We start from the raw sequence: 72089 nt of genomic DNA, 5'->3' as shown, positions 1-72089 counted from the left end.
GTCTAGAAGAGCTCACCCTTCTATCTTCGTCTCTTGGAGCATGAGGATGTCTGAGGGTTCTATTTTCAGGAGGTCCATGACTGCTTCACTTTTAGAGGCGTTCCCCAATCCTCTGCAGTTCCAAGAGGCGAGCTTCATAATTTACTTGAGGGGGGGGATAGGGCCTCCCTTAGAAGGCCTTGGTCTGGTGTTTCTTCCAATGGACATTTCTATGGTGGACTGGCTTCCTTGAACTTTGAGTCGTTCAGCCTCCTCTTCCCTTAGTTCTTTGCGGGATTTCCTGCCTGCTCTTTTGGAGGGACGCTCGAAGGCTTCATCCTCTGAGGAACCCGAGCTATCTACTGGTTTTTTCCTTGTTACTTCAGCATAAGATGGGTTGGAGGGGCTACCATTATATTGATATTATTAATAAACCATTAATAATTTTAATTCGATATCAATAACATAATGAACATTAATAAAATTAAATTAGAAACTTATAAAGAAATGTTAATATAACTATTTATAATAGCATTAATAAAAAAAATTGTAAGTCAAAGTTCTATTCATTCAGCAGAAAAGGAGTAAATCAGTTTCAAAATGCACATCATCTCACCCCAACCATGTTTGTTGACTACTATGATCAGCATATAACAGAGAAACAAAAGAACATCCAAAGACACAATCCACAAATTAGGAGGCCAAAAGCACCAGAAAACATGTGAAACAAGTAAAACAATTGTAACCATGATCAATCATCTGAAGTAATTGAGGCAGGATTTTCTAGAGCAATCCCTGGAGGAGGAGGAGGGTGCAAGGAACATTGGACATGCTCCTCAAAGTGTGGCATCCATGACTCCAACTTCTCCACCTTCTCTGATATCAAATTCTGGCCACACGAGACCACCATGATTCATTCCTAAACATGACACTGGAAGTAATGCATCTTATATAAAGTGGAAATGAGTGTGGCATGTTCTTACTGTTGTACCCCCTCTGAAGTTTCAAAAGTCTCCAACAAATATCAAATCAAATCCCAACAAGTATCCAAACAACAATGTTGTTCCTCCATGCCTCCACGCCCAAGCCATCACATTATCCCTCGGCTACTAGTTCCCCTTCGTCACAACCCCCCACCCCGCTTCGGAGTCTACGGGTTTCCCCCTCCACGATCGGCTGAAGAACCACCACGACTAGCCATCAAACCACCATGTCCCCCATGACCCCCAAAATTTTAATAACTTGCTCTAATAATAGTGTGGTTGCCCAAACTAGAGGATGGAGATGTGAATGTTGCCATTACCACCTGCAAATAAGAGCCCTGCCCTCCCAGCCTAGCAAAAATTCATTTGGTCAGAGGGAGGAAGCAAGCGTTGTGTGGCTCCAGACACATCACAGTATTACTGCATTCTCTAGGAAAATAAAAAACAAGCACACAGAGACTATCCCACACCCAAATTATGACTCTAGGGCGGCCTCCCAACCCCACAGTAAGAGAACTACTTTGTCTGACAATGGTAACTATAGGATGCCAAGGCACCAAAAGATATATATTAATTAATAATAAAAAAATTCATCTCCTTTAACATTCTTTTAAACATTAGTTAATCTTCATAATATAGAACATTGTCACTTTCAACCTTCATTAGATAATATCTTTCATCCTTCCCCTACATTAATATATTGTGATTTATTTCTTTGAACTCTCTCTTACGTATTTATATATTGCTTCATATTGTATATTCTTCTCAACTATGGTCCTCGCAATGGGTCTTGATTTAGACTCGAAATGTTGATAGAAAATGACTATTGTGGAAATATTTTTGACTCCTCGACATCAAGTTCAACAACATAGAAATCTTCAAACACTAGAAGGCTATCGGTGTGTGTTATAACTAGGTCGCTATGAGGAAAAGGAGTTCCATTCTACTCGAGTGCATTTTGTTTGATATATGAGAAGAGTATTAAAGAATGGATAGAAAGAGAGAAAAAAGAGAGGCTTTGTGCACTATAGCATCCCACAGGACACATGCCTCACTTCTTTGTACTTGCATCTATTTCTATTCAAATAAAGAGAGTAGAGAAGCCTCATCTTCTAGCTATGTTTTCTCTTGAAATGGTTTCCTAAGTTATCTCCTGTGTTAATTTGTGATTCATGAGTTTTATTTAATTAATCTCTATTTTCTACATGTTTTATCTATTGCATGCACAAACATAGCATGGTAATTAACGAATCTAGAAACATAAGGAGAAATTAACCCCCATAGTGTAGATTTTGGATTTTAAGCATAATTTTTATGAGATATACGTGAAAAACTATCCAGTGGAATATCCACAACAGTTTATGGATCATATTAGTATCAAAGAAGGTTTCTTTAGGTACAGTTTGTAGAGTTGGAAGGTATCCAGATCGGCTAAGTTGAGAGTCAGAAACCATATACATTGCCAATGAATCTGTCAATGACCCTTAAGATCCTAAAGAGAAGAGGTTTGTGCAAATAGAAGAATAAGTTGTAGATATAAAGCATAATGTGATCCTCTTCATGGAAGCCCTCACCAATAATATTGGGTTCTTCGAAGAAGATGGAGGTTCCAAAAATTGAGAAGAACTAGAGAGGGAGTCTATGAAATAAGATCAAAATAAATCAACCTGATTTGAGTGTCGTGAAATATTCAAAATACCTATTCGAAATGGAAGTGAATGTTGACATCAAGCCATATCAAGGTTGCAGTAATTAGAAGTTTATTTCAGTGTTCAACATATATATTAAGAATGTAATATTTCGTTTTCTCCATTGAAGTTAGAGGCCCATGCCCTGACCTAATGGAAAGGCCACATGGAGACCTTGAGGTTGGAGGGTCAACTTCCAATAGCTATGATCTAATCTTAAACAGGAATGTAACAAATCATAAATATAACCATAAATACAAATATGCAACAGAAATAACACTTCCTTTCATTAATATCAAATACTGAAATATGCTTACAAACAGAATGGAAATAAACTAGCTTAGGTGATCGTAGCTTATCTATGAGAAGAGATGTGGTGGCTACACGCCCCTGAACTGTGTAATAATGAGGATTGAAAGCCTACTTATTATTGATAAATAATATAAAACCATAAACATCCAAAAATCTAACCATAGGAGATGAGGCACCAAAATTATGGGCCCCGTTTGGGTAAAATGGTACATCAACTTCCCGAGGTCGTAACTTTAGCATACAATTTCCGTTTGACACACACAATACCTTGCTATAAATATCTATCCAAGGAATACAACTTTAGAATGAAAACATGAGACAAAGACTCATGTTTGTTTAGTTTTCCCAAAACACATCATTTATGACTCCGGAAGTTTAGGACTCAAAAAACTACTAAACATAGCAAATTGTGCTACAACTAAGGAAACTAAAAAACTAAAAGAGACAGTGTTGGGGGTCCAAGCGAAATAGGTGGGTGGCCAACAATATCCACCTGGATCAATTCTCCCACCTTATAAATAAATGGTCCCCATTTCATTAAGTGCCTCCATGAGATGGGGAAACTTCTACTAAACTTGGTCCCTAGTGAGCCACTTGCCTTGGTGTAGGAGTTAGCTAGCTTTGAAAACACGATATAGTTGGATCTTCTACTAGTGAGTTTTCTTTATCTATGTGTCCATGATCTAATCAGTTATGGCATGTTGTTGGGTTCTGTTATATTCTTTCCATGACTAGCCCACGTAGTTAACCAGGGGGTTTGAGGGGGGGTCACATGGGGTTTGAGGCATACCCATAACTCCACTTTATGGGGTTCGAGGCAGCACCCTGGAAAATTTTGGTTTTGGAACCTATGTTAGGTTGGTAAGACCCACCTATGGTTTTGTGGATGAATTTTGCACAAGTTTTTTTGGACGCGATGGTTTTCGGTCCATGGTATTGGACGCGATGGTTTTTTGGTCCATGGTATTGGATGCTTTGGCATGTATAAATATGTATTGTAACATTGAAAGGAACATAATGAAAAATCAAGCTGGTAGTCCCAGTTTTGAGATCTAGGGGAAAATCTCTGTGTATATGTATTTTATGTGTTATGCTCTTGTATTGTTTATTTTATGTGTTTTAGAATTCGTATGCAGGTAATTTCTTGATGAGGTTAAAAGCTACATTTGGTATCAAAGTTCTTTTGGCTTCAAGGGGACGCCTTTTTTGCTTAGGGGTTTTGCTTGGGCATGTGGTAGACCCTGTTCAGTGGGAGATCTGCAAGATCGATTCTCGTGGTAAAGAAGATGGCGAGCAGTGGAAAGATAAAGATCGAGAAATTTAATGGTTAGAGTTTTGAGTTGTGGAAACTCAAGATGGAGGATCTGTTAGTGGATAAAGATCAGTGGATCGTGGTAGATCCAGGTACTAAACCAATCGGAGTGTCCAATGAAGAATGGAAGAAGTTGGATTGGAAGGCAAAGAGCACAATACAATTGTGTGTCTCAAATTCAGTATTGTTGAATGTATCAGGGGAAGCTACGACGAAGGCTTTGTGGGACAAGTTAGGGACTTTGTACCAATCTAAGTCCCTGGTGATTAAACTGTTCCTACAGAAAAAGTTGTATAACCTGAGGATGAAAGATGGACACTAGGTGACAGAGCATCTGAATGCATTTAATACTATGGTAAGTCAATTATCATCTGTTGATATTAAAATTTCAGATGAAGATAAGTGCATCAGTTTGTTGTGTTCTTTACCAGATTCATGGGATAGTATGGTTATTGCAATAGGTAGCAATGCAACTGCCTTGCAGTTTGATGAAATAGTCTCAACCTTGCTGATGGAGGAGATGAGACGAAAAAATATGGAGAGCCAGAATGGTGATGCCTTATCTATACAAGGACGGTCCCAGAACAAAAACAAAAATAAGTCATTGAGTGGGAGATCTAAATTTAGAGGGAGATCTAAATCTCCAGGAAAAATTGTAAAGGTGGTGTGTTGGAAATGCGGAAAGGAAGGCCACTTCAAAAGGCACTGTAAATCTAAATCTCCTAACCAAGGAAAGGGATCTGATGAGGCTCCTTCTACAGAGGCGAAAACCACCTTAGATGAAAGTGGGGATGTGTACTTGGCTTCTTCAAGTAATAATGTAAACTTTGAAACAGGAACTATAAACTCAAAACGGGAACTCTGGCCAAAAACCATGAAAAAGCATAAAAAACAGTGCTAAAAACGAAAAGTGTTGATGCTGGAATAACACTTTTTTTTCTAGGGTAAATTTTCAACTTGTTTTAAAAATGGCGGTGAAAACTAATTTTTTGTGCAAAAATTGTCCAAAAAACACCCCCAAAACGAAGTGTTGATGTTCGAATAACATTTTTTTTTGTTAATGGTAAATTTTGTGCAAAAAACATACTCAAAACGAAAAGTGTTGATGCTGGGATAACAAATTTTTTTTCAAGGGTAAAATTTCAACATTTCGAAATAATAGCGTAAAATATTTTATCATGACCCTGAAAAACATTAAAATTTCAAAAAAATAATTAATACATAAAATAAAAATTAAAAATTAAAAATTAAAATTTAAAACAATAAAAAAACACAAAACAAAAAATAACAAAACATAAATAAAAATATATACTAAAAACAAAACATAAAATAAAAATAAAAAACAAAAAAAATCAAACATCAAAAATAAAAATCAATCATAAAAATGTAAAAAAAAACTCCAAATTAATCTATAAAAGATAAGAATTAAAAAACTAGAAAAAATTACAAATTATAAACAAATAAATAGTAAAAAAAACATATTTAAAAAAAAAATGGAAAATTAACAAAAAGAAATTAAAAACTAGTGAAATTAAGATTAAAATGATGATTACTTAAAAAAATAAATGTAATATATATATATATATATATATATATATATATATATATATATATATATATATATGAATATGACAAAAAATAAATAAAAAATGTTTAAAAAAATTTGTTTCATAAACCATAAAAGAATTTGGAAAAAAAAAAAAAAACAAAAAAAAAATATATATATATATATATATATAAAAGTAACTAAAGATAGAAAGATTAAAAAAATCATTAACAAAACCTAGGGAAAAAATTTAAAAACAAACTAGATTAAACAAAAATAGAAAATTAACAAAAAAAAAGCTAATAAAATTAATATTAAAAACATTTAGAAAAAACTAAAAAAACAAAAATAAGGTCATATATATATATATATATATATATATATATATATATAATAAAAAAAAAATTATACTTCAAAAAAAATGTGTTTTTGATTTTTTTTTTTTTAAATATTAATTTTTTTAATTAAATTTTCATTATTTATTTAAAAACAAACCAAAAAATAAATTTTAAATATAATTTTTTTTTAAACGAGATTTTGTTTTTTATTTGAAAAAAGAAATTATAAAACCATTTTAATAAAAATTATTAAACATATTTAATAAACAAAATGTATTTAATAATTCTTAATAAACATATTTATAATTAACTATTTAATAAACATATTTAATAATTTAAAAAAGTTATGAAACAAATTTATTTTTTTAAATTTTGTTTGTATTAAAAAAAAAAACAGCCCACGGCTGTGCCACCAAAATCTCCTCGGAATCACCCAATGGCCCACCCGCCACCTAGTGGTGGCACAACCGTGGGACGATTATATATATATATATATATATATATATATATATATATATATATATATATATATAACCAAAATTTAAAAAAATAAAATAAAATTGTTTAATAATTTTTCTTAAATTATTAATAAATATTTAATAAAAACATTTTTAATAAACATATTTATAATTAAAAATTAAAATTATTTAATTTGGGTGGAGGGCCACCAATTTATTTTTTTTAATTAAAAAAAAAAACCAACATTAACTTTTAATTTTTTGTTTTAATAATTTTTTAAATTTTAAATTAAAAAATTAAATTTGTTTTAAAAAAATTAAAATATTTTTTATGATTTATATTTTTAAATAAATAAAAATAAAAAAATTGTTTATATATATATAAACAAAGATTGTAGGTTTAATTTTTATTTTTTATTATTTATTTTTTAAATATAAAATGTAGGTTTAATAATTTGTATTTTTAAATTAAAAATAATAATAATGGTTTTAAAAAAATTATATTTTTTTTAATAAAAAATATTGTTTAACTTTTTTTAAATAAAATATGTATGTCTAATAAAAAATAATTACATGTTTTTAATAAAAAAATACACATCATTTTGGTTTTTTTTAACGATTTAAATTTATTTTTGTTTTTTTATATTAAATTTACCAGTTTTTTAACCCTTTTTTTTTGTTAATTTTCTATTCTTTTTTAACTAGTTTGTTTTTAATTTTTTTTTTCTTCCCAGTTTTTGCTAATGTTTCTTTTTAATTTTTCCATTTTTACTTATATATATATATATATATATATATATATATATATGAATTTTGTTTTTTCTTTTTTTCCAAATTCTTTTATGGTTTGTGAGATAATTTTTTTTTAACATTTTTTGTTTTTTTTGTAATATTAATTTTACTAGTATTTTTATTTTTTTCATTAATTTTCTTTTTTTTTTAACTAGCTTGTTTTTAATTTTATTTTATTTTTCATAGTTTTTGCTAATGTTTTTTTTAATATATATATATATATAAATGAAAAAAAAAATTTATATATATATATATATATATATATATATATCTATATATCTATATATATATATATATATATATATATATATGGTTTATGAGATAATTTTTTTTTACATTTTATTTTTTATTTGTCTTTTTTATATATTTTTATATTTGTTTTTTAAAGACAATTATTTTATGTGGATTGAAAATTTAATTAACGATGTATAAATATGTAGAATATCGAAAATGAAAAATATGAACCTTCTTCTTTAAATATGCAAATCAATAAAAACCTCACTACAAAAAAAATAAAAATAAAAATAAAAACAAGAAAATATGAAGAAGAAGACCACTTCCAAAATTATTAAATTTACAATTTAGTTATTTATATTTCATACATTAGAAAATTTAAAGTCAAAAAATAGGTCTTTTAAAAAAAGGATCTAATGCAGAATAACCACTTTTTTAAATCAGTATAAAAATCACTACCATTCTAAAATGCAGTGTACATAAAAAAAATTAAAATGCCAAAAACTATGCTCTAAAAAAAACATGTGTGTTGTGCATCACCACTTTTCAAAATCGGGTCACTTTTTTGCTATCTCTACAAAACGGGTAATAGTATCAGTTCTCGTATCAAAGTTTACATTGATAAGTACACATGTAGATCATGAGAAATGGTTGATTGACTCAGGTGCATCCTTTCACTTCACTCCCCATAGAGAGTGGTTCTGCGAGTATAAGAAATATGATGGTGGTGATGTCTTCTTGGGGGATGACAGGAAGGCTAAAATCATTGGTCGCAGAAAGGTAAAGTTGAAGTTACAAGGTGGAAGAGTTAGAACACTTTCGAGTGTTCTACATATTCTTGCATTGGAAAAAAACCTAATTTCTATAAGCAAGCTGGAGGATGGAGGTGTAAAAACAGTGTTCGAGAAGGATGCCTGCAAGATGGTTCGGGGAGCACTGGTATTGATGAGTGGAGTTCAGATTGGAACTTTGTACAAGTTGCAAGGTAGCACGATTGTTGATGGGTGCAAGAGTTCTGTGGTTCCTGAAAGTGAAGCAGAAAGTCTAGTGGTCTCTGGAGAGAAGACCATGTTGTGGCATCAAAGGCTTGGACATATTGGAGATAAGGGCCTTTTAATACTTCATGGTAAAGGTATCGTAGAAGGTATGAGTAATAGCTCTATGGATTTTGATTTCTGTGAAAATTGTGTATATGGGAGGCAGAATCGGGTGAGTTTTCCTTTTGGTAGTAAGAGGGCGAAACAGATATTAGAGCTTGTTCACAGTGATGTGTTTGGACCTGTGAAGGTTCCATCACTAGGTAAGTCTATGTACTATGTATTATTTATAGATGAATTCTCAAGGAATACATGGATATTTCCTTAAGAAGAAATTTGAAGTCTTTGACAGGTTTAAAGAATTTAAGGCTCTGGTGGAAAACTAGATAGAGAAGAAGATAAAGGTGTTGAGGACAAATAATGGTGGAGAGTTTTGGAGCAAGGAATTTGAAGAATTCTGTAAGAAGTGTGGTATAACATGGCAGAAGACTACTCCATATACACCTTAGAAAAATGGAGTTGCAGAAGGAATGAACAAGACATTGATGGAAAGGGCAAGAAGCATGCTCAGTGGCGCTGGGTTAGGACAAGAATTTTGGGCAGAGGCAGTGGATACTGCATGTTACCTGGTCAACAGGTCACCTTCATCAGCATTGGAGGATAAGACTCCACAAGAGGTATGGACTGGCAAGAAACCCTCTCTTTCACATCTAAGGGTATTTGGATGTGATGCATATGTAAATGTTCCAAAGGAGAAACGAACCAAGTTGGATAGTAAATATGAAAAGTGCATCTTTATTGGGTATAATGATGGTTTAAAGAGTTATAAGCTTTGGAACCCAGTCACACGAAAGGTTGTGTACAACTGAGATGTGGTGTTCAAAGAGGTAAAAGATGTTATTAAACATGAAGTCCAACCAAAGGAAACAGAGAAGATAGAGTTTGAGCTTAAGGAGGAAGAATCAGACTCTAAAGCAAAGGAGGAATCAGAAGATGAAGAGCCACAAACTCCGGGAGTGAGAAGATCATTTCGAGAAAGAAGGCAGCCAGAAAGGTATAGTCCATCTGATTTCTGTTCAAATTTTTCTTTCTCTATTACTGACGATGATCCCAGAACTGTGAAGGAAGCAATAGATTTAGAGGATGGAAAACTCTGGAAAGATGCCATGGTTGATGAAATTGCATCTTTGCACAAAAATTAGGCTTGGGATCTGGTGGAGTTGTCGGTTGGAAGGAAACCCATTGGCAGCAAATGGGTGTTCAAGAAGAAGACAAATGCAGAAGGAAAGGTGGAGAAATACAAATCTCCGTTGGTAGCAAAAGGTTATTCCCAGGTGTCGAGAATTGATTTTGGTTATATTTTTTCTCCTGTTGCCAAGGTAACTTCTATTAGATTACTTTTATCTATTGCTACTGCTTTTGATTTTGATGTAGAACAGATGGATGTGAAGACAACATTTCTTCACAGGGATCTAGAAGAGGAAATATACATGAAACAACCTGAAGGCTTTGCAGTGAATGGTAAGAAAGAACTAGTATGCAAGTTAAAGATGTCTCTGTATGGGTTAAAACAGTCACCAAGGAAGATTTAAATTTAGAGGGAGATCTAAATCTCCAGGAAAAATTGTAAAGGTGGTGTGTTGGAAATGCGGAAAGGAAGGCCACTTCAAAAGGGACTGTAAATCTAAAGCTCCTAACAAAGGAAAGGGATCTGATGAGGCTCCTTCTGCAGAGGCGAAAACCACCTTAGATGAAAGTGGGGATATGTATTTGGCTTCTTCAAGTAATAATGTAAACTTTGAAACGGGAACTATAAACTCAAAACGGGAACTCTCGCCAAAAACCATGAAAAAGCATAAAAAACAGTGCTAAAAACGAAAAGTGTTGATGCTGGAATAACACTTTTTTTTCTAGGGTAAATTTTCAACTTGTTTTAAAAATGGCGGTGAAAACTAATTTTTTGTGCAAAAATTGTCCAAAAAACACCCCCAAAACGAAGTGTTGATGTTCGAATAACATTTTTTTTTTGTTAATGGTAAATTTTGTGAAAAAAACATACTCAAAACGAAAAGTGTTGATGTTGGGATAACAAAAATTTTTTCAAGGGTAAAATTTCAACATTTCGAAATAATAGCGTAAAATATTTTATCATGACACTGAAAAACATTAAAATTTCAAAAAAAATAATGAATACATAAAATAAAAATTAAAAATTAAAAATTAAAATTTAAAACAATAAAAAAACACAAAACAAAAAATAACAAAACATAAATAAAAATATATACTAAAAACAAAACATAAAAAAAAATAAAAAACAAAAAAAATCAAACATCAAAAATAAAAATCAATCATAAAAATGTAAAAAAAAAATTCAAAATTAACCTATAAAAGATAAGAATTAAAAAACTAGAAAAAATTACAAATTATAAACAAATAAATAGTAAAAAAAACATATTTAAAAAAAAATGGAAAATTAACAAAAAGAAATTAAAATGATGAATACTTAAAAAAATAAATGTAATATATATATCTATATATATATATATATAAGTAACTAAAGATAGAAAGATTAAAAAAATCATTAACAAAACCTAGGGAAAAAATTTAAAAACAAACTAGATTAAACAAAAATAGAAAATTAACAAAAACAAAAAGCTAATAAAATTAATATTAAAAACATTTAGAAAAAACTAAAAAGACAAAAATAAGGTCATATATATATATATATATATATATATAATAATAAAAAACATTTTATACTTCAAAAAAAATGTGTTTTTGATTTTTTTTTTTTAAATAATAATTTTTTTAATTAAATTTTCATTATTTATTTAAAAACAAACCAAAAAATAATTTTTAAATATATATATTTTTCTTAAACGAGATTTTGTTTTTTATTTGAAAAAAGAAATTATAAAACCATTTTAATAAAAATTATTAAACATATTTAATAAACAAAATGTATTTAATAATTTTTAATAAACATATTTATAATTAACTATTTAATAAACATATTTAATAATTTAAAAAAGTTATTAAACAAATTTATTTTTTATAATTTTGTTTGTATTAAAAAAAAAAAACGGCCCACGGCTGTGCCACCAAAATCTCCTTGGAATCACCCAATGGCCCACCCGCCACCCAGTGGTGGCACAACCGTGGGACGATTATATATATATATATATATATATATATATATATATATATATATAACCAAAATTTTAAAAAATAAAATAAAATTGTTTAATAATTTTTTTTAAATTATTAATAAATATTTAATAAAAACATTTTTAATAAACATATTTATAATTAAAAATTAAAATTATTTAATTTGGGTGGAGGGCCACCAATTTTTTTTTTTAATTAAAAAAAAAAAACCAACATTAACTTTTAAATTTTTTGTTTTAATAATTTTTTAAATTTTAAATTAAAAAATTAAATTTGTTTTAAAAAAATTAAAATATTTTTTATGATTTATATTTTTAAATAAATAAAAAATAAAAAAATTGTTTATATATATATATATATAAACAAAGATTGTAGGTTTAATTTTTATTTTTTATTATTTATTTTTTAAATATAAAATGTAGGTTTAATAATTTGTATTTTTAAAATAAAAATAATAATAATGGTTTTAAAAAAATTATATTTTTTTTAATAAAAAAATATTGTTTAACTTTTTTTAAATAAAATATGTATGTCTAATAAAAAATAATTACATGTTTTTAATAAAAAATACACATCATTTTGGTTTCTTTTAACGATTTAAATTTATTTTTGTTTTTTTATATTAAATTTACCAGTTTTTTAACCCTTTTTTTTGTTAATTTTCTACTCTTTTTTAACTATTTTGTTTTTAATTTTTTTTTTCTTCCCAGTTTTTGCTAATGTTTCTTTTTAATTTCTCCATTTTTACTTATATATATATATATATATGAATTTTGTTTTTTCTTTTTTTCCAAATTCTTTTATGGTTTGTGAGATAATTTTTTTTAACATTTTTTGTTTTTTTTGTAAATTAATTTTACTAGTATTTTTATTTTTTTCATTAATTTTCTTTTTTTTTTTAACTAGTTTGTTTTTAATTTTATTTTATTTTTCATACTTTTTGCTAATGTTTTTTTTTATTTATATATATATATATATATATATATAGAAAAAAAATAAAAATATATATATATATATATATATATATATATATATATAGATATGGTTTATGAGATAAATTTTTTTTACATTTTTTATTTTTTATTTGTCTTTTTTATATATATTTTTATATTTGTTTTTTAAAGACAATTATTTTATGTGGATTGAAAATTTAATTAACGATGTATAAATATGTAGAATATCGAAAATGAAAAATATGAACCTTCTTCTTTAAATATGCAAATCAATAAAAACCTCACTACAAAAAAAATAAAAATAAAAATAAAAACAAGAAAATATGAAGAAGAAGACGACTTCCAAAATTATTAAATTTACAATTTAATTATTTATATTTCATACATTAGAAAATTTAAAGTCAAAAAATAGGTCTTTTAAAAAAAGGGTCTAATGCAGAATAACCACTTTTTTAAATCAGTATGAAAATCACTACCATTCTAAAATGCAGTGTACATAAAAAAAATTAAAATGCCAAAAACTATGCTCTAAAAAAAACATGTGTGTTGTGCATCACCACTTTTCAAAATCGGGTCACTTTTTTGCTATCTCTACAAAACGGGTAATAGTATCAGTTCTCGTATCAAAGTTTACGTTGATAAGTACACATGTAGATCATGAGAAATGGTTGATTGACTCAGGTGCATCCTTTCACTTCACTCCCCATAGAGAGTGGTTCTGCGAGTATAAGAAATATGATGGTGGTGATGTCTTCTTGGGGGATGACAGGAAGGCTAAAATCATTGGTCGCAGAAAGGTAAAGTTGAAGTTACAAGGTGGAAGAGTTAGAACACTTTCGGGTGTTCTATATATTCTTGCATTGGAAAAAAACCTAATTTCTATCAGCAAGCTGGATGATGGAGGTGTAAAAACAGTGTTCGAGAAGGATGTCTGCAAGATGGTTCGGGGAGCACTGGTATTGATGAGTGGAGTTCAGATTGGAACTTTGTACAAGCTGCAAGGTAGCACGATTGTTGATGGGTGCAAGAGTTCTGTGGTTCCTGAAAGTGAAGCAGAAAGTCTAGTGGTCTCTGGAGAGAAGACCATGTTGTGGCATCAAAGGCTTGGATATATTGGAGATAAGGGCCTTTGAATACTTCATGGTAAAGGTATCGTAGAAGGTATGAGTAATAGCTCTATGGATTTTGATTTCTGTGAAAATTGTGTATATGGGAGGCAGAATCGGGTGAGTTTTCCTTTTGGTAGTAAAAGGGCGAAACAGATATTAGAGCTTGTTCACAGTGATGTGTTTGGATCTGTGAAGGTTCCATCACTAGGTAAGTCTATGTACTATGTATCATTTATAAATGAATTCTAAAGGAATACATGGATATTTCCTTAAGAAGAAATTTGAAGTCTTTGACAGGTTTAAAGAATTTAAGGCTCTGGTGAAAAACTAGATAGAGAAGAAGATAAAGGTGTTGAGGACAAATAATGGTGGAGAGTTTTGGAGCAAGGAATTTGAAGAATTCTGTAAGAAGTGTGGTATAACATGGCAGAAGACTACTCCATATACACCTTAGCAAAATGGAGTTGCAGAAGGAATGAACAAGACATTGATGGAAAGGGCAAGAAGCATGCTCAGTGGCGCTGGGTTAGGACAAGAATTTTGGGCAGAGGCAGTGGATACTGCATGTTACCTGGTCAACAGGTCACCTTCATCAGCATTGGAGGATAAGACTCCACAAGAGGTATGGACTGGCAAGAAACCCTCTCTTTCACATCTAAGGGTATTTGGATGTGATGCATATGTAAATGTTCCAAAGGAGAAACGAACCAAGTTGGATAGTAAATCTGAAAAGTGCATCTTTATTGGGTATAATGATGGTTTAAAGAGTTATAAGCTTTGGAACCCAGTCACACGAAAGGTTGTGTACAACTGAGATGTGGTGTTCAAAGAGGTAAAAGATGTTATTAAACATGAAGTCCAACCAAAGGAAACAGAGAAGATAGAGTTTGAGCTTAAGGAGGAAGAATCAGACTCTAAAGCAAAGGAGGAATCAGAAGATGAAGAGCCACAAACTCTGGGAGTGAGAAGATCATTTCGAGAAAGAAGGCCGCCAGAAAGGTATAGTCCATCTGATTTCTGTTCAAATTTTTCTTTCTCTATTACTGACGATGATCCCAGAATTGTGAAGGAAGCAGTAGATTTAGAGGATGGAAAACTCTGGAAAGATGCCATGGTTGATGAAATTGCATCTTTGCACAAAAATGAGGCTTGGGATCTGGTGGAGTTGTCGGTTGGAAGGAAACCCATTGGCAGCAAATGGGTGTTCAAGAAGAAGACAAATGCAGAAGGAAAGGTGGAGAAATACAAATCTCCGTTGGTAGCAAAAGGTTATTCCCAGGTGTCGGGAATTGATTTTGGTTATATTTTTTCTCCTATTGCCAAGGTAACTTCTATTAGATTACTTTTATCTATTGCTACTGCTTTTGATTTTGATGTAGAACAGATGGATGTGAAGACAACATTTCTTCACAGGGATCTAGAAGAGGAAATATACATGAAACAACCTGAAGGCTTTGCAGTGAATGGTAAGAAAGAACTAGTATGCAAGTTAAAGATGTCTCTCTATGGGTTAAAACAGTCACCAAGGGAGATCTAACTTTAGAGGGAGATCTAAATCTCCAGGAAAAATTGTAAAGGTGGTGTGTTGGAAATGCGAAAAATAAGGCCACTTCAAAAGGGACTGTAAATCTAAAGCTCCTAACAAAGGAAAGGGATCTGATGAGGCTCCTTCTGCAGAGGCGAAAACCACCTTAGATGAAAGTGGGGATATGTATTTGGCTTCTTCAAGTAATAATGTAAACTTTGAAATGGGAACTATAAACTCAGAATGGGAACTCTGGCCAAAAACCATGAAAAAGCATAAAAAACAGTGCTAAAAACGAAAAGTGTTGATCTTGGAATAACACTTTTTTTTCTAGGGTAAATTTTCAACTTGTTTTAAAAATGGCAGTGAAAACTAATTTTTTGTGCAAAAATTGTCCAAAAAACACCCCCAAAACGAAGTGTTGATGTTCGAATAACATTTTTTTTTGTTAATGGTAAATTTTGTGCAAAAAACATACTCAAAACGAAAAGTGTTGATGTTGGGATAACAAATTTTTTTTCAAGGGTAAAATTTCAACATTTCGAAATAATAGCGTAAAATATTTTATCATGACCCTGAAAAACATTAAAATTTCAAAAAAAATAATGAATACATAAAATAAAAATTAAAAATTAAAAATTAAAATTTAAAACAATAAAAAAATACAAAACAAAAAATAACAAAACATAAATAAAAATATATACTAAAAACAAAACATAAAATAAAAATAAAAAACAAAAAAAATCAAACATCAAAAATAAAAATCAATCATAAAAATGTAAAAAAAAAACTAAAAAACAAAATTAACCTATAAAAGATAGAATTAAAAAACTAGAAAAAATTACAAATTATAAACAAATAAATAGTAAAAAAAACATATTTAAAAAAAAATGGAAAATTAACAAAAAGAAATTAAAAACTAGTGAAATTAAGATTAAAATGATGATTACTTAAAAAAATAAATGTAATATATATATATATGACAAAAAATAAATAAAAAATGTTTAAAAAAATTTGTTTCATAAACCATAAAAGAATTTGGAAAAAAAAAAACAAAAAAAAATAAGATATATAGATATATATATATATATATATATATATAGAAAGATTAAAAAAATCATTAACAAAACCTAGGGAAAAAATTTAAAAACAAACTAGATTAAACAAAAATAGAAAATTAACAAAAACAAAAAGCTAATAAAATTAATATTAAAAACATTTATAAAAAACTAAAAAGACAAAAATAAGGTCATATATATATATATATATATCTATATATATATATATATATAAAATAAAAAACATTTTATACTTCAAAAAAAATGTGTTTTTGATTTTTCTTTTTAAATAATAATTTTTTTAATTAAATTTTCATTATTTATTTAAAAACAAACCAAAAAATAAATTTTAAATATATATATTTTTTTAAACGAGATTTTGTTTTCTATTTGAAAAAAGAAATTATAAAACCATTTTAATAAAAATTATTAAACATATTTAATAAACAAAATGTATTTAATAATTTTTAATAAACATATTTATAATTAACTATTTAATAAACATATTTAATAATTTAAAAAAGTTATTAAACAAATTTATTTTTTTTAATTTTGTTTGTATTAAAAAAAAAAAAATGGCCCACGGCTGTGCCACCAAAATCTCCTTGGAATCACCCAATGGCCCACCCGCCACCCAGTGGTGGCACAGCCGTGGGACGATTTTATATATATATATATATAACCAAAATTTAAAAAAATAAAATAAGATTGTTTTATAATTTTTTTTAAATTATTAATAAATATTTAATAAAAACATTTTTAATAAACATATTTATAATTAAAAATTAAAATTATTTAATTTGGGTGGAGGGCCACCAATTTTTTTTTTTTTAATTAAAAAAAAACCAACATTAACTTTCAAATTTTTTGTTTTAATAATTTTTTAAATTTTAAATTAAAAATTTAAATTTGTTTTAAAAAAATTAAAATATTTTTTATGATTTATATTTTTAAATAAATAAAAAATAAAAAAATTGTTTAAATATATATATATATTGTAGGTTTAATTTTTATTTTTTGTTATTTATTTTTTAAATATAAAATGTAGGTTTAATAATTTGTATTTTTAAATTAAAAATAATAATAATGGTTTTAAAAAAATTATATTTTTTTTAATAAAAAAATATTGTTTAACTTTTTTTAAATAAAATATGTATGTCTAACAAAAAATAATTACATGTTTTTAATAAAAAAATACACATCATTTTGGTTTCTTTTAACGATTTAAATTTATTTTTGTTTTTTTATATTAAATTTACCAGTTTTTTAACCCTTTTTTTTTTGTTAATTTTCTATTCTTTTTTAACTAGTTTGTTTTTAAATTTTTTTTCTTCCCAGTTTTTGCTAATGTTTCTTTTTAATTTCTCCATTTTTACATATATATATATATATATGAATTTTGTTTTTTTTTTTTCCAAATTCTTTTATGGTTTGTGAGATAATTTTTTTTAACATTTTTTGTTTTTTTTGTAATATTAATTTTACTAGTATTTTTATTTTTTTCATTAATTTTCTTTTTTTTTAAACTAGTTTGTTTTTAATTTTATTTTATTTTTCAAACTTTTTGCTAATGTTTTTTTAAATTTATATATATATATATATGGTTTATGAGATAATTTTTTTTTACATTTTTTATTTTTTATTTGTCTTTTTTATATATATTTTTATATTTGTTTTTTAAAGACAATTATTTTATGTGGATTGAAAATTTAATTAACGATGTATAAATATGTAGAATATCGAAAATGAAAAATATAAACCTTCTTCTTTAAATATGCAAATCAATAAAAACCTCACTACAAAAAAAATAAAAATAAAAATAAAAACAAGAAAATATGAAGAAGAAGACCACTTCCAAAATTATTAAATTTACAATTTAATTATTTATATTTCATACATTAGAAAATTTAAAGTCAAAAAATAGGTCTTTTAAAAAAAGGGTCTAATGCAGAATAACCACTTTTTTAAATCAGTATGAAAATCACTACCATTCTAAAATGCAGTGTACATAAAAAAAATTAAAATGCCAAAAACTATGCTCTAAAAAAAACATGTGTGTTGTGCATCACCACTTTTCAAAATCAGGTCACTTTTTTGCTATCTCTACAAAACGGGTAATAGTATCAGTTCTCGTATCAAAGTTTACGTTGATAAGTACACATGTAGATCATGAGAAATGGTTGATTGACTCAGGTGCATCCTTTCACTTCACTCCCCATAGAGAGTGGTTCTGCGAGTATAAGAAATATGATGGTGGTGATGTCTTCTTGGGGGATGGCAGGAAGGCTAAAATCATTGGTCGCAGAAAGGTAAAGTTGAAGTTACAAGGTGGAAGAGTTAGAACACTTTCGGGTGTTCTACATATTCTTGCATTGGAAAAAAACCTAATTTCTATAAGCAAGCTGGATGATGGAGGTGTAAAAACAGTGTTCGAGAAGGATGCCTGCAAGATGGTTCGGGGAGCACTGGTATTGATGAGTGGAGTTCAGATTGGAACTTTGTACAAGCTGCAAGGTAGCACGATTGTTGATGGGTGCAAGAGTTCTGTGGTTCCTGAAAGTGAAGCAGAAAGTCTAGTGGTCTCTGGAGAGAAGACCATGTTGTGGCATCAAAGGCTTGGACATATTGGAGATAAGGGCCTTTGAATACTTCATGGTAAAGGTATCGTAGAAGGTATGAGTAATAGCTCTATGGATTTTGATTTCTGTGAAAATTGTGTATATGGGAGGCAGAATCGGGTGAGTTTTCCTTTTGGTAGTAAGAGGGCGAAACAGATATTAGAGCTTGTTCACAGTGATGTGTTTGGACCTGTGAAGGTTCCATCACTAGGTAAGTCTATGTACTATGTATCATTTATAGATGAATTCTCAAGGAATACATGGATATTTCCTTAAGAAGAAATTTGAAGTCTTTGACAGGTTTAAAGAATTTAAGGCTCTGGTGGAAAACTAGATAGAGAAGAAGATAAAGGTGTTGAGGACAAATAATGGTGGAGAGTTTTGGAGGAAGGAATTTGAAGAATTCTGTAAGAAGTGTGGTATAACATGGCAGAAGACTACTCCATATACACCTTAGCAAAATGGAGTTGCAGAAGGAATGAACAAGACATTGATGGAAAGGGCAAGAAGCATGCTCAGTGGCGCTGGGTTAGGACAAGAATTTTGGGCAGAGGCAGTGGATACTGCATGTTACTTGGTCAACAGGTCACCTTCATCAGCATTGGAGGATAAGACTCCACAAGAGGTATGGACTGGCAGGAAACCCTCTCTTTCACATCTAAGGGTATTTGGATGTGATGCATATGTAAATGTTCCAAAGGAGAAACGAACCAAGTTGGATAGTAAATCTGAAAAGTGAATCTTTATTGGGTATAATGATGGTTTAAAGAGTTATAAGCTTTCGAACCCAGTCACACGAAAGGTTGTGTACAACTGAGATGTGGTGTTGAAAGAGGTAAAATATGTTATTAAACATGAAGTCCAACCAAAGGAAACAGAGAAGATAGAGTTTGAGCTTAAGGAGGAAGAATCAGACTCTAAAGCAAAGGAGGAATCAGAAGATGAAGAGCCACAAACTCCGGGAGTGAGAGGATCATTTCGAGAAAGAAGGCCGCCAGAAAGGTATAGTCCATCTGATTTCTGTTCAAATTTTTCTTTCTCTATTACTGACGATGATCCCAGAACTGTGAAGGAAGCAGTAGATTTAGAGGATGGAAAACTCTGGAAAGATGCCATGGTTGATGAAATTGCATCTTTGCACAAAAATGAGGCTTGGGATCTGGTGGAGTTGTCGGTTGGAAGGAAACCCATTGGCAGCAAATGGGTGTTCAAGAAGAAGACAAATGCAGAAGGAAAGGTGGAGAAATACAAATCTCCGTTGGTAGCAAAAGGTTATTCCCAGGTGTCGGGAATTGATTTTGGTTATATTTTTTCTCCTGTTGCCAAGGTAACTTCTATTAGATTACTTTTATCTATTGCTACTGCTTTTGATTTTGATGTAGAACAGATGGATGTGAAGACAACATTTCTTCACAGAGATCTAGAAGAGGTAATATACATGAAACAACCTGAAGGCTTTGCAGTGAATGGTAAGAAAGAACTAGTATGCAAGTTAAAGATGTCTCTGTATGGGTTAAAACAGTCACCAAGGATGTGGTATCAGAAATTTGATACATTTATATGGGGACTTGGCTTCACCATAAGAAAATGAGATCATTGTGTGTATTTTAAATTAATTGGTGACCGTGTTATTTATCTGGTCTTGTATGTGGATGATATGTTGTTGGTTGGAAATGACAAAGAAATTATCCAGGATTTAAAGACCGAATTGTCCTCCAAATTCGACATGAAAGATCTTGGTGCTACAAACTATATTTTGGGCATGGAAATTAAAAGAGATCGGGCAAAGAGGAAGCTCTGGTTAAACCAAAGGAAGTATGTCAAGACAATACTGCAGAGGTTTAATATGCAGGATAGTAAACCGGTGAAGGTTCCTATTCCTGTAGGTTGGAGGTTATCTGCTGAAAAGTGTCCCAAGACATAAGAAGAGGAAGAGGACATGTCCCATGTTCCATATGCAAGTGCAGTCAATAGCTTGATGTATGCAATGGTCTATACTAGACCAGACATTGCACATGCAGTGGGAGTATTGAGCAGGTTTATGTCAAAACCAGGGAAGGAGCAATGGACAGCAGTGAAGTGGGTTTTCAAGTATTTGTGTGGCACTAGTGATTATGGTTTGTGCTACCAAGGAAGACCAAGATTGGACAGAGTGTTGGATATTCGTGGCTTTGTTGATGTAAACTAGGCTAGAGATCTGGATAAGAGAAGATCTACAAGTGGGTATGTGTTTAACCTATTTGGAGGTGCAATTAGTTGGATGAGTAAGAAACAATATGTAGTGGCACTATCAACTACATACATGGGAGCCACTCATGCAAGCAAGGAAGCAGTTTGGTTGCAAAGATTGTGTTCAAGTATGGGGTTAGTACAGGAAGTTGTAAGGATAGATTGTGATAGCCAAAGTGCAATTTTCTTGGCAAAGAACCCCGCATATCATTCAAAGACAAAGCACATTGATGTTTAGTATCGCTTTGTGAGGGATATGATAGAAGACAAAACGGTGTTGCTAGTAAAGGTGGACACTTTGACGAATATTCCAGATGCATTGACAAAATCTGTAAGCTCTGAGAATTTCTCTTGGTGTAGAGAGACAATGGGCATTTCAAGGCTGGAAAAATGACTAAGCTCTCTTGTGGCCCCATGTGGAAAGAAAACAACAAGTGGAAGAATGTTGGGTAGTGTTATATTCTTTCCACGACTAGCCCACATTGTTAACCGGGGGGTTAGAGGGGGGCTCACATGGGTTTTGAGGCGTACCCGTAACCCCACTTTATGGGGTCTAGGGAAGCACCTCAGAAAATTTTGGTTTTGGAACCTATGTTAGGTTGGGCAAACCCACCTATGGTTTTGTACATGATTTTCGCACATGTTTTTTTGGATGTGATGGTTTTCAATCCATGGTATTGGATGCGTTGGTTTTTCGGTCCATGGTATTGGATGCTTCGGCATGTATAAATATGTATTGTAACATAGAAAGGAACATAATGAAAGATCAAGTTGGTAGTCCTGGTTTTGGGATCCAGGGGAAAATCTCTGTGTATATGTGTTTTATGTGTTATGCTCTCGCATTGTTTATTTTCTATGTTTTAGAATTCGTATGCAAGTAATTTTTGTATGGGGTTAAAACCTACACATGTTCCATGCAGTCTAGGTTTATCTTCATTGGTGTGAGTTGTTCTACAATGTCGAATGTGTCCAACTATGATGGAAACTATGGTCGAACGTGGTCTACATTGAACATTGGTGCAAAGCAAGGAACGGTGGAATGTTGAGCTTGAAGGAATTTTCCCCTACAGTCTTGGTGATGGTTTGTGGCCCATATTAGAGTGGACGAAGATTGCAATGGGGTCCAGCAAGGCGCTCCTTCTGTAAATGTAGCAATATTTGTCACCCACTAGGAACTTGTGGACATCTGATGTTGTTCACGACACTGCTTGTACTTAGCATTAGATTTTTCCAATATATCATGGACCTACAGGTAGATGTGTTGAATGTGCTCAATGAAGTTGTTAACGTTGTTAGCTTCAGGCTGACATGAGCTGAATCTACCTAAGTAGATACAAATGGTATGGCCACATCAATGGGACATAATGGCTGAAATCCCAATCCTACCCGAAAGGGGTTGTGTCCCATTGAGTTGTGGAGAGTTATGTTGTAGTTTGTTTTTAACATAAGGGAGGATTTCATCCCATGTGCATGGATGCTTCTAGTTGTACATGCATGGAATGTGTACGATCATTCTGTTGATGACCTATGTTTGTCCATCAGTTTGGGGATGGAAATTCATGGACTTAGTGAGTTTCGTATCCAACATCGACCAGAGACTTGACCAAAATGAACTTAGGAATTTGTTGTCCCGATCTGAGATAATGGACTGTGGGATCACAAAGTGTACCCACACTTGCTCAAAGAAGAGCTCAGAAGTGGCCTCTACTATGATACTCTTCTTGTAGGCCTCCATGATGGAAATCTTAGAGAATTTGTCGATGACCATGAAAATGTAGTCGTTTCCATTCTTAGTAGAAGGAAGGCCCGACATGTAATCCATGGAGATGGATTCCCAAGGTCGACTAGGAGTAGGCAGAGGAGCATATAGACCTTTCTTCTTGATGGTTGGTTTGGAAATGATACAAGTAGTGCAAGATTTAATTTACCTCCCAACATCCTGAAGAAGGTTCGACTAATAAAAATACTTCTGCATTATTGCCACTTTTTTCTCCACTATGAAATGTCCAGTGACCCAACTATAGTGCACCTCCCAAATCATCTTGGCATGCTCACTTGAAGGAATATAGATGTGTCCCAAGTATCATAATAGTGCATCTTGGAGGTGAAAATTTGGAACTTGCTTACCTTCGAGGAGTGTCTAGTATGTGATGTCAAATTCTAGATCACTCTCATAAATATGCGACCACCCTGAAGTCTCGTTCCCATAGGAGTTGAGCATAGTGATCATCGCCATGAAAGTTGGTCGGTTGAGGCAGTGTGTAACATTATTGGTGTTAACCTTCTTTTACTTAATTTTCAAATGGAATTTCTGTAGGTATGTAAACCATTTCTAATGGCAATCATTTTGCAACTTCCATTGTGTTTGTATGAACTATGGGGTCGGTGGTCTATGTGGATGATTGTTTCCTTCCCCATAATGTAATGCTCCCATTAACAGGAGGCCTACACAATGGAATACATTTCTTTGTCATAGGTGTGATACTTTCAGACTATGTCTGAAAGTGTTTCATTGTGGTAAGTCATTGGATTCCCATACTAAGTAAGAACTCCACCAATAGCCTAGTTGTAGGCATTTATCTCAATCTCAAATGGTTGTTGCGAGTCTCGTAATTTGAGCACTAGTGTAGAGCAAAGGCACTGCTTCAACTTGGAAAACATCTTTAGTTGGGTTTCATACCAAAATAATTTTGTTTTCTTTCTAGCCACCAATTGATATGAGAGAACCCCAACACAAACCTGCAGTACAAATTGGCAAGACCCAGAAAACTATGAATCTCTATTATAGTGGTTGGGGCTGGCTAACCCCGAATGACTTGTATCTTGGTTGGTTCCACATGCACAACCTACTCATCAATGATGTATCCCAGATATTGAACCCGGGTCATGCCAAAAGTGTGTTTCTCCAGATTGGCATACAACTTATGTTGTCATGGGGTTTGGAGGATGCGTCGAATATGGTGGAAGTGCTCTTCCTAACTCTGGCGGAATATCAAGATGTCATCTAAATACACCCCCATGAATGCATTGGTGAAGGGTTTTAATATGTCATCCATCAATCTCATGAAGGTTGTGGGTGCATTCATTAACTCGAAAGGCATGGCTAACCATTCGAAAAGGCCCTCCTTCAATTTGAAGGTAGTCTTCCACACATCAGAGGGTTCAATAGGCACCTAGTGATAACCAGAATTCAAGTCAATCTTGGTGAAATATTTGGCCCCCTTGAGCTAGTCCAGAAGGTCATCAATTTGTGGGATTGGGTATTTATTCATAATAGTGACCTTGTTCAGTGCCTGATAGTCAATACAGAGTCTCCAAGTGTCATCCTTCTTCTGTATCAATACAATTGGGCTCCCACTGGGTGATGAGCTTGGCCTGATGTGCCCTTTCTATGACAGCTCCTATGTCTGCCACTTGATCTCATCGTCCAGAACAAAGCATCGATATATCGGTCCATCAGGTAGTGGTACACCCGGGGTCAAATCGATTGAGTTCTTGACTTGACAGTGTAGAGGTACCTCCGTGGGTGAGGCGAAAATGCCCCTGTACTTCTCCATGACCATATCCATATAATACTGTTATGCAGAGGAGCACTATTTGGAAGTTATGGCCACAATATTCTTCTTTCCTTGAGGGTGAATCATAAGGAAAACAAATTTCCTGTTTTGTGAAATGATCTTACTACATTTCTTTGCAGAGATCAAATAGATAGAAGTAGGTGGGGCTACCTATGATATCCTGTACAACTTATTTCCCAAAGTAATAATCACAAAGTGAGGTCTAGACTCATATACAACATGTCGCTTCCATAAGTATGGTTGTCCTAATAATACATCACAAACTTCAAGAGGAGAAATATCACACATTACCTCATCCGTGAAGGGCTTGATGTTGTAGGGAAGGCGACACTATTGGCTGACGAGGAGATCTCGTTCTTGGTGAAACCACCCAATGGTGTATGAATGTGGATGTGTTGTAGTTGGTAGACCCAGTCATTCATGACCTCTGTTGAAATGAGCTTCTTTTGGCTCCTGATGTTGAAACTAAATTGCAGCGAGATACTTCACCCACTTTTATGAGTGGAAGAGGCATTCCCCCTCCTCTCGAACTTCGAGCTCATTATTCTAGATCTTGGTGGTGGCTAAGGTAGCACTGGGCTTTGCATTAATTATTTGCTTCCCCATGTCATTCCCCTTATCAGGTTTTGATTTAAAGTTGGAACATGTGTCTCATTCGAAAGCCTTCAGTTCGGCCACTAGTGACTGCTTGGCTCGACACTCACTTATGTTATGAGTGTAGATCTTATGGAACTCCCACCATTTTCCCATGTCCCTCTTTGTCTTCAGGGTGTTTTTCTTTTCTTACATCTTCGGTGCGTTTTTCTAGGTCACCCTGCCTTGGCTTTGTCCTTTTCTCTACGGTTTGGGAGTGCCTTTCTCTTACTTCAGATTGGCAGATCCAAAGTCTCGCTTCCTCTGTTTAAATTTTTTCTAAATCATGACAATCTATCAGTACACCATGCCAACTGAGAATATGTCCACAAACTCCATCTCATCCTAGATGTATATGTGTAGATAGCCATGGTACTTGAGTACCAAATTTCACTCGGAATCCTTGATACCCAACTTCATGCGAAGGGTATAGTTGGTAAACTCTGGCACATATTGGTCCTTTCCCTACTGCATTGTGGTCCACTTTATGTATTTATCCTCATAGATCCCAACAGAGTAGTACTGCTCCTTGATGGCATCTTAGAATGAAATCCAAGTGGATGCAGTTGAAATTATTAAGGGTGTACTTTCGTCTTTCTTCTCACAGTAGGTTTCCCACTAGTCCTTGACATGGGGGCAGCTTTGAGAAGTGAAAAAGTAATATTTTCCCAACTAGAAAAATCATGAACCGAAAAATATATTTCTAGCAAATTTAACCATTTATCTACGACATCCACATCTATCCGACCTTCAAATATGGGGATCTCAATGTTAACCTGTACCTTAAAGGGCGTGGTGCTTCCAAAGTGGCTGCTGGAAGAAGATACATCACCTTTGAGTAGCTGCTGAAGGATATGGGCATAGTTGTCCATCATCGAGTTCCTCTGTCACTCAAGGGCTTCTTCGAGCAAGATTTTGAAAGGATCTCCTGCCCCCTCGTCTTCCATCTCTTCCGACATGGGAGGTCGTCAAGATTTGTGAGGCTGGTCTTGCAAAGGTTTGACCAATTCAAGCCCTAACTCCTTATATCCCAACCTCGTTGGGGACATGGAAAGAAAAACAAAGAAAGAAAAAACTGCTATGATACCACTAATCCAAACTTAAAAATGAATGCAACAATTCACAGATATAACCATAAACACAAAGATTCAGTAGAAATAACACTTCATTTCATTAATATCAAATATTGAAATATGCGTACAAATAGAATGGAAATAAACTAGCTTGGGCTATGGTATCTTATCTCTTAGAAGAGTTGTGGCAGCTACATGCCTCTGAATTGTGTTACAATGAGGCTCGAAGGCCTATTCATTATTGAAAATAATGGAAAACCCTAAACATCCAAAAACCTAACCCTAGGAGATGAAGCACCAAAACTATGGGCCTCATTTGGTTAAATTGGTCCATCAACTTCCCGAGGTCGTAATTTTGGTATACAATATTTATTTGATGCACACAATACCTCGTTAGAAAGATCTAATTGAGGACTACAACTTTTGAATTAATACATGATAGAAAGTCTCATGTTTGCCTAGTTTTCCTAAAAAGCATCATTTAGGGCCTCAAAACGGCTCCTGAAGTTCAGGACCTGAAAAACTGCCAAAAATAGTAAATTGTGCTACAATTAAGGAAACTAAAAAACTAAAAGAGACAATGTTGTGGGTCCAAGAGAAATAGTTGGGTGGCCACCAATATCCACCTAGATCAGACTAAGTGGTATAATTTCAAAAACCTCATAAAGTCACATTTTTACTCTATCAAGTATATAGAGGACCAACGGATCTGGTGGGGAAGAAGTAGGGTAGAGTGTACAAGAGTACACCAAATAATTTAGAAAGATTACCATAATGTTGGGTATCTCCCTAAAGAACCCAAACATACTCAGGTATATGGGGGTATAACAACCTTATGCGATAGCAACTGATGTTATTCAAACCTAGATGGATGGACGAGGCTTGTGTATAGGCATAGTACTGGAAAACAAAGGCTAAAAGAAAGGGAAATCAAGTGGATTGAAGCAAAAGAAGTGTTATTAGGAGAATTAATGGTATTTTAATTAGAACATATTAATTACACACACATAGATTGTTAACCCGAGTGGGCCTTTTTATTTCAAGGTTATTTTTGCAAAATATATGCAGGTAACACATAATAACTAGCATTGATCAATACCTAACTCTCTCTCTAAGATCATGGCACTCAATCAAAACATAGGTCATTGTAATTCTTCACTCCTTTCACACAAAAAATCATCACTTCAAACCCTCAAGCATTCTAATCACTTTGCACATAATATTGAAATTGAAATTACTCTTGCATAATAAACATCACACAATTACTCTTGAATGCACTTACAGGAAAATAAAATAGAGCTCTGGGAAATAAATTACATAAATCATTCAATTACAATCACACAATCAGTAAACCACTTGCAATCATCCAAACTATTGATTATGTAACACATTGTAACAAGTATAACAATGATCATTCTAACACTTTATTTTAGCAATATCTCATAAATTGTAGCGGCAATCAAGTGTAGGAACACATGACTGAAAAGGGATCGATCCAGGAACTATGTTGTCACACAAGAAATTTATATCAATCACTCTGAAAACTAATTAATAGTCAATAACTTTAATGCATCAATCATTTTTTTTAACAGTGACATCCAAACAATACTAAACATAATATGCAAATGACTTAAAATATACAACTTCTACATTGCCTTTCTAACACAACAATCCCTGTTAACGAGGAGGCCCCTTCTTCTATAGTAGGGAGATGTTGATTCATAGCTCACAAGCTAACACAAAAAACCAAAATTAAGCCACAAACTCATGAAATATTGTATTAACTTCAAGAAATTATAAATGCATAGTTATCCAAAAGATGATAGTTCCACCACCCCAATACGAGGCAGAGAGTTTATATCCTTATAGAATTACATCGTCTCTAATTTCAGTGCCAAAATAAACCATGATAATCTTTTTATTCTCAGGTGGTCCACACTAAGAGTCTTGTTTAACATATTACAACAATTTGTTTAAAAACAAAATGTTGTAACAATAACTTAATTTAGTGAGAGGCGAGAATGGGGAATCATTATTATCGCAGTGGATTTTATTGTATTGTCAAAAAGTGGTCTAATTCTTCTTGGCATATCAATGTTGGTTAACTTGGCTAAGTAGCAGCACCTAGGTTAACTCCTAAAAATGGCATCAAGAAAATAGAGTATCATAAAACAGAGTAGAATATCGTAACAACAGTAACAGAACTTGTCCTAGTGTGTCAACATTACAAAAGCTTGGAGAAACTATATCACATTTATTAAAAGGAAGTGAGTAGCATCATCCCAAAAAATTGATCTATCATGAAACATTCTTCTTGTCATTTCATCAATAAAGTTACCCAAAACTATTAGCCTCTTATCAATATACAAGAAAAATTGCATAAATTAAGGTGCCATTAAGGGATAACATACTTTGGCCAAAATAACAATCAATGGAGTAAAAATATGTGATTGTAAGGGTAAAAGTGATTGAAAAGGTACCAATCAAGGATATTGTTGTAGCTAATGGACGACGAAATAGATTCTGAAATTGAGTCACATTCTCTAGAAAAAACATCGTCAATGATCCCGCGTGCACCTGACATGTAGATTTACCAACCTATTATGAACAATGGAATAAAAAGTGTTTATTTTAATTATATTCATTGATGCATTTTTTCATGATAACCTCCCGTTATGATTACATTTATATTTTGTCATAATTTTTTAAAAATTAAACTCTTTTGAATCAATTTCGTATCCCTAAAAATATATCTAAAATGACATTTTCTTGAAATATTTTTCATAAAATATTTTCAATTATGTTAAATGTGTATAATATTTATCTTCACATGTAACAACTATTATTAATTTTTATTATATTAAATTTATTTATTAAATTCATAAAAACATCATCCAAGTATCAATAAAAACTATTTTAATAAATATCATCATATGAAATTTATATAATCAATGAAAATGCATTTTGACATGTCCCAATATATCTTATAACCCAATTTCTTAACCACATAAAAATTGGAAGTCTTGCGTTGGAATTTTGAGAATTGAGGGCATTGTTCTCACTCATATATTTAAAGCAATTATGTCAAAAAAACGCAAGTAAAGTTCATGTTGTCTTTTATGGAAATGTTAAAGAAAAATCTCAAAAGTAAGTGAGTTGTTGTAATTGTTTTAATTTTTTTAGCGTTATAGAAAAAATCAAAATATAATATGAGATTAATGATTAGATCAATTTATTTTGTTTCTTGTATAATTTAATTATTCTTTTTACTAATAATTTTGAATTTGAAATTTTATTCATGTATTATTCAACTCTCTTCAACCAAGAACTTAAATATCATAAACTCATGTATCATGTGAATGAAACAAGAAAACGATTTGTATTTTTCTTGGTTTATGTTATCATTTATAATGATATCTTTTCCAACATTGTGAAGTGACAATGGTGTTCAAAAAACATAAAAATGATGATATGTCAAATTTCTTCAATTTTCAACCTTCATTCCAAGAGCGATACCTATACAATTTTCAACATTCATTCCAAAAGTGATATAATAGAGATATCATAAATTTTGTTTATACTAGTAATTCACTAAATATAATTCATAAAATTTACATAAATTTTCATTGGATACATATTTAAAATGTGGTCAAACCTTAACATCTACAAGATTCTATCAAGGATCACACGGTTCTTTCTTGGATCAAGAATCAAAGGAAAATGACCAGGTTCTTTCTTGGATCAAGAATCAAAGGAAAATGACCATACAATCTTTATGATTGAAATAAAAAAAAAAAAAGAATTATTTCTTTCAAACCTGCAAAGAAAAACTAATTTGTAAATTAACTATTAGGGTAAAAGAACATTTATTGATATAAACGTGAATACAGAGCATGTAACATTAACTTTGGTGCAATTTTTTAATTCTCATACATAAAGGAAATGTAAATTTCTAATCAATTATTAAGGTTAAAGGACACATTTTGAAACAACTTTTAAACATTTAATGATATAAATATATGATTACAAACATGCGACAAGTTTTTTGTATTTTTAAAATTTTATATACAATTATTTCAACAATAATTATTCTATATATAAAATATAATTTATTTAAAATTGGTTATGTTTTAGAGTTTTGTTATCCTATATTATTATCGTTTTAGATTTTTTTAAGTACGTTTTGTAATTAAATATTGCATAATTAATAATCAAAATTAATTTACTACTTGAAAATAAATTGTATTTAACTTTTTTCATAAATATGATATGTATCTCAAAATTTGATTAATAGGTTTTTCACCAGAATTAAGATAATATGAAATAATTTGACCACCACATAATAACAAAAGATCTTATATAATTAAATGAATTTCTATATTTATATGGACAATCATGTGAATTTTATATCATTATTTGATGGTGAACTTTGTTATAAACAAGGGAGGCTGAGAAGCAACAAGTCCTTGTCACTGAGTGAACAGAAAACTAACACATAAACTACTTATTCCTTAGAAATAGGATTGTTAGTGAGTGACTGAGTAAGCTAACCAAATATTATCTAACTAGTGGGCATATGAGATAGCAAGTCATCAAGCCAACTTGTGAGTAAAAGTTCATATCTAAGGCATGACACATGTTTTTCCTTCAGAATGTTGAATGGAGTGCTCTATCTAGGTTGTTGAAATCCTGTAGAATGTTGAATAAGGTGCTCTACCTAGGTTGAAAAAAAATAAATTCTATTGTAATTTGATTTTTTGCTCCGACTGGCGTTAGTCCACAGTTCTAAAGCAATCATCCAAATTCGTTGGAACATCATTGCTACAAGTCTTTTTTGTAACAGGAAATGGCATGTATACCTTCTACAGATTCAAATAAGGAATGGGAGGGGACCTATGGGTTTTTCCCATTTGTTGAAAGAAAGGAATAAAAAGGGGCTTCTCCTCTACCAAAGTCTAGTTCTTCCTCTTCCTTTGATAGATCAACCTTACTAACCTTTCAGCAACACCATTCCACAAGATTGTGTAGGGTATCGATTTGTACCAAGCATAATTACATTACAATAGCATCATTGTCGAATGCATCTACATTTTCCTTTTGCAAGAAGGCAGGTTAGCCCAATTACTTAAAATAAATATATTTAGCTCTTCAAGATATTTTATAAGCTCTTCTGGTTAGCTAGCTCTTCCCCACTCCTTCTGGTGATTTTCTTTGAGAAGGAAAGAGTTTCCATGGCAAGGGGTCCTAGAGTAAACGAGTTACAAAACAAATATTAATTCCTTGATATCAGCTCCAAAAGGTGACTCTCATGATGCAGAACAATCAAGCTCATATAGTGATGGATGGAACACACTATAGCAATTATCAATTCCTTGAAAGGGGATCAAACAAAGATGAAAATGGAGATAATGAAAACTGAGCTTACACACTGCAGCAAATGTCAATTTCTTGAAAGGAGATCAAGCAAAGATGAAAATAGAGCTAATGAAAATTGAGCTTTCCCCTTTAATCCAAGAAAAAATTTTGGTAAGCTAAGGTCAAATAACATGTGTAGTGTTGATAAGTAGCTTTGAGAATATGGTACCATTAAAGGCTTTCCATCTTTTGAAAACTTGTGTGTGTTGCTAGTTATTCTGACATGTTAATGAGATATGTAACTCGATCTTTCTTCCATTCTCATGTGTTGTTACATGTTTAGTTTTTTTGAGACATGGGCAACAAGAAAGATAAGAGAGAGCTAAAAAATATTAAAAGTCCATATGTGTTTACAACTGCCACAAATGATCCTAGGCATAAGTGAGCAAGATTTGGTCATGCACTAGATCTCTGATTTTTTGTAGAAAATGATATTGAAACTAATGACGCTATTACATGTATGTTTTGGTCATGTACTATATCTCTCATGTTTCTTATAAAATGATCTTGAAACTAATAATGTTCTTAAATGTATTTTGTGTGGAAAACAGTGAAGATATATGCAGCAAAAAATAAAGAATGTTGTGAGTATATGGTGCACGTCCCACTTCAGGATCAAAGGATTGATTTTTCCTTTACCTCTTTAGAGCTTGTTCCTGGGTAGCATTTACTCATGCAACTTGCATTAAGAAGACCTGCTATGATACCAAACTTGATCTAGATCTTTTAACTTCAAGGATGCATACATAATTGCATATAAAAGAGCATATTAACCAATCAACTTAACACATGAAAAAGAACTAGAAATCATAAAGAAACCATGAGATCAAAGGCACACAAACGATTTGATTATGGAGTTCACCCAATGTGGGCTACGTCTCCGATCCCTTCTCAAATGGGGAGGCCTTCTTTCATTAAATGGTAACAAAGAAGTGAATTATAGTCAACTTGACAAAAATAACCCTTCTACCTCCATTTCTAATGATGGCCTAAAAATGGACACCTTGATTGGAGAAACAGACTACACAGTTGGATTCTTGGCTCGAAAATGGGAAAATGACTATAAACTTGTCAAATTTTGATGCTGCCACCTCTGGCCCTCCAAGGGAATCTTTTCAACATCTTAGCATATCCCTCGCTCATGGTTCCAAACCTCCTAGTCTCTCAGGGTTCCACTAGTCCACCCCATTCGAATGGAAAATACAAGTTTTTATATGAGTCGAGGGGCGGAGTTTTCAAAGCCCAATGTGCTGGTGGGTTGGAAAATGGTTATATTTGGATTGGGGTAGTCAGGGATTCACACCCCACCAACCCCCCATATGGCGCGTTAGTTTGTTTTGCTATATGTTTTGGTTATAAGTGTTGCTCTGTCGACAAACTGGCCAGTAGTCAAACTGGGCAAGTCTGAAACCCACCTGAGCATATATGGTATGTCGTTGGTAACAATCGACGCAGTTGGACGGATCTAACCACCGGCCAACCGACCGTTACTTTTATTTTATTTAATTTTTAATTAAAAAAACTGACCCTGATTTCACACCGATTTTTTGGGGTCACTGGAAAAACTAAATAGGAAACAAATTTTCTTGTTACAACCACTAGATTCCACGTGTTGTCCCTTTGCCAAATTGTTGCCTCGTTAGTGACTACAACTTGGCCCAGTTTGACTAGAACTTTTACCATCTATAACTTGAGCATACGAACTCATATTTGAGTGTCATTCACACCGTTGGAATCAAGGAGACCAGAACTAAGATCTGGTCCTATTTTCACTTCTATTGGATGACTTTTATTTCTGAGCCATTTTGAAGGGCACTTCTATTTCTGGATCCACCTAGATCATATATAGATATAGATATATATATATATATATATATATATATATATATATATATATATATATATATATATATATATATATATGAAATAACCATATTCCAAATAATATGTGCCAAAACCACCACATGGAACATAGAGCCATCGCCAACCTGTGGTCGTTATCTTAAGACTAAGAGGCCAATAAGAAACCTGCAGAAGAAAAAACTAGAAGCATCAAGAAATCCCCAAACCATGCCACAACACTTGCCAAAGCCAGAGAAAGTAGAAGCAATACATGTGAGAGTGAAGGAAAAGAAAAAGATAAACTTTTTAAAGTGAAAGAAAGAAAAATAATAGTCACGAAAGAAAAAGTGCACAAAAAAGATAGTTGAGAAAACTCACTGGAACGATGATGCAATTGAAATTGGGAGTGAAAGATATTGTCAATTGAGGTTTCACACTAACTATGGACATGGGTTGCACAATTGTTGTTCTTATCAATTGCACAAACACTATCATAAAAAATTGTGCAATGCCTACCATTATTAATCACTATGAAATAAGTATCTTTAAGAACTGTGTAGTAACTATTTCTAGAGATTGAAAAACCATTATTTTCAAAGATTGCAAATACCCTAGTTCCAAGGATTGCACAAGCACTATCCTTAAGGAATGTGCAATGCTTCTTATCAGAGATAGACATTGATTGTTGAGTTTGCATAAGAAAGGTGCACTTATGAATACATCAAATTTTAAGCATGTGAAAGAAAATGACTTTGAATAGCTTGAGGTAACATATCACGAAGTGACCATGAATAGCTTGAGGTAACATATCACGAAGTGACCATGAATAGCTTGAGGTGACATGTCATGAGATCATTAGTAGTCTCCAAAATTTAACTGTGGGAAAAATTTTGGAAGGTGTTTGTTACAACGATAACACCACCCAATCATCTATAATTAGATTTACATTTATAAGGTTTGTCATTTTTTTTTTTAAATTAAACTACTTTAGATCAATTTCTTATCGATGGAAACCTATCTAAAATAAAAATTATTTAGAAATATTTCCATAAAACATTTCTAAATTTTTTAATTCCTATAACGGTTATCACTCACGAGTGGTAACTCATCGATGACTCCAACAACAATTATTAATTTTTACTATATTGAATTTATTTATTAGATCTATAAAAACATCATACAAGTGTGAATAAAAAATATATCAATAACCTTCATTCTATGAGTTTATATAGTTAATTAAACTATGTTTTGACATGTCCCAATGTCTATTATGATCCCAAGTGCTTGGAATTATTGAATTGGAATTTTGAGAATTGAGTGCATTGTTCTCACTCATATATTTAAAGCAATTATGTGAATATATGTAAGTAAATTTCATTATTAATTGTCATTTTTAGTGAATGTTCATGTTGTCTTTCATGGAAATGTTGAAGAATAATTTCAAAATCAAGTTGTTGTTGTGGTTGTTTTAATTTCTTCGGCATTGAAGGAAAAGGTAAAATTGTAATATGATATTAATGGTTATATCAATTCATTTTATACACTGCATAATTTAGCTATACCTTATACTAATCAATTTTAATTTGCAAGTCTCAAGGGTTAGTTCATTTGGTCTAGAGCCAAACATGAAGTTCTCTGAGATAATTGCTAGTTGTTTTTTATCACGGGTTCAACTCTCTTCGATTCCCTTGGGGTAAGGCCATGTAAGTTGATAGTTTACCTAGTTTACCATCCATGAAATGTGGGCAAGTACTTTGGGGTTTTGTGATTTCCTTCCAGGTAAATAATAATAGAATTTGCAAAACAAATTCCATGAATTTCTCTCTATTTAAGCCTTTTCCATGGTCTGCCTCTTCATCTGGTCCTGAGGATGAACCACACTTGTTGGTTCGAAACGCGTCGGCCAAAAAATTATCTCATGTGATTTCTACCGAAAGACTCTGTTTAATTAATTAACATAAATTTCATGAACTCAGACATTATTGAGAGCAATGGAACAAGGTTATACTTTTTTTTCTTTCATGTCAACCTTTTTTTTTGTGAATTAAAAGCTTTATATTACTCATAAAAATAATTTTACATGCATTGTAATGATCCATAAACTGTAGTGGATATTCCACTAGACAATTCGTCACAACATATATGATAATAATATATTAAAATACTAAAATTTTACACTATTGTTGTTTATTAAACTTTAATATTTATGGATTTTATTGTAATTAGTACATGCATGTGAATATAAATTATGCATAAAAGTAGGGAATGACAAAATAATCTCACACACACACAAGACACAATATATGCTCTCTGGGAAACCTTTTCAGGAGAAAACCCAGTTGGAAGGTGAGCCCGCTTCGCTCTATTTCTCTGTCTAGAAATATGGTTGCAAATACTAATGCATGTGGCCCATGGGCTACTACAATGCATAGATCCTCCTTATGTGATCTACCTCCTATCTCTCCTGGTTATCTTTTCTCAGCTATGGAACAAAATGCTCTCGAAAGAATGGAATGCCTCTTCCTCCTAGTGGCACGGTTATAACACAACCTGATAGCGTACTAGTGGTTAAGTTTGACTACATCAACTCTTAACTAGAGTTACAAAATAGACTGTTCTAGAGCCTTTTACATGACAAACACGTGGCTAACCCCTTTTCCATAAATAATGGGGGCTCACATAACATCCTTCCGAACTATTGGTGTAAAAACAAGAAGGTCAATTATCTGAGTGACATAAATTTTGCAAACAGACTCTAGTTGACGCACTTCTTGCATCGTTGAAAAGGTTTGTGTGTAGAATAACATAAATAGGTGCATGCTAAAACAGAAAAATTTTACCCCAAACAACATCGTTTGATGCATAAAAATGCTCTGGGAAGGTTTTAGACCCCATTTCGCCAAACTGAGTCCTACCGGTATAAACGGTTTCGTGAGCCAATTCCTCCACTTTTTCCACTTCAAATGTATCAAAATGAATAAAAAACAATATATTGATTCAATTCAAATGATTTGATTTGAACAAAAAGGATGCAAAACTCCTCAAAAACAATATAAAAAATTCTATCACCCTCAAAATAAAAAAACATTGTTAATTTTTAAAATTATCCCTCTCTTAAACACACCAAAAGGAAACCTAATTTGTAAATCAACCATTAAGGTGAAAGGAAACTTAATAATATAAAAATATGAGTAAAAGGAAGTAATATCAAATTTATTTTTTTTAATTCTCCCTCTCATATAAAGGAAGCTTAAATTTGTAAATCAACCATTAACGGTGAAGGACACTTTTTGAAACACATTTTATAAATTTATGATAAAAAAACACGTGACAAGGTTTTATATTTGTGTGTAAAATTAATTTAATTTTTTTTTTATTTGTGGTTTATCTTAGAGATCAGTAACTACTATGTCACTATGTCCACAAAACATTTGTACTAGGTAGATTTACTTAAGAGAATAATTTCTTGTTGGCTCAACCAAAAATCCTTAATTGAACCTATTGCTTCTCAATATCAAAGGTGTTTTAATGACAAGGACTCGACCAACTAAGCTAACCCTCGGGGATTTTTTTTGTATGTGGTTCACAAGCCTCAGAGATTCGTGATCGCTACATCACTACGTCCATAGAATATTTGTACTACACAGATCTACCTGAAGGGATCACTTTCTATCAACTCAACCAAAAGAAATGAACTTGTGACCTCTCAATAGCAAAGGTGCTTTAACAACAAGGACTTGGGATTTTTTTTCGCATATGGTTCACTAACCTGTGACCACTACATCCATGGAATATTTGTATTATGCATATCAACACAAAGAGATCACTTCCTACTCGACCAACTAAGCTAACCCTCGGGGATTTTTTTGTATGTGGTTCACAAGCCTCAGAGATTCGTGATCGCTACATCACTACGTCCATAGAATATTTGTACTACACAGATCTACCTGAAGGGATCACTTCATATCAACTCAACCAAAAGAAATGAACTTGTGACCTCTCAATAGCAAAGGTGCTTTAACAACAAGGACTTGGGATTTTTTTTCGCATATGGTTCACTAACCTGTGACCACTACATCCATGGAATATTTGTATTATGCATATCAACACAAAAAGGGATCACTTCCTACTAACTCAACCGCATATCTTAACCTCAATAGTGTTGAGAGAATTGAACCTGTGACTTCTCAATAATAAACGTACTTTAACGATGGGAACTCAACCAATTGTATTAACCCTTGAGGCATTTTTTCTATATACAATTATTTTAATAATAACTTTTAAGGCTTTAATTCTATATACAATTATTTTAATAATAACTTTTTAAACATAAACCTAGGTTATTTCAAATTTGTTATATTTTAGATTTTTGTTATCATGTATTTTATCTTTTTAGATTTTTTTTTAAAGCATGTTTACAATTGACATTTCAGAGTTAATAATCAAAATTAGATTACTACTTGAAATAAATTACATTATGAACATTTAAACTAATATAATTTTATATAAATTCGTATTTCTCTTATTATTTTTTAATTTATAATTTATTCTTTATTTTATAACTGATTTAATGAGTCATCAGCAGCAGTTTCAGAGACTGGATTAGTTCATAAAAATGTATTGACACTGCATGATACATGTCTTCATGTCTTAAAGCATGATTAATAAGTTTTTTGTTAATAAAAATGAAGATGATTTTAACAACTTCTTTTTCTTATAATCAACGATTTTACTGGGATAACTTGGATTCTCGCTTGGGTAGTGTAGAGGGCTATTTTATGAGTGATTCTGTGACCAGAGATCTTTGTGATCCCGTTGTTCAAGTTCGCAAGAGCCAGGAATTATTTCTTCTTCAGAGAATGGCTAGTGGTACAGAGTGAGTGGTACAGAGTGAGTGGTACAGAGTGTTGGGTGTGATTAAGGAAATTTTGGTTTTTTTTATGTCGTTGTTGTGTGGCTTTCACTGCATGGTTGTTGTTCAGGTTGTTAGAGGTTATAAGTCTGGCATTTCTTATGATTACTGTAGTGCTCGGATGCTGGTGGATTTTTATCAATTTGGCATCCTATGTTAATTACTAGTTGTAATCTTATGACATCATATCGAGTTCATGCTTTGTAAGTGTCACACAATAGTAAGGTTTGTATTTTTTAAATTTGACTATGTTCTAATGCCATTTCTTTTCTCTAAATTAATGGCTGAGATAGTGAGGTGATGGAGTTTGATCTGGTACTTGGGGTTCGTATTTGTATGGATTTCATAATGGCTTTGGTATAGACACATGCCTTTTTTTTCTTAATCATTTTGGTTTCTGGTTAAATTTGGTTAATATGTTAAATAATTGTTTATTTTGGTTTCTGGTTAAATTTGGTTAATATGTTAAATAATTGTTTAGTATCTTGTTCAATTTGGTTTTTATGTTAAATAATTGTTTAGTATGCACTGTGTATGGTGACTGCTACAATGAACAACCTAAAAAGTATTCTGAATTTCCATTATAAATTTTGTTTTCTTGTTTAATATAAAATACTTCAATTAGAAAAAAATAAATAAAAAAATAAAATTTTAAAAAATTAACAATAATATAATAACTAAAATATCTCCTTATGCAGTTAAATGAATTACTATACTCACATTGACAATCATGTCGTTTTTATATCATTGCATATCTATTTAAAATATTCCTCTTGAAAATTGTTATAAGTAAGGCAACTGAGATAAGATTGAGGTTTTTTTAGAAATATCATTTTCTTATTAAAAAATGGATAAATTAAAATATCATTTTCTTATTAAAAAATGGATAAATTATCCAAAAATGATTTAGTCATGCACGGAAAATTTTTGATTGAATTGGAATATAGGGAAGCATATCCTTCCAAATGGTTTCTCCTTTTTAGGGACCATTTGCAGACAAGTAATGATGGCTTTTAAGCAAAGATTAGGGTAGAATGGATGAGAGCCATGTTTAATCTCAATGACACTTATTTAAATTACAATAAGTAATGTGTTATTCAAAAAATAATTTATCTAAAAAGATAAATTAATGAAGTGGGTAGAGGAATTGATTGGATAGTTAAAAGTGATGGGAAGTGGGGAAAATAATTTCAAAAAATCTTGCAGTACTAGTGTTTGAGTCATATTTTTTCATGGTGGAAATGGATTCAGCACCATCAAAAATTATTAAAGCAACTAAAATCTTGAAGTTTGACAACTGTAATCTAAATTTACAAAAATCTATACCAGATTTTATCGAAATGTTGCTGTAACATAAATTTACAAAAATCCATACTAAATTTTATCAAAATATTGCCAAAATTTCCATAATTTTTGGTAAGGAGAAAAAACAGTCCGGTTAAACTGCCTGTAAAACAATTACTCGTGCATAGGCACTCAGTTTGTCTTCGATGCCAAAGTCACAATAATGGATTTAGTTGATACTCGATTTGAGCCGATTGTTTGCATTGGATACGTATAATTGTCCATAAATTAAGTTTCGTTTTTCGTATTATTCTAGGTTCTTTGATAAACAACACATTTAATGCATACAAACTATAAAAACCAGTCCACGACAAAGGCCTTTCGTTGCCGGAAAACTAACCTACGATAGTATTGGACAGAATATCCATACACTGTCTAGCGCCAAATGCGCAGCATAGCGCATTATCAAAATGCAGTCATTTCTAAATTCAGAAACGACGAATGTATTGCGTGCTACTATTTGTTGCAGCTCTGTACACAAAACATGATGGCAGCTATGTGATCCAGTTACCCCCGTCAATGTAACTGATGTTCAAAAACTCTGCGACCTGCATCGGATCAGTGAATGCATGTGACCATGCAACTCTTTGGCTTTCTGCTGCTCCTGGCCCATCACATTGGTACTGCCCAACATAAACAGTCCTGCACAGAGAGAGGAGATGAAAAGCAATAATGTTAGAATGAGATATGGGATTCTAATTATATGTGCATGCATGGTGCGGGGATGGCATAGCAGTGGCTTACTTTTCTCCGGAGGGATCTTTCCAATTATCCCATCCTTGTGGCACGATAATGTTATCCATGTAAGTGTCAGCAAATAATACTGTGGAGTAACGACCCCATGCCCTGCCCAAATACATTAATCCCTTGCCTGTCAACGTGCAGTGCAAAAACACAAAGCCCAAGTCTTCATACGGAGACGATCTCTGCTGAGCTGTAAATGCGCCAGGAGAATGGTCCGTTTTCCGTCACCGGTCTGAAAATCTTCCGGCTCCCGGCTCCGGTCACCGGGAATGTCTCAGCCCTTCGCGGTCACCGGGAATGTCTCAGCCCTTCGCCGCTCCCCTGGCTCCGCCACCCTCCCCTAACATTCCCTGCCAGGCCTGACAAAAAATCCGATTCGGATCAGGGAATGGGGCCTGACAGACTACTCGATTGGGGACGAGCTATTGCAGCCGCGGAGTATTGCTCCTGAGAGCTCCTTATTCCGTGTCGAATTCGAATTGTCACCCCCGCGCTGCAATGCATAATCGTTCTCCTGTAACTCTGCACCTAGCTCAGAAAAAAACACAGAAATGAATAAGTTCAGTACTAGCTACTCACTACTTCTTAACATAAAATTATGTTACTGTTACAAAAGGGGAAAATGAAAAACGCACACGCCATTATTAAAGATTCCCACGACTTTGGACTGAGTTTTCTGGATTTGACCGCCTTTATATAGCGATCCCGGTTTATCCGATATACAGATCGATGGGTTGCTGGGTTTACAGTAATCATTCTCACAGTGCTTCTGATAAATTTATCAAAATTCCAATTATGGGGAGCTGCATTTCTTCAAATGCCATCTCTTCTGTGCCAACAGCTACTGCAAAGCTCATATTGATGGACGGGAGCATCCTGGAGTTTTCTGAAATGGTGAGCGAAGAGATTCTGCAAGAATATCCGGGCCACTTTATCTGTGATTCAGATGGTCTTTATGCCGGTCGAAACATCTCCCAGGTTCTGTGTCACGATGATAGATTGCAGATTGGGCAGCTCTACTTTCTTCTTCCTCAGCGGAAATTGCAGTTTGTGTTAACAGACTCCGACATGGCTTCTCTTCTTTTCAAGATTAGCACTGCTTGGGAGTCAGCGCAGAAGAAGAGGCAGAGCAAAAGATTATCGCGTGGGTTCGTTAAAGCCCAAGCTCAAGTGCAGCCCTTTTTCAATATTCAGAGCCAAGATGAAAGTGAAACAGAGTACGACTCTTCTTTTGTTTGTTGTTTGTCCAGGCGCCCTAATAATCCAGTTTCAACAGATAGAGTGCGACTCCATTTTCAACCCATCTTGGAGGCTATTGTGGAGACTGTGATCGACGGTGATAGTGATTTTCATGTAACAAATATGTATAAATCAAGAAACAAAGAATTTTTTGAACTTGCTCTGGTTAATAGGATTTGGAAATATTTTTGGAATTTGCAATCCAGTTAAATTGGAAATATTTTTGGAATCGATGGTGAGAGTGATTTTCATGTAACAAATATGTATAAATCAAGAAACAGAGAATTTTTTGAACTTGGTTCTTTTTGAACTTGTTCTGGTTAATAGGATTTGGAAATATTTTTGGAATTTGCAATCCAGTTAAATTGGAAATATTTTTGGAATTTACAATTCAGCTAAAGACATCTTTAAATCTGGAAATATTTTTGGAATTTACAATTCAGCTAAAGACATCTTTAAATCTGTCCAATGACAGATTATTTGGACAGATTCGAGTCTTTTTGACATCCCAGTGGAACTCCTAAGTGTTAGCGTGCAATACTTCCTAGTGCACAATTTTCGTGAGAATTTAATTTAAAAAGGGTTAGGGAGATTCTGTGGGTAATTCATTTTGTATCTCTCTATTGTTAGTCCGGTTCTAGTTACTCTTTGTTCTTATGTTGTTTTCAAGCTCGTACTTATAGCGTTCCTTCATCCATATGAACACAATCTCTATATTATTGTACTGTATAGCTTAATTTTCACTTAGGAAGAGACATTTATGTAAATCTGGATTGGAGATAGTTATCTCTTTCCGGTGTTATTACATTATCATTTTTACTCAAAGACTTCTTATTATGAAGGTATGTTCTTTCCTCTTTGTTCCCTATCTACATCGACAGTAATGTATACCATAATTGAAGGTTTACCAATATTTATGTATATATGCTTAATTCTCATCCTCTACATCATATTACTGAAGCTACTATTTCATAATTGTGTCCCTGTCCCTGAAACTAGGTTGAACATTGCTGTTTTCTAAATATTTATTATGGAAAAAAATATGGAAAATATAATCATTTTAACTTCTTTTTTTTCCCTTTTGATCTCCATATCATGTATACTTTTTCTTCTATTTCTTTGATTTTGTTCTTGCAAATAAACATATTGTCTTGTAATCTACTTGTAAAATTTATTCGTTCAATGACTTGTTTGGGTCTGTCTAATTTTACTTGTTCAAGACCTTGTTTTGGTCTCCCGTGTCTCATCCGATCTCGATCCGGAAATAGAATGCAAAGGTCAGGGGAAGGTTCTGTACTGTAATCAGAAGTATCTTTCCTTTCCATGATTGTAGGTGACTTCGATCTGGATGAGTTCTAACCTATAAGCAAATCCAGTAACTGTGCAGAGTTATGTTGCCTAATTTTGGGTAAAATCTCTGGAAGCTTATGATAATGTTCTTTTTCTCCAAAATGAACTTGTTGCATCTTTATGTTGATGGTAGTAACTATATATCTATATGTTATCATTGATGAAATAACAATATTAAGTGTCTGGTTGAGCTTCTATTATCCGATTTAACATTCTTATAATGCTTTAAGCTTTTGTTGCCTTGGAAACCTCTGATATCCTTTGAAGTGAAGGCTACTCTTACTAGTAGTCAAAGATTCTATTTGTGAATTCCTTTCACATGTAACTCTAGCTTTTAATCTCTTTTTTGGAATGGCATTGGAATGATTGAATGTTAGATATTGCTGATTTATGGAGTATTTAGGAAGACAATGTGGAAGGACCTAGATGTTCACATCCATGGTTACTCATTGGTCATTTGTTTTTCTATTTAGGACATCCATGTATGGGCACTTTTGATTTTGTGAACACTAGGATCCCTTGTGTTTCTGAGATGTGCTTTCCCATTCAATTGGTTGAGTTCCTTCTCTTCCTTGTTTCTCGTTTCCATCTCATTTCGAGGCATAAAACTTTTAAGTAAGTCTAACGAAAAGCATGATTTTCACCATCCAACCTTTCATTCTTTATTTTGCTCATTTCGTATCTGGTTTTACACTTATCTAGGTGGCTGTAATGCTGGCCTCCTTTTCCCACTCACCTTGAGATACTTCAACCAACAACCTTTTATTCTGTATTCTGCTTATTTCGTATCTGTTTTTACCTAAGTCATCTGACACTGGGACACAAGACATGCAGGACACATAAATATGAGAGTCTGACACAGGACACACAGACCCCCAGATATATATTAAAAAAATTAATAACTATTACACAAATTCTCAAGATGATACAAATTCAATCATACATGTACATTGTAACATTATGCATACAATCATGATTCATCAATGATACAAGTTTACAACTAGCACTTACTATTACATTAATGACAAATACAATAAATTGACATTGGACAAACACAAGAAATCAACCATAAACTGCAGTTTTCTCATAAAGTCATAAAAATCAAAATGTATTACATAGGTGCTGAGTCCTGAGAATCCTGACTAGGAATTCTAATGGAAAATAGAAAATACAAAACAAGGTAGACACTAGAGTTCAGAACTGTAGAACAGAAAGGAAGAATCTCATAGGCTACTGCCAGCAGGCTATACGCTATACCTATAGCTCATCAACATTAAAATCAGCATCAGTGCCACCACTGCTCTCTTCTGCATCCTCCTCTTCTGTATCCAATGTAATCTTTGCATCTGTTGGTGTGAGGATGACTCCTCAAGAGTATCACCATCATCAAAAGTAACAGGCTCTAGCACTGTTGTCCAAACCCATATCATCAGGGAACACATCGCACATTTTTGTCTTCCTTTCAACCACTCCTCCCTCTGCTTGTAAATATGACAAAAGTTGGTGTGTTGGTGTGCACATACACCATTGTCTCTGTCCTATACTGAGAGGGGCGGCATTACCAATGGGGACACTTCTTTTGCACCTTCCCCGTTGTCCTTCACTGACCCATGAATATTGTAAAAAAAAGGAAAACTGCTGTAAGGTTGTGCTTGTAAACAAAATGGACAGGTAGACTGTTGTAGCAAAACTAGAAATAAATGGAAGGGAAATCCACTTACCTATCTCTTGAATCACCTCCAAAACACTCCTATCTCTTTTGTTGGTCGCTCCCACAGTCCCACAACACCCAAACAATGAATGCAAATGGACAAATGTGGCCCAATTTTGGATTTTATCAAGCCCATGGGTCACTTTTCGATGGACACATGTCCGAAAATCATGATTCTTTCTGGGCATGAATCAGACTCCTTTCTAACACGAATCCTGAAAGTCGGACACGCACCAACAGCGAATCAGACACGTGTCAGCAGCGAATCGTGTCTGACACGCAGGATTCGTGACACATGGGGGGGAGGATTAATCCGGTGACTTAGGTTTTTACACTTATCTATGTGGCTCTATACCTGTCTCTTGAATCACCTCCAAAACACTCCTATCTCTTTTGTTGGTCGCTCCCATAGTCCCTCAACACCCAAACTAAGTCACAGGACATGTCCTCCAAGGTCCCATGTCCCGTATTTTACGTGTCGGACACGAAAACGGCCCTAAAACACGTCGAAAACGTTTTTCATCGTGTCTTGTGAAATGTAAAACGTATTTGCTGGTTTTTGTCGTGTCCTGCATCTGGAAAACGCGTATTCCGTTGATAGAAAACGTTGCCTGCATCAGCTGCAATTTTTTTTTGAAAGAAACAAATAATTTTTGAGTGGGGCAGCTTAATGATCAAGTCTAGGCCCTAGTATTGATATGCTATTCATGGTAATGTTAAATTCTTAAAGTAAAAGGATGAAAATGAAGATTAATCTTCATTTTCATCCTTTTACTTAAATTTTTAACATTACCATGAAATGACTCAGGATGTTTGAGAGTGGTTCTGGCCTCATTGGATTTCATATGGAGAAAGTAGAATTTTAGATTTCATTCAAAATGCAGCAGACTTATTAGTTTTTCAGGATTTTAGGATTGGGAGATTGTAATGTTTCCAGGTGACACCACCTGCCCAAGCTACCCTTGCCACCAGTAGAGGACGTGATCTACCTCCTATAGCTCCTATTCTTGTTCTTCAGCTTCTAGAGCATAGGAAACTCCACTACCAACTCCACCAGCACTAGCATCTACATCTAGAGGGAAAGGGAGAGCTGTGGCATTTTCTCGCAAGAGGGGCAGAGGAAATCAATAGGATTAGTCTTTAGTTATTTTCTTATGTGCTTGTAAGTTGTACATGAACAATGAACATTGAATATTCAAGAATCAAGACCAAGCATATCACATTCTAATTTCTAAATAGTAAATTTTGATTCTATTTATTTTTTTAAAGTGAACTATGAACTTTGAGAAGTAATTATATTTTAATTTGATTAGATAAGCTGCAACCTGCAATTTAATATGGATAAAAAACTATATTTCGGTATATATATATATATATTAAATATATATAAAACATGTCCCCCATGTCCTGTTTCCAAGTCGTTGCGTTTCATATTGAATACTCGTATTTACGTGTCCTCCGTGTCTCGTGTCCTCGTGTCATGTGACTTAGCACCCAAACAATGAATGCAAATGGACAAATGTGGCCCAATTCTGGATTTTATCAAGCCCATGGGTCACTTTTCAATGGACACATGTCTGAAAATCATGATTCTCTCTGGGCACGAATCGGACTCCTTTCTAACACGAATCCTGAAAGTCGGACACGCACCAACAGCTAATCAGACACGTGTCAGCAGCGAATCGTGTCTGACACACAGGATTCGTGATACATGGGGGGAAGGATGAATCTGGTGACTTAGGTTTTTACACTTATCTATATGGCTCTAACCCTTGCCTGCTTTTCCTACTCACCTTGAGATACTCAAACCAACATGGGAGAGCAAAAGTTTAGGTACACTTCTGTGTGGCTGCAATCATGGCCTACTTTTCCCATTCACCTTGTAGATACAAAACCCAGGTTCGAAGAGGAAAAATTTACTAATCCTGTACATATGCATTCTTTCTTGTGCAGTTTGTTGATATCCTTTGTCACTGTTTATTTTAAATTATTATAGGCATACTAAGGATCATACATTGGATATTCTTGCAGGTAGTTTGGATGGTTTACAAATTCATTCAAATGAACTCACCTTTGTGGAATCAGTCTCGACTGGTGGTATTGATAGGCATGTTGAGTCCCCAGTTGACAAGCTGAAAATCTTTAATAATATTTGTTCTTCAAAGGACCAGGACACGGAACACATCTCTATATACATTGGGGACAGTTTAGGTGACTTGCTTTGTCTTCTTCAGGCAGATATTGGAATAGTGATTGGTAAAAACTCAACCCTAAGAAGGGTTGGAAAACGTTTTGGAGTATCATTTGTTCCTTTGTTTTCTGGTCTTCTCAAACAGGAGAGAGCATATGTAGAAGGTTCTAGTTCTTGGACAAAACAAAGTGGAATTCTTTATACCGTCTCTAGTTGGAGTGAAATACATGCTTTTATTTTGGGTTCTTCCAATTGATTGGAGCTCTCTTTCAGTGCATGACATTTGCTGTGGCAATGTGTTTTTGTGAAGATACAGTTATAAAAAAGTACATACATCATACAAGAATGTATTCACACATCCTATTCAATAGCAGGGCAAGTTTTGCAGAAAAACAACACCCCAAAAATCAATTAAACTCAGAAGTTTTGGTCGAATGTGCCATTCGAATGGTGAATCAAGATCTACAATTTTTCTTTTCCTTTTCAGTTGAAAAAATTGTTGAGAGTCTACATGTTCTAGTTTAGCATGTATATCTGGAACAGTGAGTTGAACAGTAACTGCAGGCCCAGTGAATTGATGATCATGCCTCCATCCTTTATCTGCTAATGTTGTAGAAACATGCAGCATAGCATGAATTTAATCTGGCTTCAATTTGCAGATCTGGTTTCAGTGCTACAGTTCCAGACCTCAGTTAGGAATCCTGATAAGAAGCAAGTCTTTACAGGATGTTACAGTAATTAATTGAACACTGGAGGGGAAACATGTATAAATTAGGGCCATTATTAGTTTTCAAAGCAGGGTAATATCTTGTGACAAACCTTATTGAAGATACATGGCATATGCTGCTGACTTGGGTTATTTCATTATAGCATGCAGGATGTAACAGTCTGAAACTCAATATATTTTTGAAGCAGCTGTATAAATATTTTGAAGAAATTTCTGAAAAAAAAAAAGGTTGAAGAATGTCAAGCAAAAGTGTAGTGGGCTATGCAAGAAGTACTATTGTTTCAAGCAGTGATCCCAATTTCTAAGTGGAAATATTTCTTTTGCAGATACAATTGTTCAGCTTTCTATTTTGATGGATAGTCTTCTTTCAAATATGATTTCTTTTGGACATAATTCATAAAATTTGTGGCACTGCGAGTTGAAACCATCAACGAATTCTGTTTCTGCAGCTCTGGTCAACAAATTGATCTCTTTATTCAATTAGATCCTCATTAACCTAAATTATGCACTTTAACTGCAATATTTTAAAGCTCCTTAGCTTCTCAGTCAAGTGGTCACCTTTGCTCCAATACTCGTTCATTAAAATCCTTAACTAGCACAGGGGTCCTTTGAAGTGAGTAATTAAAAGTGTTTTATATTTCTATTAACCATTTGTCCAGTCCACCCAAATGTTGGCTGTCCGTCATCAACTGTTAACATTAGCTGAGCTGTTATTGATATTGTTGCATTTCTGCGTTTTAAGAAATTTCTTAGATATGAATGTTTCATAAAGTTTAGACATATGCAGATGGTTAATGGGAACAATTTGTTTGTTATACATGTTATTTCATGGGCATTTGTATATTGTTGGTTGGTTATGGGTGAGTACATATATGAAACTGTAACCAAATATCTCGTCAAATCTTGAAAGAGTACATAAAAGATGAGATTTGCAAATCTCAAAGATGTACAAAGTGGAGATTCCAGAGCGAGGGAATCCACGAAAGCTCGTCCAGCACCATAGTCGGCTGAAAAGACATCAATCAAAGGTATAGTAATCAATCTGTGGGTAAGTATAGTACTGGTAATTCCATCTTTCAATCAAGTAATTGGAATAATATTGTACCCATACTTCTTTTTCAGTTTCCCAAGTTGAATTATCATGAGGATCGGGAAGATCTAATTCATTTAGATTCAGGAAAGGATTGAGTTTAGGATCAACTTGTCGATGAAAATCTTCGTAACCGGTACTTGGGTTGATTCTTCTACACTTGTAGTGATTCATTACGAACCATCTCACATGGCCACATCTTCTGACACCATTCAGGAAATCTGTACTGCTGATATTTACCAAATCTCTTATTGATTTATCCAGCACTAAAACCATCATCGTGCTATTAGGACTGAAGTTTGGTATTTTCATCATGCCCATGGAGTATGGTTTCATGAGTAATGGGGATAAGCCATATTTCTCCCACCAATCCATGAACCATTCTGGTACAGGATCATCTTCTTCCATGTCTTCTACTGGAGTGTCTTCAAACAAAAATGAAAACTGCAAAGAATAAAACATATTAGTGGAATAATTCTGCATATTCATTGCTGTGTAAAAAGCTTCTTGCTGCCTGTCTGAATCATAATTGTCTCTGTGAAGATGATTGTCAAATCTTCTGAATGTTATATGACAACTGGTGATTCTGTTATCATCTTCATGATCTCTTTCAATCACATAAGCAATGCTTCCAATTTGCCTTAAATAATCTAAAGCTTCAAGAGCTTCATTATTCGCTTCATCTTGATGAGGATCTGTCCAAAGAAAATCAATCCCTGTTCTGTACCTGACTTCTTTTATTGGCCGCCAATCTTCATCATGATCTAGAAGGAGTGTGTCTAGATTATATGAAATCCATCCAGAAGAGGTCTCAATTTCCACAGTATTTTCATGTCTTCTGATGAAATTACATTGCAGACTCATTATTGAATGTTCAGATAAAAATTCTCTGCTTAACATATCTGCAAAGTTGTTCTTATCCCTTTGACAAATTCAATGTCAAAACTATACTGGCTGAGGTGCATGATCCATCTTACCATAGCAGCATCTTCAAAATCACATTTATGAATTGCATATTTTAAAGCTTGACAATCTGTTTTGATGGTGAATTTGGTGTAGATAACAAAATCTCTGAATTTTTCTATTCCCAAACAGACTGCTCTAAGTTCTTTCTTTAAGCTTGACCAATTTAATTGATTTTTGGCCCACAAACCTGATGCATACTGACATATTTCAATTTCATTTTTGCTGCTAGGATTCTTCTGGCATAGTACTACTCCCCATCCTTCATAACTGGCATCCGTCATGATTATTGTCTCCCATTCTTCCCTGATAGGAGAGAGAGGCTGAATTTTTCTGACTTTTTCTTTTATTGTTCTGACTGCCTGGGTGCAGTCATTATTCCATGGAATTGGATCCTTCTGAAGCCTTTTGTTTAACAATTTTCTTTCTTGTGCACAATGCTTCAAAAACTTAGAAATGTAGTTCAAACTTCCCAAAAACCTTTGTAATTGTGTTTTATCTTTAATCTCATCAGGGAAGTGATCAATGAAATTCAAACTTCTTTGGATTACAGTATATGATCCATACTGTATATTGTAACCCAAGAAATCTATTATTGGCCGAAATAATTTCATCTTGGATTCTGATAATACTATACCCATGTCTTTGACCCTGTGAAGAAAAATTTTCAAATGTTTGACATGGTCAGCAATATTATCAGAATGAATCAGTAAATCATCAATATATTTCTTCAGGAAACTTTCCATTCCTTCGAAAGTTTCATCCATTATTCTCTGAAAGGCTGAAGGAGCATTGATCAGGCCAAATGGCATGATATTCCACTCATAATGTCCTTCTGGTACAGAGAATGTTGTCTTCCATTTATCTTCTTCTTTGATTCCTACTTGCCAGAAACCAAATTTGAGATCAAATTTGGAAAATATCTTGGACTTTAATATCTGAGCAAGTATGGAAGATGACTTTGGCAAAGGATAGGCATCATAATCCAGAATATTATTCAGAGGTTTATAATTCACAACTAGCCTTGGCTTTCCTCTGGCAATTTCAACATGCTTATTAACATAAAATGCAAAACATGCTATCGGGCTTTTACTTTTCCTGATAAGCCCTTTCTTTAAGAGATCCTTTATTTCTTCCTTGCAAAGCTTCATCTGCTCTTCATTCATTGCCACTGCTTTGGATCTCCTTAATTTTCCACTAAAATCTTTTTTGAGAGGAAGTTCTACTTCCTATTTTTTTATATGCCAAAAGGCATTTGGATCATCTGAACAACATTCTTTAAACTGCGCAGTGAGATTTGCTATCTCTGAAGCAAATTTTCCATTATCCAAATGCTCTTCTGTTTTTAGTACTTCTCTCTTTATTTCCATTTTTGCCAGCAGATTTTCCATTCTTTCTATTCTCTTAATTCTAATTGGAGAATTAGAATTAATAAATGGGAAAAAGACTTCATTATTATCAAAATTGACAAAGTATCCATACCTCTGAGTTTTTGTATCAAATTTTGCTCCATGCATATTAAAGTTCTGGAAAAATGGTGTCCCGAGGTACATTGCACAATCCAATCCCGGAACAACAGGACAAACCAAATGAACTCCAATTTTATCTGTAAGCAGAACATCAATTTCTGCTTCATGCTTTGTAGGGATATCACCACTTGCAGTGATCACCCTTGGACATGTTGTTGGCCTTCTATGATTCATGCCAACTACTGTATCACTTACTATGTTTAACCTGGAACCAGTATCCATAAGAACTTTCCAGAATTCATACTGGCTTCCGATTTTTACCTTCATTTTGACACAATACATGACATCTCTATTCATGCTATTGCATCCAAAATTTGTTCTTGCTATCTCTTCTTCTTCTCCTTCTTCTTTGTTATACTGTTGTTGAACTGGCCCTGAATGGTAGGTCCAGTTTTCTGTCTTCCCTGAAATAGGGTCTTGTGATGAAGAAGCAAAAGGGGCTTGTTCATTTAACATTTTTAGGCTTAACTCATTGTGCCTTTCAACACACAATCTTCTGTTCTCCTTGATTTATTTTCTCAATTCTTTTATTGCCTGATGCACTGCAGGCAAGGTTTGTGGCAAATCTTCTCCAAAATCTTCATTTCTGAATTGTCTGGTTAAAGCTTCAACAGAGAAAAGAGTAGCAGGAGGCACATACCCTTTATTTGGAGAGTTCTTTGAACTAGAGGGTGATTTCTTCAGATGTTCTATCAGCAGAGATCTGTACATTTCTTTCATTTGCAGATCTGTAGCAGCCATCATTTGTACAAAAATGTTTTTACTGATTTCATCATAATCAGTCTTCATCATCCTGACTGCATTACATGTACAAATATCAGGGTCATCACAATCACAATATTTACATTCTGTACAATGAGGATCATTACAGAATTCTTCATCAGATGTTTCTTCTGAATCAACATAATTAAAGTCATTTTCAGATCCTGAATCAGAAGATACCAACTCATCACAGCTGCTAGGAAGATCAAATGAATTTATCTTTCCTTTCTTATTTATATACTGGACTTTTTTTTTAGAGGAGTCTTTCTTTTTATTTGGACAGTTTGGAGATGTGTGGCCTTTTTTGTTACAGTTGTAACAAATTATTTCTCTATCTTTAGAAAACATCTTTGTATGCTTGTAAGGTTTTGCTTTGTAATGTTTTCTTTTTGGCTTTTCTTGGGAGGTCTGGGAATTCTTTTTGAAGTGTCTTTTTCTCCTCTTATGCCCCTCAGAATTTCCAGCTTTACCAAGGTGCCATTGTTTGCAGAGTTGTTGATATCCATGTGGCTTTTTAGGATTGGTAGCTGCTCTTGCAATCTTCATTTGTGAGCACAATTCTACAATGATCGCTTTTACAGCTTGTCTGATTATGCCAAATTTATAGTCTCCAACCTTCCCTGGTAGTTTATTGACAATAGTTGAAGAGACCCATTGGGGAAGGGATGCAACAAAAATTTCCTTCCATTTTGGCTCAAGAATGAGATCTGGAGTCAATGTATGCAATCTGTGAAGGAATTCATTAAAGTACTCATCAAAATGTTGCATATTATGCAACTTCATGGCCAGCAAAGTAATAGTTGTAATATCATTGGTTATTTGAGGAAAACCAATGAAATTGACTGTAATAGCATAAAGAAGTTTTCCTATCATATTGTTGACAGGTAAACTAGTGACAGGATCTATGTGAGTAGATCCATCTTCATTTTGGACAACTGCTTGTTCCCATCCTGCAAGGAGACTGGATCTTTTAATGTCTCAGCTTTTAGCCAAGAATCCAATGTTCCTTCAAATCCTCCTATTATTCTCCTTGTAGCATCAATAGGACCTATATCATCAGCAAGATAAGTCCTATAACATACAAGCATGGAATGTAATACAGACATAATTTCAACCTCTGTGCAATTATCAATATTCCATGAATAAGTAGAATTTGCAGACCAATCCTTATGGTATTCAAATTTCATAAGATATCTTCTATCAGGAGCAAGGTTCCAAGTAGTCTCCCATCTTGACCTGGATGATGTAGCATTGACTTGATCTTCATTATCAGGTTGCTCCTGGTCTTGATCTGTCAAAGATAAGTTATTGATACAGGTTTCAAGCTCTTCAATTTGTGGTTCTGCTTCTATCTTGTGAAGAGATATCACCAAAGGATGTTTCAGTCTTATGGAAACTTGTATCAAAACTTTCTTCTTCTCTAGTGTAAGAATCTTCAGACATGAAATTAGAAGATTCTGGTTTGCTAGATTCTTCAGTTTCTTTAGATTTCTTTATGGCAGGATGTGGGCTAAAGAAACTGGGATTTGCAAATAGAGAATATGGATGAGAGGAAGTAGGCGGTGGAAAGGTTATAGAGCTGGGTGTTCTAATAAGGCTTTCCACAGAAGGAGTAATAGAATATGGGACAAAAGTCTTGGGTTTTGAAAATATAGTTGCAGATTTATAGGCCTCAACCCTAGGCTTCTTTTTCAAGGATTCTATCCCTTGAGTTACTTCCCAAACTTGTTTTTTTACAATATCAAGAGAATTACTGATCTTTACAATTTCTTTTCCATGAGCCGAGGTAGCATCATGGGTCTTTTTATCTATCTGTCCTGTTTGTAAAGATAACCTGTCAAGACTCTTAGCAAGAGCCTTATCATTTTCTGCCAGAGTAGTAACACTGCTATTCAAACAAACTGTATTGTAATCTTGTTTTCTCAAAATGCTTTCAAGCATGGCCTTCATTTCAGAATTAGCAGTATCAACAGTTTCAAACTTAGATCTGACAAATTTTTCAAGACTTGACAAAGCTAGATTTGTCCAATTAGTAGCAGCAACAGCATCTTTTGCTACTAAACTAGGATCATCAGCATGAGATGGAAGTAATTTGTAAAGTTTTCCATCTTGACTTCTTATCACAAAATTTTTCCAAGGGGGAAACTCTGTGTCTGTTTCTAAAAGGCTTCCATCAAGGAGTTCCCACTTGTGCTTATTTGGGGTCCCAGACCTCATCATGTTTACTTGCAACTGAGAACAAATCTTTCTTAGTAGTTTTTCTCCTTCAATTTGAACAACAATCAGAGATCTTGGAATGTTTGGTTTATTTAGCATACTCTGAATTTTTGGCTGAAAAACATGTGCTTTCAAAGGAGGAGGAATTACTACTGGATTTTCTTTCATCTTTTCTTCTACAAATTTTTCTGGATCCTTGATTCTTTTCTGTTTAGCCTGGTTCCTGAATTGTTTCATCAAGGAATGTTCTATTATATTTGCAGAAGGATAATACCACTCATAGAATGATATCCATTGATTTTCTGCCTTCATCCATTCTTTCCATTTTTCAACATTCTGTCTGTTGAAGGCAGGACGATCATTTCTTGGAAGAAGCATTACTTCTTCAAAATACAAATGTTCTTTTTCATGTGTAAACATATCCCAATTGAACATTTTCTTTTTCCATTGATCATCAGGATCATATGGACTGATTCCTTTAAAAATATTTAAAAAGGCAATTATCTCTGAATCAGAAGGAATTTCTACATGCTTTGGAATTTTATCAATAGGATTTCTTCTGTATTCAGGAATGGGTGAAGAATCAACATAACCTAAACCATAGGTAGAAGAACTGGATATAGTATGTACAAGTAGTTCTTCTTGTGGATTAAAAAATACAACTTTTTTGTAACTTTCTTCAGACGAATCAGATGGAGGTGTAAACCTGATCATGTTTATTCTATGACGGTCTGATGACTCCCCATGTGGAGTTGGTGGTTCTGAAGAAAATTGACAAAAGGTTTTGGAGCAGTGTGGATGATCACAGACTGAGCTGAAGGGCTGAGATGTGCTTGGCTGTGAAAACATTCTTCTGATAGAATCATACACTGCGTGAGTACACATGAAACTGTAACCAAATATCTCAATCGCATATTAGGAGGTAATACTAGGAGGCAGGCCTGGAATGAAGGTATGATCTAGTTTGTGCTCAGATTTGATTCCATTCATATAGTCTTCGAGTCCGGTTTTGACTATTTCTCCATATATTCAGCCAAACATGCCATGGAAAGCATTCATGCCTTGACAGAAACATAGATTTGGTGTAAAAGATGTGTGCCTATGGTAATTGATATGCAAACAAGCGTCAGATTTTCTAGAGTAGACCGATAAAACCTGTGAATAAGATTAGGGGGGCTTTACTTAAAGGCTAAAGCCAGGTGCATTCCATTTCATCATTTCCAGATTTCCTGTAACATGCCAGAGATTGTTTTATTTTTAGTTTATTGTTAGGATTTAATTCCTTAAAGCTAGTAGCTTTATTTCTCTGTAAAGTTGATCATTTTCAATGTAATAGGGGTTGGCTTTTGGCATTTTGTTGATAGTGAGAAAAAATTTAGCTGTATTTGACCTGCAAATCGTCCTGTGACAACAAATTTGCCAGTTAAATTTCACCATTCTCATTGCCTTGGCTTTCTTATCAACTTTATATCTAATGCCCATTTTGAAAAGAAAACATTTCAGCCACATTTAATCATCTGAATCTATGACAGATTAATTGGACAAATTTAAAGACAACATGACAGATTATTTGGACAGATTTAAAGATGTCTTTAGCTGAATTGTAAATTCCAAAAATATTTCCAATTTAACTGGATTGCAAATTCCAAAAATATTTCCAAATCCTATTAACCAGAACAAGTTCAAAAAGAACCAAGTTCAAAAAATTCTCTGTTTCTTGATTTATACATATTTGTTACATGAAAATCACTCTCACCATCGATTCCAAAAATATTTCCAATTTAACTGGATTGCAAATTCCAAAAATATTTCCAAATCCTATTAACCAGAGCAAGTTCAAAAAATTCTTTGTTTCTTGATTTATACATATTTGTTACATGAAAATCACTATCACCATCGATCACACAGTCTCCACAATAGTCTCCAACATGGGTTGAAAATGGAGTCGCCCTCTATCTGTTGAAACTGGATTATTAGGGCGCCTGGACAAACAACAAACAGAAGAAGAGTCGTACTCTGTTTCACTTTCATCTTGGCTCTGAATATTGAAAAAGGGCTGCACTTGAGCTTGGGCTTTAACGAACCCACGCGATAATCTTTTGCTCTGCCTCTTCTTCTGCGCTGACTCCCAAGCAGTGCTAATCTTGAAAAGAAGAGAAGCCATGTCGGAGTCTGTTAACACAAACTGCAATTTCCGCTGAGGAAGAAGAAAGTAGAGCTGCCCAATCTGCAATCTATCATCGTGACACAGAACCTGGGAGATGTTTCGACCGGCATAAAGACCCTCTGAATCACAGATAAAGTGGCCCGGATATTCTTGCAGAATCTCTTCGCTTCTCACCATTTCAGAAAACTCCAGGATGCTCCCGTCCATCAATATGAGCTTTGCAGTAGCTGCTGGCACAGAAGAGATGGCATTTGAAGAAATGCAGCTCCCCATATTTGGAATTTTGATAAATTTATCAGAAGCACTGTGAGAATGAGTACTGTAAACCCAGCAACCCATCGATCTGTATATCGGATAAACCGGGATCGCTATATAAAGGCGGTCAAATCCAGAAAACTCAGCCCAAAGTCGTGGGAATCTTTAATAATGGCGTGTGCGTTTTTCATTTTCCCCTTTTGTAACAGTAACATAATTTTATGTTACGAAGTAGTGAGTAGCTAGTACTGAACTTATTCATTTCTGTGTTTTTTTCTGAGCTAGGTGCAGAGTTACAGGAGAGCGATTATGCATTGCAGCGCGCGGGTGACAATTCGAATTCGAACCGGAATAAGGAGCTCCCAGGAGCAATACTCCGCGGCTGCAATAGCTCGTCCCCGATCGAGTAGTCTGTCAGGGGATGTCAGGTCCCATTCCCTGATCCGAATCGGATTTTTTGTCAGGCCTGGCAGGGAATGTCAGGGGAGGGTGGCAGAGAAGGAGGGTGGCGGAGCCAGGGGAGGGGGCGAAGGGCGGAGACATTCCCGGTGGCCGGAGCCGGAAGATTTTCAGGCCGGTGACGGGAAACGGGCCATTCTACCGCCTAGGTAGACTACTCCAATGCGCCATAGTGTATGGCGATGGCATGCAGTTCGCAATTCTGCAATATTCAACAACCCAAAATATTGAATTTTTTACGCAGTTGTCTATAACGCGACTTTTTGAAAGTCTTTCCGACGACTTTTTCCGGTCGAAATCCAACAGGAATTTATTGGAATCGCAAGTTTGATAGCTAGTTTCTGCACAATGAAAGCGTCCCAGGGGTTTTCTAGGGTGCTGAATCCAAATATGCAGTTAAAAAACCATTTTAACTGCAACAAATCAAGATTTAACCTCAATTTCTTCCGTTGGATTTCGTCACCGAAATCTTCAAAAAGTCGCATTATAGACAACTCCATTTTTTACCAGCTACAAAATCTGAAACAGATAAACAAAGAAAGCAGTCACCATCATTTGTATTTATTTTACGTTTTACCTTATATATAGATTTTCCACTGCCACATATGACATCGATGGCACCTTCAATATAACAGTTTTGAAAGTAATGCTTCCCGCTATTGTCTAATACGGTGTCCTGATACGCAAGAAATCTGCAATCGAAAAACGCGCAACGATCTCCCGAAATACTCACCGCCATGTTGAATATGTAATTTCAACGCAGTCACCCAAAACCACCGTAACAAAACCACAAACCCGCTTGAGGCATATCGGACCACTCTTTGGTATGGAGTGGTTTCCGTACACAAGGGCCCGATAAAATTTAGTGTTGACGCGTGGCTCTCCCCATACGTAAGCAAACGTAATTTCTCGGGTGCTATCGTTCAGTCATGTAATGGTTTCCGATATTGTTGTCCACCATCCGATTCGCTTGAATGTTCTCTGCCGTTGATCGTTTGAAACCTGCATACGAGCCTATATTAAAAGCTTTGCGTGGAGTGAATTCAATTTTGTGTTGACCGCCAATAATAATGTAGTTAATGTGCCTGTAGAAAGTAGATGAAAGCTTTAAATTTTAATATATTTTTATATGTCGAAGGTATGGTGAATTTAAAGAAAGGCATGGTCTGGTCAGAGTGTTAAAATTTTTTACGCAATGTAATATCCAAAAAAAATGGAGCTCGTATATTATGTAATTTTTTTTGGGTTTATTTTGTATGTAACAAAAACGGGCTCGTGTGTGTTCATTTTTTCGAGTGAACGAACCAAATGAAAATGAGCTACGAGTGAAGCAGTGAACATATATGCACAGCAGTGCGGGGAGTATGAAATTTTGGGAGTTGCATATGTAATGTTTATTTTAAAGCAGTATGTGTAAAATAGTTTTACACCAGTAAGTAAAAAAATGGTTTTTACAGCAGTTTATGTAAGTTCTTTTACAGCAGTGAATCCATGTAAATTTGTTTTACAACAGTGAATGAAGATTTTACACAGCAGTGTAAAAATCATTTTGTAAAAGAGGCAGAGTTTTTTTTGGTGAATCCCTCTCAGCAAAGAGGATGAAGTTTGTATCAGACATTTTGTTTTAATGAATAGAAATCATTTTATGGTGGTGTTATACTCTGTTACTCAGTAAAAAAAATTTAAGCTTCCCTGTGCACAAAAGATCCTGTCGAGCAAGAGGAAACAGAGCATTGCCTCTGTGTGAGTTTTATTTGTGTGTTTTTGGGATTTTCTCAGAAAAATCCCCAACAGTGGTATCAGAGCAGGTTTAGCCTCTTTGAAGGTGACAAAGAAGCTGAAGGGAGGAGTCTTTGTTGCAGCAGTAGATCTTCTCCAGCAAAGTAAAGTCTTAGGCAAAGGATTCAGGTATTTCAAAAGTTTTTTTTTGTGTTGCTGAAGAAGCAGTCAGTTGTTTTAAAATACACAGTCAAGAAACTGAAGAATAGTTGAGGATGCAAGAATTGCTGGCACAAGCACCAGTAATAGCATGGGTATGCAGCTCCCATTATTTGATGGTAAAAACTATGACTATTGGGCAATAACAATGAAAGCCTTGTTTGCTTCCCAAGACTTATGGGAAATAGTTGAGGAAGGTTTTGAACAACCAGCAGAAGAAAATGAGTTTAATGCATTAACTCAAGGAGAGAAGGATCTATTAAAGAGTTGCAAGAAGAAGGATTCAAAAGCCCTTTTCTTCTTGTATCAAGCAGTGCATGGAAGTGTGTTTCCAAGGTTAGCAGCAGCTAAGACATCCAATGAAGCATGGCAAACCCTCAAGACAGCCTATCAAGGCATGGAGAGAGTGAAGACAACAAAACTACAATTGCTGAGAAAAGATTTTGAGAATCTGAACATGAAGGAGTCAGACACCATTGACTCATTCTTCACACATGTGATTGGCTTGGTCACATAGATAAGGACTCATGGAGAAACCCTTGAAGATAGGAGGATTGTGGAGAAAATATTGAGGGTCTTACCCTCAAAGTGTGATGTGATTGTCACCACCATTGAAGAGACAAAGGATCTCTCAAAATTTTTAGTTGATGAGCTACATGCATCACTGATAGCACGTGAGCAGAGGTTGAGTAGAAATGAAAACTCATCTCTAGAGCAAGCCTTCAAGACCCAGATGTCTTTTGGAAGAGGAAGAGGTCAAGGCAGAGGAAACAAAAGAGGAAGAGGCAGAAGCCAGAACAGAGGTGGAAGGAACAGCCCAGCAAATGCACAAGGAAGAGGCAGCAATCCAAATCAGAACCAAGGCCAAGGCAGCAGCCAACAAGGAGGACAACATCATGCTCAAGGACAAAGGTATGAAAAATCCAATGTCCAATGCTATTATTGTAAAAAATATGGGCATTATGCCAGTGAATGTAGAAAGAAGCAGCATGATATGAGTAATAGACAAAATGCAAATGTCACTAGAGAAAACATCAGCCAAAATAATGTGTTGTTAGCCTGTAACATGGCTGAAACAAACAGTGAAGACATATGGTTTTTAGACTCAGGTTGCAGCAACCATATGACAGGAAACATAGCCTTCTTTTCTGCTCTAGATCAGAATCTGAAATCAGAAGTTACACTTGGAACTGATAACAAAATCTCTGTTATGGGAAAAGGGGAGGTAAAAATATTTACAAAGCAAGGAGAAAGGAAAACCATAGCAGATGTTTACTATGTCCCTGGAATGAGATGTAACCTCTTGAGTATTGGACAACTTGTCCATAAGGGGTACAATGTTTTATTTAAAAATGATGTATGCACCATCATGGATATTGCACCCAGCAAAAGATGCATTGTTGAGGTAAAAATGACAAGGAACAGGATGTTCCCTCTCAGGATCAGGGCAGATTTAAAAAACAAAAATGAAATTGCAGCAGTCACCCAAGAGGCTTTCCAAAGCGTGCCAAAGGATGAAAATTGGTTGTGGCACTTGAGATTTGGACATCTCAATTTTGGAGGTCTAAATTTGTTGAGTAGGAAAGGAATGGTAAGAGGACTACCATTGATAGAGAAACCGGATAGCCTATGTGAAGGCTGCATATTGGGGAAACAACATAGAGAAAGTTTTCCATCAGGTAAAAGCATAAGGGCAAAGACACCCTTAGAGATCATCCACTCAGACTTATGTGGACCGATGCAAGCTCCATCATTAGCAGGCAGCCAATATTTCCTAACATTCATTGATGACTTTACAAGAAAAACTTGGGTATATTTCCTTAAAAACAAAAGTGAAGTGTTTGAAAATTTCTGAAATTTCAAAGCACTTGTGGAGAACCAAAGCAGGATGCATATAAAAGTTTTGAGAACTGATAGAGGAGGTGAGTATATCTCCAAGGAATTCCTAAGATTTTGTACAGAAAATGGAATTCATAAACAATTTACAGCTAGGTACACCCCACAGCAAAATGGAGTTGCTGAAAGGAAGAACAGGACCATCATGGATATGGCGAGGAGCATGCTGAAGGCAAAGCATTTGCCAAATGACTATTGGGCTGAAGCTGTAAATTGTGCAGTGTATATTTTGAACAGGTGTCCTACAAAAGCAGTGTTCAACAAAGTGCCGGAAGAAGCATGGAGTGGGAGAAAGCAAGGAGTCACCCACATGAGAGTTTTTGGATGTGTGGCCTATGCACACATTCCAGATCAACTAAGGAGGAAGTTGGACAGCAAAGGGGAGAAATGTCTTTTCATTGGATACAGTGAGGAATCCAAAGCCTACAGGTTGTATATCCCATCTACCAAGAAGTTTTTCGTCAGCAGAGATGTTCAATTCATTGAAGAGGAAGCTTGGGATGGAAGCATAGAGAAAACAGTCAATGTTAAAAACTGTTTGTCTCATGATGAAGATGAAGAGAAAGTGGCTGAAATGCATCCCCAAACAGCAGCGCCAACACAAGAACAACAAGGGACACCATTGAGGATAAATGAGAGTGCTTCTCCAAGCACACCACAAGGAGGAAATTCAAGTGCATCTTCAAGCACTTGCACACCAAGTGAAAGAGGTAAGAAATTTAGAAATCTAAGTCACATTTATGATGAAGGAACGAATTCCTTATTTGCCTTGTATTGTCATGTTGATGATCCTATTCATTTCGAGGATGCAATTAAAGATAGGAAATGGATAGAAGCTATGGATGAAGAGATGAATGCCATAGAGAGAAACAAAACATGGGACTTGGTTGAGCTACCAAAAGGCAAAGAAGTCATTGGAGTAAAATGGGTTTACAAGACCAAGAGCAATGTTGAAGGCAAGATAGAAAGGCACAAGGCAAGGCTGGTTGTCAAGGGGTACAAGCAGCAGTATGGGAGAGATTATGAGGAGACTTTCGCACCGGTTGCAAGAATGGAAACCGTGAGAGCAGTGCTGTCCATAGCAGCTCAAAACAAATGGAAAGTCTACCAAATGGACGTGAAGTCAGCATTCCTAAATGGAGTGTTAAAGGAAGAGGTGTACATTGAACAACCTCTCGGCTATGAGAAGAAAGGTGAAGAGAACAAAGTGTGCAAATTGAAGAAGGCTCTTTATGGGCTGAAGCAAGCGCCAAGAGCATGGTACAACAAGATAGATTCATATCTATTGGATAATGAATTCGACAAGTGTGAAGGAGAACCCACCATCTACATCAAAGAAAAGGATGGTAAAATTTTAATTGTTGTCTTATATGTTGATGATGTTATTTTCACAGGTAATGATGATCAGCTCATTGAGAATTTTAAATCAGTCATGAAGGAAGAATTTGAAATGACTGACATGGGTTTCTTGAGATACTTCTTAGGCATAGAAGTAGATCAAAATGAAAAAGGAATTTTTATCTCACAAGCAAGATATGTAAATCAAGTACTGAGCAGATTTAACATGCAAGAATGCAAGGCAGCGATCACTCCCACAGTAATGGGATTAAAACTCAGCAGAGAGGACAACAGCAAGGATTTTGATCCTAGTTTGTACAAGAGTATTGTTGGCAGCCTTATGTATTTAACAGCTACTAGGCCTGACATTATGTATGCTGTTAGTTTAATTTCCAGATTCATGGAGAGGCCAAAGGAGGCACATTGGCAGGCAGCAAAAAGAATTTTAAGGTATGTCAAAGGTACCAAAATGTTTGGCATATTATATAGTGTCTCAGAACATTCAGATTTGGTTGGATACACTGATAGTGATTGGGCTGGAAGTGTAGATGATCGGAAAAGCACTTCCGGTTATGTTTTTCATATGGGTTCAGGAGCCATTTCATGGGCTTCTAAGAAGTAGTCCATTGTAGCATTGTCTACAGCAGAGGCTGAATATGTGGCAGCTACAGCAGCAGCATGTCAAGCAGTTTGGATGAGAAGAATGTTGAGGAGCTTAGGCCAAGAGCAGGCAAAAGCGACAATGATTTGTTGTGACAATAGCTCAGCTATTGCATTGTCAAAGAATTCAGTGTTTCATAAGAGAACGAAACACATTGATACAAGGTTTCACTACATCAGAGAATTGGTGAACAATGGAGAAATTGTCTTAGAACATTGCAGGACTCAAGAACAGGTAGCAGACATCTTGACAAAGCCTTTGGATCAGAAAAGCTTTGAATTTTTGAGAAAGTGTCTGGGTATGACCGAATGCCCAGCAGTTGAAATTAAAGGGGAGTGTTGAATATGTAATTTCAACGCAGTCACCCAAAACCACCGCAGCAAAACCACAAACCCGCTTGAGGCATATCAGACCGCTCTTTGGTATGGAGTGGTTTCCGTACACAAGGGCCCGATAAAATTTAGTGTTGACACGTGGCTCTCCCCATACGTAAGCAAACGTAATTTCTCAGGTGCTATCGTTCAGTCATGTAATGGTTTCTGATATTGTTGTCCACCGTCCGATTCGCTTGAATGTTCTCCGTCGTTGATCGTTTGAAACCTGCATACGAGCCTATATTAAAAGCTTTGCGTGGAGTGAATTCAATTTTGTGTTGACCGCCAATAATAATGTAGTTAATGTGCCCGTAGAAAGTAGATGAAAGCTTTAAATTTTAATATATTTTTATATGTCGAAGGTATGGTGAATTTAAAGAAAGGCATGGTCTGGTAATTTTTTTTACGCAATGTAATATCCAAAAAAATGGAGCTCGTATATTATGTAATTTTTTTGGGGTTTATTTTGTATGTAACAAAAAGGGGCTCGTGTGTGTTCATTTTTTCGAGTGAACGAACCAAATGAAAATGAGATAAGAGTGAAGCAGTGAACATATATGCACAGCAGTGCGGGGAGTATGAAATTTTGGGAGTTGCATATGTAATGTTTATTTTACAGCTTATTTTACAGCAGTATGCGTAAAATAGTTTTACACCAGTAAGTAAAAAAATGGTTTTTACAACAGTTTATGTAAATTCTTTTACAGCAGTAAATCCATGTAAATTTGTTTTACAACAGTGAATGAAGATTTTACACAGCAGTGTAAAAATCATTTTGTAAAAGAGGCAGAGTTTTTTTTTGTGAATCCCTCTCAGCAAAGAGGATGAAGTTTGTATCAGACATTTTGTTTTAATGAATAGAAATCATTTTATGGTGGTGTTATACTCTGTTTCTCAGTAAAAAAAAATATAAGCTTCCACAGAACATTGCCTCTCTGTGAGTTTTATTTGTGTGTTTTTGGGATTTTCTCAAAAAAATCCCCAACAAAACTTGATTGTGCCACTTCAGATTACTGGAACCGTATGAATTCTGCAAAACAACTCAGTTCTTTAAATCAACTGATCTCATCCTTTAACATGATATTAAAGACCAAATACACCTGGGTTGGGATATTTCTGGCTTCATCTGATCATATTAACAACCAAATGCTTTACCTGGATTGTGATATTTCTGGCTGTGAAATCTGAAGCATACACGGTCACGGTTGCGGAGTAAACTGTGCCATTGGACGATTTCGTGGAATCATTCCAAGTGATGACCGTGTTCTGGGCGTCCAAACCACTGAGAGTTATGAATGGCTTATTTGAAGGAACCATCACCTTCTCCCTGCACAGTATGGGACTCAGTTACTAGATTTTTTTATTTTTTTTCAATTGGAAAAGTTTATATGTAATCTTGTCTGAGATTGGATTACAAAACTTGTTCAGGATTAGATTATAAGAAGTGTATAAATCAAATTTTCCTATTTCTTTATTTAATTATAAGACTAGACGAAACCTCCGTACCTAATCATAAGACAACATCCCAAACTAAATTAGCTTTGTAAAACAGAGTGAGCTTAAGTTCAATGAATAAATTTAGCTCCATCCTCTTATTTCAGCTTTTAAAATATTCATCAAAAGCACGATTCAGAAATGTAGCCATACACCTAATAAGCCTGATTCTGATATTTATAAGAAAAGTTTCAATCCAACCCAGACAAATTTGGTGAAGTCTACGCCATTAGTTCTATTATAAGTTTATACCGTTCCAAGCTATTTTCTCTTATCAAACTGCCCTTCAAAAAAGCTTGGGTTCATTAGTTACTGACCTGTAAATGCCCGGTTGAACAATAATCTCGACGGGGTTCTGGTTATTCTCTGGAACTGCATTGATGGCATCTTGTACCTTAGTGAAATGGTCTTCACCTTTGCCCTGATTTACCTCCTGACTTACCTGCAAACGGGGCTTGCCAATGTTCGCTGGAATCCCCTTCAATTTTCGAGACGAACTCCCCTTCAATACTGAATTCTTCTCCCAATTACTATTACGTATGACAGGCTGTTCAGATCTCCCGCCAATGCTATACGCAGACTGCAGAAAAAACACGTGCAGCGCTGCAAGAAATAAACCGATGACGAGCAATCCTCCGCAATCGGCCATATGTGAGGTAGATTCACGGATTGGTGCAGGATTCTCGACAGTTTTGTAATGAAAAGAATCCAACCCAGGGTATTCTATCGATGGTAACAATGCATTCCAGCGAGTGGTGCGGTAGTGCTGTATTTATTGCAGTAAATTTTAGTATTATATGTTGCATGCGTTGCAATATTTCGAGTAATTAGGAGTGAGTGATCTAATAACTGGATAGTGATAAATTAAATATGCAGGTGTTATCTTATTATCTGTTACGTTTAATATAATTTAATGAATGTTAGAGTGAGTTAGTAAGTTTCAGAGTGGTTTTCCAGTGATCAGTAGTTGAGCGAAATAATAACTGGATAGTGATAAATTAAATCGGCAGGGAATTCTTCTGCGTTGTACTAATTTTCTGGTACGTTTAATAAAATATTGTTTGTTAAGTGATTAATGAATGTTGGAATTCGTTACTAAGTTTCATAACTTTATTTTTGGGTTTAGTGCAGAGTTAAAAAAACTTATTAATGCAGTTGTCTATAACGCGACTTTTTGAAAGTTTTTTCAGGGGTTTTTCCGGTCGAAATCCGGCAGGAATTTATTGGAATCGCAAGTTTGATAGCTAGTTTCTGCACAATGAAAGCGTCCCAGGGGTTTTCTAGGGTGCTGAATCCAAATATGCAGTTAAAAAACCATTTTAACTGCTAACTGCAACAAATCAAGATTTAGCCTCAATTTCTTCCCCCGGATTCCGTCACCGGAATCTCCAAAAAGTCTCATTATAAACAACTCCCTTATTAATGAAATGAAATTATAAGGAATGCTTTTCTTTTTTTTCCTTAAAAATATTATTTTATTAATTTATTTTAATAATTTTATTTTATTTAAAGTATTTCCAAAGAATTTGAAATATTTTTTTAATTAATTAATTATAGAATAATATAATTAATAATAAAAATAACATTATTTATAAAATAAGAAACTCAATTATTTATTTATTAAAATTTTACAAAATATTTAATTAAATATAATTAAAATAGGCAATATGTGTAAAGCCATTAAACATAAATATTTAGTTATATTATTATATTTTTCAAGGTAATTAATAATGAATTATAGTATAATAATATTTTATTATTAATTGAAATTTATAGTTGATAGTACGATAAAACTTTATTAATTGAAATATATACTAGTGTAAGTTGTGTTTAATACAATATCGCTTAGAGCATAATACATCTTATAAATAAGAGATTTAATAGTGTAAGTTGTATTTAATGCAATATTGTTGAGAGCATAATACATCTTATAAATAATACATCTTAAGATTTAATAGTTTAATTTTTTAATATATTATTATATTTTTCAAATTAATTGATAATAAGATTATGTTTTATTAATTGAATTTTATATTTGATAATAGGATAAAGTTTTATTAATTGAAATAGATATATTAATATAATTGCATTTAATATAATATTATTGAGAGTGTTAGATCTGAGATTTTTGTGATTTATATTGTAAATAAATGTCTTTCGGATTATTTACATCATTAAGATTTGGTCGATATTTCGAACCAACTAATGTGGATGAACCACATTAAATCTGGACCAAATCCTAATGATGTGATTAATCCTAAAGACATTTATCTATCATTGAGAGTATAATGTATGTTATTTTGTTAAGAAGGTTAATTGGATATAATTAGATTGTAGTGATACATTCTGTGTTGGAAACATTGAAGTGAAATTTACAAAGCTCTTTATATTGTGGTCATTGTTATAATGTTATATATAATATTAATTATATAATATTAGTTTTTTATTTTCCACATATAATAATAATAATAATATCTTAAAAAAAAATATAGCATAACCATATTAAATTTAAAATGATATGTATAAGTATTTTACTTTCTTTGGATTTAAAATTAAAATATTTTAAGAGGAAACACATGTTTTTAATTATTAGGTTCACTAATTAAACACCCTATACTCATCACCTATTTTTATAGTGGTCTATTTACATAAACATGCTTTTAAAAATATATAAAAATACTCCATAACTATATAACAAGAAAAATCATATCCATTTTGTCTTTCCTATATTAACCATATAAATATATCAAACAAAATAAATAAGTAAATGCATGTGTGATAATAGTCACCCCAAGAGCATATCCTGAATGACAACCATCATAAACTAAAGTTTTCTTAGTGTTATTTATTGGGTAGTTTTATATCCTAATTAGTATATAGAATTTGATGGTGAGTTCATTCATATAGACATACAATATTATTATCAAGCAATGGTGGGGCATTTGCCAGATCTCACCACTAATTGAATTGAAATTGTCCTCATTGATCACCTCCCCACTAGAAACCAAACATTAATGAATTTTTTTCCATCTATACATATATGAATGAGAAGTTAGAACTATCATATAATGCTACATATTACCTAACTTAAGTTTTGTGTATTGTCTAGATGTTTATTCTTGGTTAGCTTTGATGAGTTATTATATTTATATCTTGGAATTGATGAATTATATGTATTTTTTGGATACAAGATAGGCTACTAATAGATGTGTCTAAGAATGCATACACATGTTATATGTGTCATTTGATGATTGAGACATCATTTATATTCATGTTTATGGAATTAGTTAGAATGCATAGAATGAAGTTGATCGGGTTGCTTAGGTGACAATGTAATGATATGATAATAAATTACTTTTGAAAATGTTGTGTAAGTGTAAGTTTTGGAAGGTGGGATAGACCTAGAAAAATTGTGGATGGATCTCATTAGTGTTGACTAGGTTGACTATGTTGTAACATCGTTTAGTTTTGATAAGTTAGCATATTAGTCAAAATAATTCAAAATGTTAAGTTAGGATATGGATGCAAAAGAAAGAGAAGTTAAATTGTTAGGCAAATTTAATGTTTTATAGGCATCCATATCAATAAAATGATAGGTGTTAGCTGCCCTAAATAAAGAAGGTAAAAGGAAAATAAAATGCTAGGGAAGCAAAAGGAAAAGAAAGGCTTCATTTTATGTTTTTATAAATGCATAGGCTACTAGTCTAAATGTGCCACAAACAAACATCAAATGTGTTTTCATGTGCAGAAGAAAAATATAGAGGAGTAAAGGTTTACTCTAAGGTTTTATATACCAAGAATTTTGGGTATTAATCCTATCCCTAAGTTTAAAATCCAAATCATTATTCCCTCCACTCATAATTCCCTTCACCCACTTATCTCTAAGTCATTACACTCCCTCATACATTATAAATAATCCACATTATCCTGTTATTAATCTCTGCTGACCCCACCAGACATCCTGTCACATCATGATTAATCCCCCACCATATCACACTCCATCTCCACCCATTTTCCCACATCTGACAACGAGCATGCGATTTCAACCCCCCCCTCACCATCTGAGCTTTACCGTTGGGGGGTTCAAAATGGGTGGTATACCAAACCACGTCTGCCCCTACGTGTCATCTTCATAACATTTTGGACCCCCCTCGAGTGAAACCACTAACCACTCTCCCCCCTCTAAAAATATTATTCCATTGCTTCCGATACTACCTTCCTACCCAGTACACTCCCACCATTCACCTTCCGCCACCTCATCTATCTATTAAACTCCATCAAATCACATATATTCCCTCCAAAAGTAATCTGTTAAGCATTCAATTGGATTAGCCATTAATTCAATAGACCCACACCACCTTAAACAGAAAACCAAATTTTTTATATAAACCTCTTTTCTATTTGAGAATCGGTTACTGAATTCAAGTTGTCACTATTAATTGATGTCTTACAAGTATTGCTGGACTCAATTCCAGAAGTTTCAATTGCCAATGACATCGCTGCTCAATCATTATTAGCCTGCTACCTCTGCTTCTGCCTCTAGAGCCTCACTTTTCTCTTTGTTTTTCCACTCCCAAACTCCCAATCCAATTCACTATTGTCCTTAGCCATAGCCAATATGCCTCCAAAGGATAAAGGACTAAAGGAAGTTGTCAATCCTATGATCTTTCCTCCCATAGATCTTCACCGTGTCCCTATGCCTAACAGAGACTACAAAATCCATGAGACACTATTTGAACTTGACCTATTCGAGATGTATTGTTGGCTCGAGGACAAATACATTGACAATTCTGATGACATCCAACTGTGGGAGTTAGATTTACCTCACTACATCTTTCCTCATACCCACATCACCCCATATTTTATTAGAAAATGTCATGCATCCTATTTGCCAATCGAAAGGGCCATAGTCACTCCCACTGGAGAAATTCTATTTATCGTAACCCATCAGGCCATTGATAAAATGATGCAAGCCCCCTAAGTAGAAAATGCTACCCCATTTTCTTATGAAGTACTTGTTGAAATATACTAGAAAATAGACTTTGCTAAGAGATCCCAAACTCTTGAGTTGTTCTTGACATAATGTGCTTCATTACCAAAGAAAAATCCTCCTTATCCCTCCTCCATTTTCCCTGAGAGAGCCAAGAAGATTATCATTGTTGTTTCATATCTCCTTGGCTACTACTCTGATCAATGGGTAGATGTGGCCATTATAGGATTTTTTTCCATCTTCTCTGTTGATTCTAAGCCCTCCATTGTGTTTAATTTTAGCCATTTTCTTGTAGAGTCCATTCATCAACAACTTGTTAAATTTCCCACTTAGGATGTATTCAAATATGCCTCTGTGTCAGTCTACATTTTTCTATACTTTCAGGGAGACAACATTAACATGTCTTTGCCAAAATTGGATGAGAAGGGAAACCAGAAGTCAGTCATATTTTTTACTACTCTAGTCATGAAAGAGCATAAAGAGTACATTTATAAATAGTTTATAGAGATGTTTGTTCACCTAGAAATAGGTCTCCTAAGCAGCAGAATAGAACTAAGGATTAGTGAGGAAATCAGAAGGGTGTTGCAGCTGTCAAATCAAGTTCAGACAGGAGAGTGGTACCTTTATGAAAATTATATAGAAATCAGAATATTTGCATGTGAACTCCCACCTTACAAGCTGGAAAAATTCCTCCCAATGAGGATTTTTTCTCTGGAGTACATAAGGAAGATGATCAGCATGGATGAAATCCATTTTGTTGTTGCCAAGAAAAGGTCCAAATTTAAAATCAAAACACAAGTTGGCCCTTTCATTTGCAACAACAGAGCATCATGGGAAGAAGCAAATAATCTCCTGAAGGAAATGCAATTCATCTTAAGCTTCACTTGGTCATATGATCCATTAGGGATCATTTCTAAATTGAGGGTAGAAACCAAGTCTACTCCTTACTTTCACACATCTGGGCCAGAAATAGAGAAATACAAGAATCAGTTAGAATGGGCTGAAAATACAATTCAGGAGGCAAAAGAATAATAGGTATCATCATCCACAGTGTAGACTCATACCATGCAAGAGAAGACAACCAAGAGGATTAGACAGGAAGAGTCCCCTTTAGGGACTGACATCTTCAGTGAAGGGTTTAAAATAATGTACAAATAAGGCTAAGCTTAGTTCTAGACTAAGCCTTAGCAAAGATTCAGAGTAGCAGACCATTATCACCACTAATGAGCCACTTGTTTCCTCATTAGTGGGTGATCAGTCCACAAAGTCTCCTACCACCTCCACAACTTCATAACAGTAACAAAAAATAATGTAGACATGTACATCTACTTCAGGCAAGTCAGAGAAGATAATAATGGACATCTTCAAGGAGATAAAAGTCAGAAATGAAGCCTTGAAGATTAACACTTACAACCAGTTCTGGAAATAGACTTTTGGTGCCCAAAGCAGGCTGTTGTTAGCCTTTGACTCAGAAAAGGGGAAAATGAAAATGGCATTCCTCCAAGCACAAGTTCCCCAACCCAAGGGAGCATCAAACTACAAAGAGACACCTTTGAGTTTGATGTAAAGGATATACATCCCATTGACCAAATGGAGATGCATAAGCAGACTGGCGAAATGATTTTCTCTATTGTCACTAAAACTACCATGGCTTTGTCAAAATTACAGGTTACATTAGAAAATGTCCAGTCATAGAGAAAGATGGAGATGTTCTCTGCACTTTCCAAAGACACTAGGATTAAAACCATGGAGGATTTGGTAATCAAACTGGGTTATGATCCTTCAAACATCAATGCTACAGAGGAACTTGTCAAGAAGAATAATTTGGATATATCAGTGTTGAGGAAGCAGTTAAAAC

General features: G+C 34.0%; 3 protein-coding genes across 3 annotated transcripts; 1 reads left to right on the top strand and 2 right to left on the bottom strand.

The window, feature by feature from the left end:
• Positions 1–40630: 40630 nt before the first annotated feature.
• Positions 40631–58279, bottom strand: LOC149259603 (putative pectinesterase 53). Its single transcript, XM_089454641.1, has 4 exons — positions 58118–58279; positions 57701–57742; positions 40881–41074; positions 40631–40778 (listed from the first exon to the last, which is right to left on the bottom strand). Exons 1-4 carry the CDS (start codon positions 58277–58279, stop codon positions 40631–40633), a joined length of 546 nt encoding a protein of 181 aa, XP_089310767.1.
• On the top strand, positions 41676–45472 carry LOC149259605 (uncharacterized). The gene is made up of 2 exons (XM_089434005.1): positions 41676–42244; positions 45376–45472. The coding sequence occupies exons 1-2, from the start codon at positions 41676–41678 to the stop codon at positions 45470–45472; spliced, it is 666 nt and encodes a 221-aa protein (XP_089290131.1).
• LOC149259604 (uncharacterized) lies at positions 56357–57612 on the bottom strand. Its single transcript, XM_089376424.1, has one exon. It carries the CDS (start codon positions 57163–57165, stop codon positions 56560–56562), a length of 606 nt encoding a protein of 201 aa, XP_089232550.1. The 5' UTR covers positions 57166–57612; the 3' UTR covers positions 56357–56559.
• Positions 58280–72089: the final 13810 nt, after the last annotated feature.

Source organism: Pinus tabuliformis, chromosome 6 (assembly GCF_031772625.1).
Source record: "Pinus tabuliformis cultivar Carrire ecotype Pingquan chromosome 6, CPIR1, whole genome shotgun sequence".
Classification (NCBI taxonomy): domain Eukaryota; kingdom Viridiplantae; phylum Streptophyta; class Pinopsida; order Pinales; family Pinaceae; genus Pinus; species Pinus tabuliformis.
Note: the sequence above shows the minus strand (reverse complement) of the source record. Positions and strands in the feature narration are given on the sequence as shown.

Bases quoted from the DNA above. Each gene is read 5' to 3' on its own strand.
- LOC149259603 (XM_089454641.1), bottom strand. From the start codon at position 58,279: ATGGCGGTGAGTATTTCGGGAGATCGTTGCGCGTTTTTCGATTGCAGA. The intron at 41,075-57,700 runs GAGTAGTCTACC...CCTGGCGCATTT, and splicing joins CCATACACTATGGCGCATTG to ACAGCTCAGCAGAGATCGTC. The intron at 40,779-40,880 runs GTAAGCCACTGC...CTCTCTGTGCAG, and splicing joins AAAGATCCCTCCGGAGAAAA to GACTGTTTATGTTGGGCAGT.
- LOC149259604 (XM_089376424.1), bottom strand. From the start codon at position 57,165: ATGGGTTGCTGGGTTTACAGTACTCATTCTCACAGTGCTTCTGATAAA.
- LOC149259605 (XM_089434005.1), top strand. From the start codon at position 41,676: ATGGGGAGCTGCATTTCTTCAAATGCCATCTCTTCTGTGCCAACAGCT. The intron at 42,245-45,375 runs GTATAAATCAAG...GGCATGAATCAG, and splicing joins GATTTTCATGTAACAAATAT to ACTCCTTTCTAACACGAATC.